Source organism: Mixophyes fleayi, chromosome 1, assembly GCF_038048845.1.
Source record: "Mixophyes fleayi isolate aMixFle1 chromosome 1, aMixFle1.hap1, whole genome shotgun sequence".
Classification (NCBI taxonomy): Eukaryota; Metazoa; Chordata; class Amphibia; order Anura; family Limnodynastidae; genus Mixophyes; species Mixophyes fleayi.
Genome location: NC_134402.1, coordinates 116,029,695 through 116,101,783, shown reverse-complemented (window position 1 = coordinate 116,101,783; position 72,089 = coordinate 116,029,695).

Here is a 72,089-nt window from a genome sequence, read left to right as displayed (position 1 = left end):
AGGAGACTGTAGTGCACGGAGGCAGCGGATAGAAATCAGCAAACAGACTTGATGAGAAGCAGGTGAGTGAGGTAAAAGCTGGAGTGCACGGAGGCAGCGGATAGGAATCAGCAAACAGTCATGATGACACAGTTGATGGTAGAAGTGGTATGGAACCACAGTAGTAGAAGTGGTTTGGAAACCACAGGAATCAGCAGCACTGAATACACAAGTAATACAGGAACACCTTCAGAGACTCATGAGGAATGAGACTCCAAGATCAGGCAACGTGGTAGTGACCACAGGTGCTTAATATAGGGAGGTTGCCTGATCTGCCAATTAAGTTAAAGGGGTATACACTGAAGTATAGAAAAGGGCTGCGCATGCGCAGACCCTCAGGATGGTGGACGGCCACGGTTCCTAAATGTCCGGGAAGAGGCACTCACGGTCCGGTGAGTGACACTAGATCACGCCAAGATGCGGCGTACCGCCGCGGCTCGTGACAGTTTGGGATTTTGAGGAGGGAGTCTTGGTTGGCGAAAGTGGATATTGAGTCTGCTTTCTGCCTCCTTTCCTTGCATCCTGGTTGGCCCAGTGATTGGGTGCGCTCCAGCTGGATGTCTAGTCTGTTCTTTTTACAGCTTTTCCCTATAGTAGTTACTGTTGATTTGTGTGCATCCAGGTTTCGAGAGAAGGAAATGGTTTTCTGGTGCTATAATTTGGATGCGATGCAGGCCATTATTCAGAAAAGTGCTACCTCTCCTGCAGTGATCAGTTTCAGTAGACTTGTATTGCCCTTTGTTGCAAGGTTATTGGGACAAATTTAAAACTTTGGTGCCCCAGGCATCCCTCTAGGGCGCCTCTAGTCCTGCTTATGTTTGGCTGATTGTCAAGATGGTGTTGACGGTTTGGCAGAGTTATGACTTGCCCCTGCCAGTCTTCAGAAGTATCGGTCTGCCTGGCAGGAAAGGGTTGTATTCTTGGACTTGGGATCATATAGTGAAGGTTTGCATAAGCACATGCTTGCTTTTGTTTGAGGTGGCTACAGGGCTGGTAAATCCAAATCAGCAATGTCAACCTCTCTGGCAGGTATCTCCTTCTTTCCAAGCGACATGTCCAGGCAGATTTGGTGAAAAGTTTTTCTCATTGTTGTTGGCAATACCATGCTGGTAGGTTTGCTGGGAGTAATTGTGGGGATGGTGACAAGCGTGCACTCTTTTGCACCACCCTTGTTATGTCCTTTTTTGGGGCTTTTAGGGAGAGCAAATTGATTGCCTCTTCCAGGTCTGCTCCATCCTTTGTCATACTTGTGCAGAACGTATTGCAAGCTGCTTCTTCAGTGATGCACAGATTCAAATTCAAATCAGATCAGCTTGATAAAGGGCGTTGTGTCATCTTGTCTTCCAGCAGTGGCTGCTCGGTTTGCCTGGTTAAAGTGGTCACCAATTTGCCCATCTGTGTTCTCAGAATGCAGTGCCATTACTGGTGCATGGTGAGGGGACCCCCCTCACGAGGTACCAATTCTTGTGGTTTTTAAGTACACACTTGTTGTGATGGGTTGGTTAGCGCTCAGTTTCATTCCTTTAGGATAGGGGCTGTCAAGTCCACAGCAGTAGATGGTGCATCTGTCCAATGCATTAAGGATCTAGGCAGGTAGAGGTCTAATACTCTCTTCTTCCCTGATGCTTTTCTCTTGCTCTTCACTTTCTCTCTTTTGTGGTGACACAAGGATTGGTTGCTTCTTGTTTTTGGGGGCAAGGCTGTGAAGAAATTTTAGCAAATTTTTTCTCTATATGTGAGATTGATTGCTATTGGTGCCACAAGATTTTATGATTTTAACTTCACATTTGTCTCCCATTCCCCATTTTTAATTTCTTTGCCTTCTGTGTTTCTCCCCTCTTCTTCTGTTGGGGTGACCATGTTTCCTGTTTTTTCTTTCACTACGGTTATACTTATGTTCTGTTATCTGTTGTTTCTGTGCTGGCCACCTTGTGGTCAGTTTTTTCATCTTCCTGTTTCATAATTCTCCTTTGTGGAATCCCTACTCCGCGCATGTAATTTTTATGCCACTCTGTGTTTGATTAATGGTTTGTTAGTTCTTTTTCCTGCCTTATAGTTAAGTGAACCCGCAGTGGGTCTGGGTGTTGGGCCACTCCTTCATTCACTGGGCTGCTTTTCATCAGGTAGTTAGAAACACTTCCTCCGTCCCAGGGTCTGTAGTGGTTTCCTGGTTGGGTTGGCAGGGTTTACGTTGGCTAGGGTTTAGGGGGCTCTTGTCAAGGGAAATCACCAGGTGGGGCGTGCCCCATATTTTGGCTAGTGATATGCGAGGTAACGATTTTGGCTATGTTACATCCATGGATTTGATTTCTCAGATTTAATCTGCCCTGGCCTGGGTCCATGCATAATGGATGCATGCAGCTATGCTGATCTGACATAGTTCCTTTACTGATGGGAGGTAGTGGATCAAGCTAGGAGGAAGGGGAATTTAGCGGTGGCCAAGTTTCTACGTTCTCTAGGTGGAGTGCAAGTTGCAGAGTGCTGGCCTTTATCTACCTGATGGGATTCATTTGATCGATGAATGTCTGGGTTTGTTTATTGAGGTGATTTATAGGTGGGCCTTAGTTTTTTAGGTACCAGGTGTCCCCAGATAACACTGTGCAGATGGTCGGCCAATGCTTGGTGAGCACACAAGACGGTTGTTTAGGGCACTCTGAACCAGTTTCCTTTAGAAAAGTTGGCTATAGTTGTGCCGTTGGAAGTCAGCTTGTGGTTGTGCTACTTTTAGCCCAGAGGAATTGCAGGTTCTAGAAGGCCCTGGATAATTGATTCCTAAGTGAAGGATAATATGTGCTCCTAGGTGAAAATTTTACCCACGTTGATTGATGTCAAAAGGGTAAATGACCCACGTTGGGATATCTGGTTCTTGGGCCTTGCCATACTGCTGTCAGGAGCCATGGTGATTGGTGGCTCGCTTCCTCCTTCAGCGTCCCGGCTGTCATGACAACAGCCGAGACATCACTTCCGGTTCCCCTCATCCCAACCGTCTCCATGGCAACGGTCGGGACTCGTTCTAATACAGCGCCGCATCCCGGCAACACTGACAGCCGGGAGCGCGCACATATTAAGGAACAGCCTGCAGGCTAATTAATTTTGTATTTATTTATTAGGCAGCACCTGGGGATAGTTATGGGGCAGGAACCTGATTGGCTACCTTCTGTATTTAAGGGCTTAGCCTCCCTGCCAGTTATAGCATTTCCAGTCCTGTGCTGTGCTGACCTACTGTTGGATTCCTGTTTGACTGATCTACTGTTGTGACACTTGCCTGTACCTTGGACCTTGCCTGCTTGCCCGTTGCCCTGACCTTTTGGCTTGTTTTCTGGACTTCGCTGTTTCCCTTTGTTACTCTGACCTCTGCTTGGTTATCGATCTACCTGTTTGCTTCAGACCCCTGACCTCGGCCTGCTACTGGCTACTTGCTCCAGTCTGGGCTAGAGCCCCCCGGTTCCATCTGCGCTACGGCCATATTTGATGACCTTTTACTACTCTGAGCCTAAGACCTGGGGGCATCTGAGTACCTGTGAGCATATAAAGCTAAAGGTGAAGATCTCTACTCTATCTGTTCTAAAAGCTGATCTTTGTGCTCGCGGGCCCTAACAACTGCCTGTTTTTCTCTCCTTCACCATACAATTTTTTGGTCCTAAAAATAAACTCCTTTATTTTGTCACAATTGTGTCTGGTGTCAATTATTCCACTGCAAATTTTGATCAGTGAATAAGGTAATTATGATAATATAAATTACTGAGTAAGCAAACTCAGAGATTGAGAGCGATTTATAACAAGTGGACAGAACTTAGAAAGTAGAAATATATGGGCAGATTGGAGTGGATTTTGTAGCATAATTTGTGCATATCATGGCCGGACTTAATTTTTGCTGGGATAAAAAGAAAACAGAGTTTTAGGAGAATATCAAACAATCACCATTATGTTCCAGGTACAAATCTTGGTGTTGCAAAATAAAGTCTATTTTGGATTGCTGCTTTAGTCTAATTTCTACAATAGCACAGTATTTGATTAAATCCTAGCACACTAAGGGACTGATTTAGATTTATGGAACATAAAGATGAATCTGGTGTAAAATTAGTCACTGCACATGCACATAATTGGTATCCGTATTTAGAGATGAACTTATCTTGCACTTGTTGCCCGTAATGCTTGAAGGGTTGAATCAGGGGGAAATAATGTGCAAGTGCAGTACACTCAGAGGGCATGTTTCATCAAAGCACGCATAAAAAGCGCAATGGGTGTTTGTTTTAAAAACACACATAAATAGGCTATGCGCTCCCCCGAATTCATCAAGGCACAGATCTCAAGATATGTGCACTGTTGAATCAAAAGCCTATGTGTATTATAAATATGCAAAAGAACACATGAAAAGAAAAGAATTAATGCCACCAGTTAATAATAAAGGCATTCTTGATAAAACAGTTAAAAAAAGGTTTAATTTGTATTTTTCTTTCCAATGAAACATATTTATTAGGATGTTGTTAAAGTCTACTGAACATAAAAAAACATATTTTAGTTGCTCTTGTTTTCAAACACAAGTTATAGTACGACTACAAGCATGTCATCACTAGTAACTGGTACTCAGGACTTAGACTAACCCTGTAGCTGGAGCAAAAGATACAACAGAGAATCAAGTAACTTTGTCATGCCTATAGCCCGATTCAGACGTGGCTGTGTGCGCTTGACTTTGGCATGCATATACTGTAAATTGCCCCTTCCCCGCGTGTTAACTCCCTGAAATTGGCTGTAGCAAGTGTCCTTTGCCTACAAAGATGGAGAGGACATAGCTGCGTTTACTGGCGTATGTCCTGGTTCTTGGTACAGGGGCTGACCCAGACATTTGTCGTACCCCGGGCGATTTTAGGGGGGCGATTTAGGCCCCGCCCGTTTCTGTGTTCTAAGGCTGCCGGCGGCTGCACAGTATGTGCAGGTCCGTTCAGCAGTGAAAGTGTGCTGTCCTGCTGCTCTGATTGTGTTTAAAACACAATCAGAGCAGCCAAGCAGCATACTGTCACTGCTGAACGGACCTGCACAGTGTGCAGCTGTCGCCAGCAAGCCCCTGCTGGATCCGCCACTGTCTTGGTATGCGCAGAGTGATTTTGCATACGATACGCTCAAAATAGGCAGATACTTTCCTTGATGAATCAGGCCTAGGGTGTGCAGAAACAAATTGAGCATGCCCCTTTATAATGTGTTAAGCTAACTCTGAGATGTAAATTTTGAACCTAGAAAAACCGGATACAAATTTAGAAGTCGATGATGTTGATTATACATCTTTGCTCCAGACGCATCTGTACATTAAGAAACTCAAATTGCAGACATGAAATTTAAGCGTGCAGGCACATCTTTGCTCTTTATATGTATAATTAACATTTTTTTAACTAATTATAATACATATTATTTTACTTTATATAAATTCAATTAATGTCTATTTGACTTTGTAAAGTAATTGATTAATGAGTAAATGAAAAGTTAACAGGGGAGGGGCGCCAACAAGGTCATGTCCTGCTAAAACAGAAAAGTGCTATAATGAAATCAGCATTGAATTATTTGCATCAATAAGGAGTTTTCTACTTTGTGATTTGCTTATATTTGCTATATTTGTAGTAACCCGGTTCTGATTCACACCACTCACTTCCTATAAAAAAACTTCCCTCTCTAATTGGCTGACAATGCAAGGGAGTCTCAGTTATTCCTGGCTATGTTCATTGTCTGTGCGTTGACCTTTTTCATTGATTTTTTTTCCCATTTGAACTAAGAAGGAGCAAGAAGGAAGATGTTTTAACATATTTAATAAGGTGGTGAATGAGAGTTTTGGGGAATCCTTAAATTAAACTCATTCATGTGTTTTGGGGTTTTTTTTGCAGTCTTTTGGTATGTACACTACTGAGATAGAAAAGTTGCCACTCCAGGGGTCCCAATTTTGTTAAGCAACCTGACTTGCACAAGCCAGGGGAAAAGAAATAGCCTCAGCACTCTGTGTAGGGTGTCATTTTGTAAGAATTTATTTTGATTGAATCAGTCCCCTGTAGATGGGAACTGCATTATTGTGGTGAGTACCTCTGCAAATATGTTTCTCCTCTGAATGATTCCCATTACACAGTCACAGCAATGTATCAAAAAGCTTCACATACACAAATGTGACATTTAACAAAACAATATCAAGATGTTCTCTCACTCTGATGTTATATGTAAGCCACAAATAAGGCTAAACTGAGTAGTATTCTAGGAGAAACATTGAAATATTTATTCAATTGAAGAAAGTGGTACTTAAGTTCTTATTTGATAGGATATTGGGCTTTGATGTAATATTTTCCATAGTGTACCTCCTAAACATTAATCCTCCTCTCCACACCATAGTGCACTTTTAGTTTTGTAGATGTACTCCTAGAGGCGTGCAATTTGGTGTGCGCTGGAGTTTTGCGATGTATACCTTCCGGTGAACCTAAAAAATGCCCTTCACAGATTGCTATGTATTGAGCACAACTGACACATATTTACCATCCATTTAGCAAGTTGAATGATGATGCATAAACATCCCTTTTCTTTGCTACATTAACAAAAGTTTTGCATATTGTAAACTCTTATCCTCATTTAAATACCTTTGAGCATGTGATGAGAGTACATGTTCATATTCATCATCGCTCTGAAGGTGACTATTACATAGCAGTACTTATACTTAATTATAATTTCAGATGTACTTTATTTTCACTCCTGCAATGACATGATAAAAAGTCAAAGTTCAGAAAAGTGTGACTAAATGAACAAAACTCTACCAATAAGCTAAAGTCAATGATGGAAATTCATAAATGTTATTAGCATCTGAACTGCCAGCACTTAAATGAAGTTTGTCACATGCTTTGGGTGATAATTTTCTTCATGCATGTCATCATTCTCTGTAAAGTGTCTGACGCTTTATACAATAAACTTGCTATTGGGGATTCCTAATACAATAAGGACTTCCATTTAAGAGGATGGACAAACTGACTAGTGATAGTAATATTTTTTTGCACAAAGTATTAGAACACCAATATACTAATTGAGATACCAATATATTGCCTGAGTATTTGTTCACTTAAATAGCAAATAGTGCTTGCCTTACCTTACAAGTTCCAATTTTAAAAAGTAGCATTCACATTATCAACTGCAAGCTCCTTTTATAAGCCTATAGATGATTACCGTTTCCTTATTGTTGCTGATTGGCTTCTTTATTTTCCATGCACTGTAACTGGCAAAAACAAAGTGTGTTCTTTATTGAAAAATGCATTTAGGACTTAATTTACTAAAGTGAAACATGGCACTGATTTGTTCTTTTTATAAACAAGTGAGGCATAGATTTTCCTCTTATCAATGGGGAAGTGTTTCCATTGAGCAAATACATAACGCTGACTTTGCATACTGTATAAAGTGATCTGGTGACCAAGATCAAGGGCCAGCTAAAGGTCTACCCACATGTGATGTCATGCACCATCATTGGGCAAGAAGGGGTTAACAGATGGAATTCTTCTTATGATAATTTTTTTTGATTATATTTTCACATTGTTGTACTGTACTTCACCAACAATAAAAACATCAAACACACATTTCAGCACTTTATTTCATAGCTGAGTCTTCCTTATGGCATGTAGTTCAATTACAAAAATTGCAGTATGGACAGTTATTCACAATCTGCTTTGATAGCAAAAAGCAATTTTATAAACACTCTATGAAATCTAAAATGAAAAAAGAAAATCAAATATTTGTGTCTCTCCATTTTTTTTCCATGCTCAATAACAACATTAAATCTGAAAATAAGATGGAAACATGAACTATTGCTTCAGCAAAATATTATTTTTAGAACATAATATACTGTGCTCATATATACACTGTGGGCATGTCATGATGTTTAACTCAATTTAAGTAATACGGAACAAGACATCACAATGTATGACAAAATAGTAGTATATTAAACCTGAAAACCATAATGTAAAGCTTCAAGTGTAAAAAGCCATTCCAAATAAATATATACTGTAAATCTAATTTTTTAAATAATAAATAATTCACTTTTCTAATATACTGAGGACACTAATATAGATGTGCATTTAATAATGTTTTATCTGAATTATAGTAAAAATCTAGTAATAAAGAGAGTGAAAAATGTAAAAGAAGTGCAAATATTATATAACGGACAACAACATCTAAAGGTTCAGATTCTGTATCTCCATTAGATCATACCAAATTACTGCACATAAGTAACTGAATTTTATAAAGCATACAGGTTGATATTTAAACATTATACATCTCCAGATGTCCCCTTTTTGTTAATTAACCTGACCCACACACACACACAGGGTGTTGGGAAGAGTCCCAGCACATTCAATGCGGGCTCGTAGCCCTTGGGAGAAGCATGCTGTTTTTCATAGAGACACCAGCACTCCGCTGCCTTACATTTAACTATGACAGACTCACCCCATGCTTGTAAGTCTTCCTGCTATTGTGGAAACCAGCCCAGGCTATCAAGCACAGGTGTATGTTGAGGATTTTGCTAGGGAAAAATGGAACACTCAAGAAGTGGTTATGTTGCTACATTTTTAGATTCCCTGTGTATTGAACATGAGGTGAAAAGCACCACTGTAGAAATAATAACTAATCATTAAAATCACAAATATATTGCAGTGCCTTTTGTTTTAAAACACATTCATTATTACATTGATCTTGTTGTATTGAATTTTTCTTCTTCAAACCCTTTTCATTTTTAGTTTGTTATCTGTTTTTAAACCAATCAGAACTGAGAAGAGCCATTACCCTGTTGATATCATAAGTCTGCTCTATTCTGGCACATATGAAAAGGTGGGAGGATTTTTATTTCATTTTTTTTATTTCATTCTTGGACTAAAGGAAGGCTTAAATAAGAAAATATGAAGATTGTTTTCTTTTTCAATTACTCAGCATCAAGGAAGCATCAAGGCTTCAATCAAAATATGTTGTTGATTACAGTTGATGGAGATTAAGAATGAAGGCTTCAACTGATTGTACATAGAATGATGGCTTGTAAGTACCTTTGGATCAAATAAAGATCTAGAATAAGGAAAATCTAGTATAAGACAAGATTTGGGGTTATGTCAGAGTGAGTTCTGGCTTAGTCCATTCGCCTGAGAGCCTTTTTGGCCTTACTTTTATCTTTTTCTTTTTTTTCTCCTTCCAGAAGAAATCAACTACCCTTCCAGTGATCAGTTTACATTTCATATTTTGTCTAAAGGCTAAATTAATGAATATTTGATATCATATTAAAAATTCTATTTATTTGCTTTGTTTATAGTGATGGCAATCACCACCAGAGGGAATCACTTCTAAAGCACAGAGAGGCAGGCAAATCGTTCAGATATGTACTGTGCAAAAGTGTAAACATCACTTCAAAGTCCAACCTCCTACCCCTTTATTACCCTTTGAATTAAATAAACTTTATATTTTTTTTTCTTCTACAATACGTCTATCAGTTCTGAACTGGTGCATTATTAAAGTTCTTTTTTGAAGTGGAAATGGTCATATACAGCAAGGAACAACATATTGCTCTACAAACCTATGTGAGCCAGTTAAAATTGAGGTAGACTGCTATTTTGTGCATTGTAAATTAATTATAGCATGGTTTCCTGTTATATGCTATTTAACTCTTTTTTTAGCTGCCTGCTTTTGTTTCACTTAAGCTACAATTTTTTCTCAATTTGTAAATACATAAGAGCAAACATTAAAATTAGGTGTTGAAGAGGTAGAGTGTGCTGTGTAAACTGTGTAAACTGATTCCTTTGTTTACTAAGCCACAATACCAGTGATAACGTCTATCGCTGGTCAATAAAACTTCTCCTACTAACTTCATTGTAAAACCATAACATTTTTATTCACTTACATTACCATTACATTTTTCATACCTATATGCCTATAGCAACCAATCAGATGCTTATCATTTATTTAATATTATACAAAATGACAGCTAGAATCTGATTGGTTGCTATTGGCAACTTCTCTACTTTTTCAAACCCGCAGTTTAGGAAATATACCCCTTTGTCTTCTATTGACCATTTATAATCTAAATAGAGCCTTCCCACCATATCCTGTATATCAGGACATTGTAGGATTCAGATGTTCACAGAGGATATTGTGTCAGGATCACTATCATGTGTTTAAACTGCAGGGGAAGTAGCCAACATCATGTTAAATCAGCAATCTGATAAATCACCTATTGTTTATTAACTTAGAAAACAATTGACCTACTTACTGCAAAGTCTAAGGGTCATTTAGTCACAATCTTCCTCCTGGACATCTCTGCTGTTTTTGACACTGTTGATCACCCTCTTATTCTACACACCTTTTATTACATTGGCTTTTGTGACACAGCTATTTCCTGGTTCAGGTCCTATCTGTTGAATTCCTTTAGTGTTGCTACCTTTGGCACATCCTCCCATCCATGCTGACTATCTGTTGGAGACTCTCAAGGATCTGTTCTTGGCCATTTACTTTTTTCACTGTACATCTCTTCTCTTGGGGACTTCAGTGCCACCTCTACTCCGATGACAGACAAATATATATTTCTTTATATTTCTTCCTCAGACCTCTCCCTTTTGTACTATCTTCTGTAACCAACTGTCTTTCTGTTATCTCCACATCTCCCAACAGTACTTAAAGCTCAACATGTGCAAAAATGAACTTGTCATCTTACCTCCTGCCAGAGTCACCACCTACCTTCAAATCTCCGTCACTGTCAATAACACCACCATTTTCTCAGTCTCCCAAGCCCACTGCCTTGGTGTCATACTTGACTCTGGCCTCTGCTTTATTCTTCACATTCAGAGTCTCTCCCAGTCCTGTCGACTCCAGTTTAAAAACACTGCCAGAATACACCAATTTTTACCCAACATGCTACCCAAAATATTATCCCTTCTCTCATCATCTCCCGTCTTGACTACTGCAACCTCTTGCTATCTGGCACTCCTGACACCCATGTATTCCCACTTCAATCCTCCTAAATGCTGATGCAAGATCTTCCTCTCTCATCGCTTGACATCTGCTGCACCACTTTACAAATCCCTACACTGGCTCCCTGTGTCCTTCAGAATTCAGTTCAAATTGCTCACCCTCAACAACACCACCCCTTAATGCATCTCAAATCTCATATCAAAATACTCTCCTTCCCACCCTCCTAGACCTTCCCACCCTCTGACATGCACCTTGTCTTGCCTCTGGTAACTACCACTCAGTCCCGTCTTCAAGACTTCCCGCGTGCTGCTACACACTTATAAAATTCTCTACCATGCCCAATCATTATTTAGAATTGAAACCAATCTCTTCTTTAGAGCTTACCTTATCCCTGATGATACTATGCACACTAATTAACCCTTGCAAGTGTTCCAATATCCTCTCTGAGACACCCTCACTCTTTTCGTTTCATTTGTCCCACTTAGAATTTAAGCTCTTAAATGAGTAGATTCCTCCATACACCTTGTTTGAATATCTACATTTAGTGCATCTATCTTGTAGTTCCCTATTTTATGTATATTCTGTTTTACCTACTGTGCAGCACTGTGGAGTTCTGTGGCTCCTTACAGATCTACATTATTAATAATAATAGCAATAATAATAATAATAGTAATAATAATAATAATAATACTTGTTGATCACTTCCTACACTCAATGAAATCAGAAGAGTGAACCCAGAAGTTACTGGGTATTATGTGCAGTGATGTAGCAGCAATAATGTCATTATTTAGATTATGTCTATAAAACGGACCTCCAGATGGCCCTGTGGGAGCAAAAGGATGGTTCTTTGGTTGTTTGATTTCACTGTTTGGTGCATGCTCCTTTACATTTGGAAATATCAGAAATACCAGAGAATGATAGTGTGACTTTGTGCCAGTTAATTGGACAAAGAATTAAAAAAAAATATACAATTTATTTTGGCCCACAAAGGTGCACAACATCTCATATAAATTTGCCTTATGCAATATTCCTTTAAAACATAAGAATCAACATAGTATATTTTTAGGATAACACTAATTGTGGTGAAATAGAACAGGACAGAATCATGGTAAAGTGCAATTTCCCTATTTTTATAACCATGCATGTCTGCAGTTTAGAATTGTTTGCAAGTGTACATGTGTTTAAAAGAAGATTTGTGTTATGAACTCTATGCTACATGAAAGTTTTACTAGCAATTGTGTGTTACTTCATGTTTGCATCAGATTTGTAGCTGCAAAGCTAAATATATATTTTAAAAAACTACAGAGGCATATTATAGAATACAAAAATACAGACACTAGTTTTAAATTCCATAGAATGTCTACGATCAGAAAATATTTAGTTTGGGGACAGCTTCAATGCAATCAGAGCTTATAATCTTTTATTGATTCAGGCAAAATGTATAAATTGGCCTTACCAGCTGAGGTGTAATAAGTCAGTAGACTTCTAGAAACATTTTTAAACAGTTGCAATTTATAACTAGTGAATTTTCCTTAATGTTTAAATTATGTAAAAGAAAGCCTGGAAATATGTAAGAAAAATCACAAAGGCAGTTAACAGCGATGTGTAATAATAGTATATACCACTTGTTAATAATAGGGCACCATAGTTTCCACAATAATAGCAATGTACAGAAGAAAGAATGCACATTTTACAAAGAAAGTAATAAATCATTTAAGCACATAACTGTACCGGCTAATTTCATTCAAGCTAAAATGATTATCTCTTTTTTAAATTCACATTGCAAAGAGTTGCTGTTACAGGGTACTTGGCTTTTGATAAATGCAAAATGATCACATTATAATAGCTCCATATGTCGGTTAAATAATTAGGGAGGAATTTGACAATTCAGAGCACTAATGTGAATCTACCCTTAATTAATAAGACTTAATTTTTATGTCTCAATGGGGTTTCTTTAGTTGATATTGAAAATGCATCCCATATGCCATTGGCATTTACACTTAAACACTTATTCACACATTTTGTGGGAATTACCTAAAACCTTACTAAAATCATCTAAGGTTTTACTTACAGTATATCAAACAATATCAAGTCATCATAGTGGGAAATATTAATGCACTGAGCTCTTTTGCAATTACCCTCTGACCTCCTGATTTCATTACAGGGAATAAAATTCATTATACTCTTTCTGTAATTATAGAAGTTATTTATCAACCTTAACCCTGGGTTTGGATAAAATTTGGCTAAAGTACAGTTAATCAAAAACTATTGTACATGATATTGGTTAATACATTATGCCGACGATTTATTTTTATATCATTTCCCAATTTTTAATCTGCATCTATTTGTTAATAGATGTTTAATTTAAAATTTCCAGTTGAATGACTAAGTCATTAGATAGACTAAGATTTACACTCGACGTGGTACATTATTTGTAGAGTGAAAGTGCTACAATATGTCATATTGGTTCTGCCTACTGAGAGTGTTATGCGAATACATTACCTAATTCAATATGATGGTCTGTATGTGTTGGACCCTATGACATCATTTGTCTCAAACTCTGGTTGCTTGAACCTATCTACCTTCTCTGGCTTCAAAAATTTGTAATGCATTTCATTGGTTTGCTAGTCAATCAATTGAAGTGAAATCTTATAGACTCATTAATTTTATATTTAGTGATACAATGAGCTAATAGGTGATGGATGAGGCTAATTATTCAATGATTTTCCTGTCTAGTTTCCTATGATTATGGCTAGCTTGTCTTCAAGAAGAGACCTCAGGGATTTTGAAGGAGGGGTGATTGTTGATCGATTCTGGCACTACTTGACTCGATTTGAGAATAAATTGATAGATCCGTGAGAAGACCCATTTGAATTTTTTGCCATTCTTTTGTGAATGTGATCTCATACGATCGGAGCAGCGTCTTACAGACCTATGAGAGGTCACCACGAAACTGCTATATCCTCGCGATGTGATAACGGAGATTTACACAGAGAGTTTCAGGTTCATTTATTGTGTCTGTAGACATATTGACTGATACGAATGATATAAGGAGCATTTTTATTAAAGGAGCTTTATTGCATATCCATATCTTCCATAAGACTTCATCTTACTGACTTTTATGTGTACATTCTTGCTATAATGTATTGAAGATCTAATGTCTTCTTGAGTATTGATTGGCGCCTGTCAGTTTATCCCTTTTTTTTGTGATGTTATTTACTTTTAGGGCGTGTCCTTATTTATTTAGCTACAAGCTGCGTTTCTGAGCGCCTGTTTGACTGAAGTGACATTTTATTTGTTTGTATCAAAACGACCCATTACTCCAAGACTGTGCCTCTTTCATTACTTCTGAATATTTGACAAACCTGCCCTTCCCCTCTTTGTCACCTCCAGTATCCTGCAACTTCATCAGGGATTGTGCTCTGTGGGTCAGTTCTGCACTCTTTCTTTTGCACTGCAGTTGATTAATAATGGCAGCATTTTGGCAATGGTTTTCAGATCGCATGAAGGATGAATTAGCCTTGCGAGAGCTTCCTTACTCCCTCAACAACTTTATCTTTCTGTCTAATCAGGTGGACATTGGTGTTTCGCAAGTAATTCCTAGAGAAAGAACCAATTAGCTGACAAGGTATTAGGCTAGCACCATATTTCCAGTTAACCATGAAGAGACTATGCAGCTTGGTCATTCCTGACTCTCTTCTGAGGAAAGGGAGAGAAGATTTAAGAATTATATGTCTTTATTGTACCTACTCTGTTCATCTCCTTGCGGCTTGCCCAAAGTGTTTGGGAAATGCCAGGTCATAACCTGTTTGGGAGAGGTCAGGATAGATTCCTCTAAGGAACCTCCTACTTCTCACAGTCCAAACATTTGTTACATCTTATTTACCCTCCGTTGTCCTTCTGTTTTGTAGGCCACTTCAACTTTTATTGATTCTGGCGCAGCAGCTAATTTCCTCTCCTCCAGTCTTGTAAACTATTGGTCCTTTCCAACCTCTCTTCTGGAGTTCCCTGTGGTTCTTACTGCCATGATGGCAGATATATTTCCAGTTGTACTATTTGTCATTGCACTTTTCCTTTAACTCTTCAAATTGGAGTTTTACAGCTAGAACAGATATATTTTGTTGTTTTACATGACACCACCAGTCCTGTTATCTTGGGCCACTCCTGACTTCAACTGCACACTCCTAATCTGAATTGCTCTTCTTCCCAGTTATTGATGTGGGTCCTGTCTGTATGTCTTTCTTCCAACATAAAGTCACTACTCTACAAGTGTTACTTACCCTGTCTTCAGTTGTCAATCCTTCTCTTCCAACACAATATTCAAGTTTCAAGGACGCTTTCAACAAACAATCCGAGACTTTACCACCTCATCATGGGCCCCATTGATCTTCTGCCTGGGAAAACTCCTCCAGGTGGACGTGTTTATCAGCTCTCCCTCATTGAATGAAGACATCTTCTTGAAGATTCCAGTTTCCTGTAACTATCTTTGCCTGTCATAAAAATCTGCCGTATCTCCAATCTGCTCAATGTGGTCAACTGTTCTTATTACCTTTAGATTGGGGGACAGGAACAAGAAAGCTGATGTTCTTTCTGAGTCTAAAGCATTGAACTATGGACAGAATCTTGAAAAACCAGCAAATTGTCCTATTCTGGATCCCAAAATCCTTCTTTCTGCCAGTGTTAATCTCCCGTTAACTCTTCCTCCCGGCAAAAACTTTATTTCTCCCAAATTTCAGAAAAAACTACTACAATGGGAACATTCGTCCCATTTCTCAGAGCATGCTGAATCTGGAATTATTGGTGGACAACTCTTCATCTGGTAAGAGAATTCATTTCTGCCTGTGAGACCATGGGTTCACATTGCATGGACTTCATCACTGATCTACCTCCAAGGAAAAAGAATGTAAGACAGTCTGGGTAGCTATGTTTCGTTTCTCTAAAATGGCCCATTTTATCTCTTTAACTGATTTATCTTCTGCCTCAACCCTGGTTTAAATCTTTGTCAAAGAAATTTTCCATCTACACGGATGTCCCCAGTATATTGTTTCATATTGTGGACTTCAATTTATTTTTAATTTACAGAGATCCTATTTGCAAATGTCTGAACATCCATCTCAAAATTTCCGTTGCCTACCATGGCCTTCCGTACCTCAAAGAGAAGTCCCTTCAGTCAACTCTTTGCATCAGGACTCTACTGTTTGGTTTAATTTACTTAAAAATCTCAAGAATTGCTCCAGACACTACAAGTTTTTTTACAAGAAATAATGTGATATTCTAGCACCAAAAAGGGAAACAAAGTCTGCCTTTCAATTAGAAACATATGTTTAAAAGTTCCATGTAAGAAGCTTGTACCCAAGTACATTGGACCTTTCAAAATTATTCAAGTAATAAACCCAGTGGCATTCAAGTTGAAGTTACCACCTTTGCTTCAAAACACCAATACCTTCCAGATCTCTTTACTGAAGCCACTCAATATCAATTATTTTTCTTCATCGTCTTTTCCTCCATCTGTAATCACCACTAACCAAGGGAATGAATTTGAAGTCAAACAGATCCTTAATTCCAGTCATTCCCAAGGAAAGATTAAGTACTTCGTGAATTATAAGGGCTTTGACCCTGAAGAATGCTCTTGGGTTGGTTTCTCTGATATTCATGCTCCAGCTCTTTTGAAGAAATTTCATACTAAATTTCCTAACAAACCCTTTGTAGGGATACTGTAAAGCACCAGACCCTCTGGCTGACTTAGTGGGGTACGGTGCTCAGGCCTGGCCTCCTCCATCAGGCTCCCCTCCTGCAACTCTGACACTCTCACTCATCATCTAGACTATTTAAGGCACCTGTTCCTGCAATATGGTGTCATATCTTCATGTCCTGTTAGCTTGCTAAGCTGCTAGACTTTTTGGCTCCTGTGTATTCCATGTAAATCCGGGTATTTTGCATCCATTCCAATTCAGCAGATCTGGGTATTCAGCGATATATGCTTCTCAGCTAGTCCTGGTATCCTGGTATACTGTATCCATTCCTATGCATAAGATCCTGGTATCCAGCACTATATCCTTCTCAGTTAATCCTGGTATCCTGTATCTGTTGTGCCTTCAATTTGAAGCACAGTTGCAGCCAAATCTGTATCAGGAAACAGAAAGATGAACATTGGTGAGTTTGTATTTATTTTAAATATGCTGCATTATTTATTTTTATTGCATAAAAACAGGTTAACAATTGTTGTTGATTTTTGTACACATAGCCACTTAATGCTTTTTGTATGTTATATTCATTTATGTTTTTAAACAAAAATATTATAAAGATTTTTCCAAAAGACATCCTCAAAATTGGTGATGGAGTCCACGATTTTAACGACTACAACCTAATCTATATATTATTATATCATATTTTAAAGTATTAATAATATACATCATATACTCTGCTTTAGATATGTAAGGATTACTTAAAGTACAAAGGTCAGCATACATTGGTACTATTTTTATAATAATAATATTTATTGTTATTGTTCATTTAAAAAAATGATAATATGTTTATATTGTTGTTTAAATCTGCTTGTTTCTTTGCATATATTAGATTATTTGAATCTAATGAAGCAAACAAATTATTATTTCTAAAAGTAAACAATGTGATTAATGTTAGATAATAGTTTTTTAGTCACAGGACACAGCTGTACTTTACATTACATAGACAATAAGGTGCTAATAGTCAAGGTAGAAAGGTGTTTCTTTCTAATGAGGATTGTACAGTACACAATATGCACTGTTCATGTACAAATACTCTATTATTGAACAGTACAATGTAAGGAATTGTGTCTGTTATATGAACAGTATTTATTGAAGAATGTAGCTCTACATTCTAAAACATCTTTAATTTATATTATAGGATGAGTTAGGCTTAAGTACATCTCATGCATGCTTGTCATAGACCTGATGCATATGCTAGTGTTGTACCATTCAGGTACATATGCATGTACATGTTTTTTAAGTGTGTCTTTTTCCTGATTTTATTCCTAGTGCATGTGTCCAACTGTAAAGTCATGGCCAAAACTTTTGAGAATGACACAAGTATTGTTATTCACAAAGTTTGCTGCTTCAGTGTTTTTAGACCTTTTTGTCAAATGTTGTTATGGTATACTGAAGTAAAAGTACAAGTATTTCATAAGTGTCAAAATCTTTTTTTTAAACTTACATTAAGTTTATGCAAAGAATCAATATTTGCAGTGTTGGCCCTTTTTGTTGAAGACCTCTGCAATTCGCCCTGGCATGCTGTCAATCAACTTCTGGGCCACATACTGACTGATAGCCATCCATTCTTGCTTAATCAATCCTTGGAGTTTGTCAGAATTTGTAGGTTTTTGTTTGTCCGCCCGCCTGAGGATTGACCACAAGTTCTCAATGGAATTAAGGTCTGGGGAGTTTCCTGGCCATGGACCCAAAATTGCAATGTTTTGATCCACGAGCCACTTAGTTATATCACTTTTGCCTTATGGAAAGGTGCTCCATCATGCTGGAAAATGAATTGTTCATCACCAATTTGTTCTTGGATGGTTGGGAGCAGTTGCTCTTGGAGGATGTTTGGTACCATTCTTTATCCATGGCAAAATTGTGAGTGAGCCCACGACCTTGACTGAGAAGCAACCCAACACATAATTGGTTTTAGGATGCTTTTATTTTTTTAATTTTCTGTTGGCATGACACAGGACTGATGGTAGTGCTCACCTTTCCTTCTCCGGACAAGCGTTTTTCCAGATGCCCCAAACAATCTGAAAGGGGATTCATCAGAGAAAATGAATTTACACCAGTCCTCAAAAGTCCAATCCCTGTACCTTTAGCAGAATATCAGTCTGCCCCTGATGTTTTTCCTGGAGAGAAGTGGCTTCTTTGCTGAACTTTTTGACACCAAGTCATCTTCCAAAAGTCTTCACCTCACTGTGACCTGATGTCAGTTGGTCCTTTTGTTGCAGGGCTGAAATGCAGTGGACATGCTCTTTTTGGGATAAAGTTCATTGTCATGGCAAAGAGGGACTTTGAAATTAATTGCAATTCATGTGATCACTCTTCATGACATTCTGGATTATATGCAAATTGCCATCGTAAAAACTGAGGCAGCAGACTTTGTGAAAAATAATATTTGTGTCATTCACAAATCTTTTGGCCATGAATGTACATGAACCCTTAGGTATCTAACTCATAAAGATAAGTGTGATCTAAAAACAATGTGTAATGATTACCAGAGAAATTAATAATTCAGCTATTAGAGGCAGGTTAATCATGTCTTCATCTTTAGCAGCCACTTTTCCCTTAGAACTATATGTATTCACTGCCACTCCCAGATCTTGTCTACATAGCTATAGTCAATAACCAGTATGGCTTCTGCTTATAATCAAAAAGAGGGAAAGCAAAGTCAAACTAACCAGGTCAAGTTCTATCAGTGAAAGCTGTACCAAATCTGTAGATAAAGATAACAGTTAAAGAACAGGTCAAGATAGGTATCACATTTCAATGGTCAAGAGAAAAAGTCAAAAGCAATATATCTGCCAGAATACAGAACTCATAACAGGCATCAAGTAATGCCAGGCTTTGACTTATATAGACAGCATATGCAATTGAGCCACATATCACATCCAAACATGCAGACACAACAACAAGCAACAAATATGAGAACATTTGGATAATAAACTACCCAAGAAAGTACAGAACATTACATTAAGAGCAAGTAAAGAATAAAAAAAAACCTTAAAAACAATGCTGGCAAACACCCTCTCTAGCTCTTATTCACAATAGTCTCATCAAAGATAGAGAAATATGGATCTGATGCTAAGGAAATTTAGATGAACAGGTCCACCAATTATTCTTTGTAGGTGGTCCTAATAATTACTCTTCTTTTCCATAAACTTTGGGACAAACAAATTATATTTCCTCCTGTATTTTTTAAAAAGGAAATTTAAATATCTGATTTATGGAACAAAATGTGTTTATATTATTCCCGCTTAAATTATGATCAAACAAATAGTATTTTTAAAAATGAAAATCCTTAAATAAATCAACTATTGAAATGAACAATTAATTTATTGAGTAGATGGGCAAATGTGTTTGTAGGCAATGCTTAGTGGTGATGTTTTCAGTTGTGTGATACCTGCACTTTGAATCTTAGTTTCAGAAAACAATGATCATGTAGATCAGAAGTGCAGATGAGCTGCAAGTTTTTTCCCCATGGACTTACTCAATAAGTACATGCACGTGTTCATAGGTAAATCCATAAAAGAAGGGACAATTGTTCATATAAAGACTTTATGTGAAGTTCTTTCCTAATCCTACTATTTCCTCAACATGTTGCTGTCAACAAATAAAGAAAAAAATTAGGTAGGCATTTGCAAAACACACTAGATGCAACTAGGTGGACATTACAACACACTTCAAGATGCCTACTATCCAACTCTGTTGTTTTGTTGGAAGGAAAACAATTCAAAAAGCTACACTGTAGTGTAAAAGTGTAAACATCACATAAAAAGTCATAACTCCTTCCAATTTAGAACTTCTCCTTTCATTATATTAAATGTATTTTCTATTAAATTACTGCTTGGATTAGCCATAGCCTTGTCTTAATCATAAGAATGAGAGGAAATAGAGACTGCTTTTACATGAGGTACTTTTGTGAGCTTGAAGTCCTCACATTGACTGATACCAATTTCTGCTTCTTCGCAAATACCAACATTTTGCTCTGTAAACCCATGCCCTTTGCTTGAAATCTAAATGTACCAATGTAAATCAAGTTTTTAACCAATGCTTTGAAATTGTATGCCTTGTAATTTATCTCTGTTTCTGTGCTGCTGTCATTGGTAGATGCAGCCCTACTGCACACATATGAGGCATAATGTGAGGTGGACAAGCAGTTCATAAGAGGCACCATTTTTTCAGAGTCTTTGTTCTTAAGGAACACCATCGGACTGGACTTTATTACAACTTGGATTAACACGATCTAGTGAGCAGTTTGTGTTTGTTTCTATTACTTTTAATGTCAGCTTGACTGCTGCGTGTCTATTGTTCCGATCATCGTTATTTTATTGTCACCGCAGTATTGGAAGATGTAGCGTATATTTCCATTTCACCCCTGCGGTATTGCATGGACCCAATAAATACTGATTGTTTATACCTTTTTCATCATTACATCACAACAGGCGTCTGGGGACTACCTCAAGGTTTTTCCTTGTGGTCCTTTGAAATCCAACCAGAGGGAGGGGTCCCCCCATTTACAGCGTCCCCGTTTCCGGCAGCCACCTCCTATTTACACTGTGCACTAGCACAGATATTTCTCTATTTAAACATTGCACAGTTACTCAACTAATCGGTGAATAGAAATTACCTTAACTATACTGAGCCACATAGGAAGCTATAGGGACACAGAGCAGGAAGAGATAAGTGGGAGCCTGAGCGTGTATTTGAGTGTTGGTGTATATATATGAAATATAGTGTGTGTGAGTCAGTATGAGAAATATGTGATTCAGTGCATATGAGAGAGGGAGTCAGTGTGTGTGAGTATATGTGTATGTTATCCCCCAAGCTGCTGTACCCCCTTATTTATATGTCTTTCCCCCAGGCTTTTGTGCATTGTAGTGCTTTCTCTTTATAGCTATATGTCCTCCACCATTGTATGTATATGTTCTCTAACCGGACTGTACATTGTCATGCTCTTTCTTATATCTATATGTTCTCACCTCAGAATTGTATACCCCATGGGGTTCCCCCTCATACCTATATTTTCTTCCCTTCCCTGCTACCAGATATCCACATCTGCCACCCTGTTCCTTGCTACCAAACACTCTTCAGCCACAAAACACCTCCATGCTGCCAGACACACTAACTGACACATTCAACTTCCTGAAATTACATGGGGTCCTTGTTGCCTCGGCTAGCTGGTGGGTACAGTCAAACAAAACCAAAGAAACCCCCACCCACCCCGATTACTTGGGTGTTTAACACAGTCATATGTGGGCAGACTCTAGTGCAGAGATGTGGTACATCATATTCAAAGTCTGACATATGATAAAAACAATACATTAGTTATTGAGCTGTACATTTGGTTCACATTCATCTCTCCAGTAGATATAGTCCAACGAGCTGGATTGACAAGAACCACCAAAAAATATAAAAGCACCTGGTATACTGGATAGAAGCCTTCTATTAACATTCTCTGGAACATGCCCTGTAATATAGTTCATGCGACAATTGGAGCAAGAATACAACTAAAGACACTGAAGTTAACTGCATCAGCTTCCGATCTGCTAATCTGTGTCGACTTGTAAGCTGAATCAGCGCATGTATCTATGTAAGATCCAGAGCATATATATTAAATATCTGAGTGCATCCAAATAGCATAGAAAGCTGTGAATAAATAAAGGATGAATAAGTGTGTTTACTATATATGCCGGCACAATTATTCAGCTGCGTAACATCACCATCCACTTGACTGAGGTTTAAAAGTTATTAGATAAATGGAAATAGTTAAAAGGGACCAGAACATCGTACTTGGTTCTTTTTGGACAGCATATAAACCCTATATTTTGGACTATATCTGCAGAAGTGATACAGTGTTTCCCTTTTATGGGAGTTGTTTCAAATTGCTAATTGCAGTTATGGTATGAGATAATGTTATTTATTCAGTTGTGGTCTGTCAACTGTTTCAGATATATGGAGATACAGCCATGTTTATATTAGAGGTTATATTTTTTAAATAGTCATATTTTAATAAAGAGTTTGTTATATATATTATTAACTGATCCGCAGACTCAGTTCATTCTAATTTATTTTATTGTTTGATTCCCTGACTGGCATCTCAACTGTTTCCAGTGCTGTGAATGTAATTTGTAATTGTAGTTTGTACTATTATCAGGTTTAGAGGAGCTGGCAGTCTGTTTCACAGCTGCAGGGAGAACTGAAGAGCCAGTTGTGTTTCTTTACTCAAACTTTTTAATTCCATTAAATTTGGCCATTGTGTAAAATACTCAGCTCTTGATGTTGATAGTTACATAACAGCAAAACGGTTGCAAGAATAATTGTAGTTTAAACATTTTCTTCTTCTGAATATTGCTTTAGCAGATATTTATGCTTTCTCATTACTCCAACTCGCGCCTGCACATTACTTATAAACTGACAGCACATTATATAGCAGCTTACTGTATCTGGGATCAGTAGTCCACAGGCACACACAGGTTGCACCATACAGTGACCCCCCCTCATGGTATTGTGGCCTGTCCAAGGCTGCTACTAAATGAGGTACCTGATAGGAGCTCTGAGACTACATTTTCCCCTGTAGTTCCAAACACTGTGTCTGCTGTGGTCTTGTTACTTCTGGAATACCCAAGATAGTGGGGATCCTCCTGCTGGTTGTCTTATGCTGTGACACTGCAGTTGCAGATGGGGCACTTTCCCTCTCTTTAAACTGGCCCCCATCCCACACCTGTTGTCAATTTGATGTGGACATCCCTCAGCTATGGGAAACCCACTTCTCTGGACTCTTTTAACTATTAGGGCTCTTAAACACCCCTACTGAAGTTTTCATATGTGTCCTGTGGCACTTGCAGAACACCACCTATTACTAAAGGGTATTTTAAAGTTAGTGTGGGGGTCTAGACTCCCTAGTGGACATACAATTAAATGGCCCACTTCCCCTTACTCCCCTCCTTATTCTCAGGACCCCCACGTGGGGAAAGCAGATTCTTAAATAGACACTGCTGGTCCCCACGTGGTGCCCCTTTCAGTGGCATTAGATGCTTTCGCACTGCTGACCATGCCCCTCAATCTTGCAATGACATGGCTGTCCACGTCAATCCACATGGGGCTTTTTCTTTCCGTGTTTATGTGGAATATATATTTGATACTGTTTATTCATCCATTAGAAGGTAGTCAATTGGAAGATCTAAACACCTTTTTTTTCTTGTTTTTTAGGTGCACACAATAAGTAATATTTCTTGATTTTTCTATACGCTATGATAGGGTTATTCTCCTATTTTACTTATGTATCGTGTGAGGCCACTTTGTACTGTTTTGGGGAGTTTTCTCACTGTAGGGTATGAAATATTCATGTCCTATGTTGGCTGCTTACACTTATTTATGTGTAATATATTTATCAGTGTTACTTTTGGGAGTTAACAGAAGGATACTATATTGGAAGTTAAGGGAATTTATTTTATATTTCTTGTGTCTTTAGAAGCAAACTATTGGCAGTGCTATCTCAGATTTTCCATCTTTTTGTGTATGTCTATCGAATTTGGCACATAGTTGTGGATCAGGTACCGACAAACAAAGGGCTGCCTACAATTTGTTTCGCTGGTCACAGCAGTCGTCCTGGAGGCTGGACGTGAAGTAACTGTTCGGGGTCACCACTTCGGGGTAAGTATAGTTGGAATAATGGCAGCCATTATTTCGTACCCCACCCATTTTCTCATGGGTCCCATTATAAGGACAGTTTAAAGCAAAAATCAAGTCTTTCTGTGCGGTGGAAATTATTGTGCATTCTATGCACAGTAAGAAATCCCCACCAAAATGCACATTTGACATCCCTTTATTTATTTCATTGGGTTTGCTTTGAAAAATATACAGGAATACTGTACAAAAAGACAGGTTCATGAAATGAACATAAAAGCCCATGGGAACAAATACTACATTTTTTTCTCTCTTATATCTTTTGAGGCATGTAAGTTTGTGACTGGATAACATAATTGTCTGATTAGCTGCAAAATCTACAAAACCTACTTGGGGTAGAGACTAATAAGTGTTGTACTGAGAAGCAATGGTGTAGTAGAGGGAAACATATCCTAGTTGCATTAAATTATTAATAACGCGTGCCCTGTGTTCAAGCATTTAACACATATAGTCCTTATCTACCAAATATGTTAAGTATAAGGATTAGAGATGTTCACTGACCCCCGTGTTCTGGTTTTGGTGTTGTATCTGGATTAACTTTGTGTTTTGGTTTCCCCCTACTATATTGTTAACCTCAATAACACTAATTTCAAGTAATTTGCAGTCAATTTTGACCATCTCACAGGTCATAATATTATTTTCATACATTTTCAAACAAAGACTGCAGCGACCTGGCTGGATGCTAAGTGTCAGAGCAATGACTCAAACACACAGCAGTTCAAAGCACATCACATTGTAACACAGCAGTGGCAGAAAAGAAAAGTGGTGCAAGATGAAATTGTCCTTGGATCATGAAATCAGTTACAGGGCGATGAGGGCTGACCCCCCCGGGATGCGTGCTTTTATCAGACCAAGCCCAATCCAGAGTGCTAGACAATGCACTAAAAAGAGCCATTGTAATTCACAGCAAAAAGCAAGTTCATCACTGAGCTTCGAATCAGCCCCAATTCCCAACAAATTGTAATATAGTTAGGAACCTTTGACGTAAAGTGCAAATTACAAACACTTTGTGCAATACTGATGAATCAGCAGCAAAGTAGAAGGTAATACATATACACGTCTATTTAGATATCCATGCTTACATTACTGTGGCTTTACAAACACTACAAATGGCTAGACAACTGTTGTAAGGATTTGAGTAAAAATAATTCCACATATAAGAGGTGGATTTTTTGGTCTTATGCCCAGGCATGACAATGTCCTTCTTCTTATCACAAGCAAGAACTGCTTCCACTGGTGCTGGACTTACACAAACAACATCATCCTCATCAACATCCTCATTAGTGCCCTTGTCAGCTACTCAAATATCCACCTCATGCTGTTGCAATTCCAAAGTAGCATCCTCAATTTGTGTATCACTGGCTACACTTGGGCTGTTCATGCACACATCTACAGAAATGCTGAAAGGGGCCTTCTTTATGGGTACACTATCAGACAGGTCAGGATTACACATAGCACACGTGGATGGACTCTTCTCAGGGATTTGTGTCATTTCTGAATCTGAACATATATTTTCTTCTAATGCCTTACTGTTATCTTCCAGCTTGGCTTTTACACGTAAAAGTATTTGGACACCACTTTTGGAGTCAAAATGACAAGGTCTTGCTTGGTCATGACTGACCTTGTAAGAAGATGCCTCACTGACAGTTGCAGAACTTGCACTCATAGAGAAAGGCGAAGGCCTCATTCTTTCCTTGCCACTGCATGTGTAGAATGGCATGTTGGCAATTTCATTTTTTTCTGCACATAACTTTGCCTGGATTACAGGTCTTTTTTTCTTGACCAAGGTAAAAGGTGTTTTTACACATTTTTGTTTCCCTGACTTAAAAACACTACGCATTTTAACATAGGCTTTAGCGGATGACGTAGAGAGAATACAATCATCATGACTGGTGCCATAAGCTGCTTGGTGCTCCTGCTCTTCTGTGTACTGCTGTGAATCCATTTTTATAACACAGTACAATGTGACTACAGATTAAGAACAACACTGTCAGTCCTACTATTTCTGTTTTAGCAGTGACATTTAGCAGTGGAGCTCTCCTCTTTGTATGTTACCTATATAACACAGTGCAATGTGACTGCAGATTTAGAATACCAAGCCTGCCAGACGTATTGTTTCTATTTCAGCAATGACAATTAGCAATGGAGCATTGGAGCTCTCCTGAATGTCACTGGAGACTTTGAAGAACATTGCTACCTCTCCTCTTTCTTTTCTACCTATGACGCTGCCCAACTGCACCAGAGACTGCCAAGAACTGTGCTACTCCTTCTATGTCCCTCTGTGAAATGGCGCTGGATAGCCGTGGAGGGTGGCACTTATAGAATCCAAAACTCGATATATCTGAGATCAGACATAACAATGACATTTTGCTTTGTTTTCAATTCCAAGGGCGCGCGAAAGTATCAAGCCATCTCGGCTCGGTACTCAGATCTGCTAAGTTCGGGTTTGTTTGGTTCTCAGGGAACCGAGTCTGAGCATCTCTAATAAGAATGTGTTCTTTGGGAAAGAAATAAAAACCAATCAGTCTTTTATGATGAGGAAAGTATTAAATAATAATGGATTCATTAGGAAGGGCAATATTCCTGAAATTTAGATAATGTCTAAGTTTACCTTTATATTTTCCTGTGTGGTCATACACTGAATTTTTTATTTGACTTTTTAAAAAATATTACAGCACAGTAAGACTCAGTTTATGTACGTAAAACTAACAATCCCCTCAATCACCCACTTGTCCCTGATTTTGTATTTTTGCTAATGGAATATATTTTATTGTCATTAAAGACTTTAAAAAGCATCCAACACTTCATGAATTAAGGACGGATTTTAAAATTATATGGAAAAACACATACATATTAATGAGCAGCTAATCAAAATCAGTTGTAAGGCACTTTGCAAGCCCTCTGGGAGCATCTGAGCACAGTTCATTAAATATGGCAAAATAATCTGTACTTAAATCTGTTTGATGTCAGGAGTTTAATCACTAAAGACATTCTTTTTTCTTTCCATGAGCAAATGGTAAAAATATATATTAAAATAACTTTTGTCTCCTGATACACATTTATCTATTAAGACATGTATGAATATTTCCTTATTCATTTGCATGAATCATAAACGACTACATTTATTTATTTATTTATTCATGAAGTGGTTATTTTTTCACCAAAAAATGAATATTGAAGAAACGCTCAGTGACAGCGCAAATCTTCATTAAAGCAAAAAATGTTGGTATGCAAACTAAATTATGCAGGTATGTGTAAGATTAACATGTCCGACAATTCCAGCATTTTAATTTTATAACTAGAATGTACGTAAACAATATACAGAAATGTACTTTTAATGAGACAGATGTCCCAGGCAGTAAGTGTTTTGGGAAGAAAAATGAAGAGAAAATATTTTAAAAAAATAGCTACTTTCTTGAAGCACAATCCAAATTAGTGCCATTTACTTTGTTGGCAGATTTAGTGATGCTATACAAATGGTTATTGTTTTTTGTATAAGGGTTCTGCCTCAGCTAGTAAAATAGCTAGACACACCTCTGAAATGAACAGCAATAGAAGTTAATGTAACTAAACCCCCACAATGATTTAATATGTGCTTCAAAAAGTTATGACCATTAGTCCATGTAACATGCAGGTCTTTAGATCTTGAGGATATACAACTATTCCCCTTCACGCAGATACTGGATACATTTCAGGTGATGCTTCTTCCTGTCATATCTGTGTAGTAGCTGTCTCTGTAGCTTTCATATATGTAGCTGCTGTTTCTTTAGATGTCAGCTCGGTAGTAGCTGTCTCACTTTTTCAAAATACTACTCTGTCTCTATGTGTCCTTATATTTCACAATCAGTTAAGTTAATATTCAGCCTCTTTTTTTTTGTATTATCTATTACTTTCTCAAATACTATTAATACATTTCTCTCTCTGTACATACAACTTTGATGTCTATATCTATCTTTATGTTTCTCTCCCCTCTGCCCCCTGTTCTCCTTGTTTAGCCCTCTTCTTCCTGGTCTGCATTCTTTCCTCGCACCGATCTGCATTTTATTCCGCTTCACAGTAGATCCCTAAAACCTGCATGGATGATAAGGGCCAAGTATGAGTTTAAGTACCAGGGACCTGATTCATTAAGGATCTTAACTTAAGAAACTTCTTATTTCAGTCTCCTGGACAAAACCATGTTACAATGCAAGGGGTGCAAATTAGTATTCTGTTTTGCACATAAGTTAAATACTGACTGTTTTTTTTATGTGGCATACAAATACTTTATAGCTTATTTGTACACTGAAATTTAAAGTTGATATTTGTGTGCTACATGAAAAAACATTCAGTATTTAACTTATGTGCAAAACAGAATACTAATTTGCAACCCTTGCATTGTAACATGGTTTTGTCCAGGAGACTGAAATAAGAAGTTTCTTGAGTTAAGATCCTTAATGAATCAGGCCCCAGTAGTACAGAGTGAGAAAAAAATAAATACAGACTTGAAAATAAAACTTAAATCTGTAGTTTTGAATCATAGAATTTTGTCTGACCTTTAAACCACACTTATTTGAGGTCTTCATATTTTCATAATTGCACTAGTTGTTTGGATCATCCAGTTTTACACTAAAAAGTACTTTTTACTTTGATGTCCATATTTTGCTTTATAATGCTTATGAAATAAAAAAAAAATTACTAATTTTAATATCATAATAAAATCAGTTACACTCTGACTTCCATGTTCTGGGAAACATTTATTAAGGCTGAACTGTCTACAATGTAAAATCCCCAGAGGGGTTCTATGTTGTGATCGGAAGTCCATAGTGATGTCATCTTGTGGCATAACTATGGATTATCTCCTAATTGACAGGCATAATTCTTAGCTGGCATATATGTATCATGCAAAACATAGGACCATGCTAACATGTAATCAACAGTAACTGCTATTTAAGTCACTATTAGATACAGTTTACAGTTCATCTATGAGTAATAAAAGTAGGAGGGACATATTTTAATTGCTAGAGACTATTAAAGGACTTTCTATTTGAAAACAAATTAAACTAATACTTTTATTTAAAAAGAATAAAGTTTACATGTTTCTGCCCCTTTAAGCTCTCTTACCAAGAGTCAAGTAAATACATTCTTATACTTGACAGACCAAAAAATACATTTCAAGATCAATTTCTTGGGTTTTCTACAAATATGAAAAAGTAACTATGAAAATCATTTAAGAATGTATTTTCTTTATTAATTTTTACAAGTCAACATATATAATACCAACAAACAATACATGTTATTAAAAGAAGGCATTGACAATAAGAGAGAGAACAAACATTGAAGAAGGCTCAGATAGTTTTGTAAGCAGGTAGGCATTTATGACAGCAGTGAAATGTACTTTAAAGGAAAACAAACAGGGGTTGAAGAGGGAAGGGACAGATTGAGGGGGAGATGTGGAAGGTTTATCTTATTTGAGATATTAAAGTAGTATTGAAGGAGAAATACAGTGATATTCAGGAGTGCAGAGGAGAATTTAAGTCATGTGTATATCTGGAGGGAGGAGGTGTAAGTCACCAGAACTGTTGTTAAATTGAAATTATAGTAACGAGCAGGTGACACACGGTTGTTATTGGAGGTTTGGCTTCATAATGATTCATATTATTTGTATTATTAGAATGTATTTTTATGATTTTTTGTGTTTTTTCTAAATGAAACTCTTTAAAACAAATTAAAATGATTTATTTCCTTATGCTACAAAGACAAAACCTGTTCTAATGAAAATAAACAGTCTGCTTTGGTAGAATGTACAATTAAGAAGTTATTCCTGGTGAAACTGAAACTATGAAAATGGGTCTGCTCATATAGGTGTAAATTACCTACAAGTTTGATAGTGTTAAAGTTATTATAATATTATTCTGCTATTGTGGGCAGCACTGTGGCAAAGTGGTTAGCACTTCTGCCTCACAGCGCTTGTGTCATGAGGCCTTATCTGTGTGGAGTTTGTATGTTCTCTCTGTGTTTGCTTGGGTTTCCTCCGGGTGCTCCGGTTTCCTCCCACACTCCAAATATATACTGGTAGGCTAATTGGCTGCTATAAAAAAAATGACCCTAGTCTCTCTCTCTCTCTCTTTCTCTCTCTCTTTGTCTTTGTGTGTGTATGTTAGGGAATTTGTACTGTAAGCTTCAATGGGGTAGGGACTGATGTGAATGAGTTCTCTGTACAGCGCTGCGGAATCAGTGGCGCTATATAAATAAATGGTGATGATAATGATATTGTGAACCATTTATTTTGGTATTGCTTTTTGAAATATTTTATATCCAGCACATTTGTTTTAGGTTGTTCCTGCCTGTTTTTCATCTTCCATCACAACAAAATTAAACCATATTAAATATAAAAGCAACTAATTACTTTCATATACTATGTACACCTTGCAGATTTAACTTTCATAGTCTTGATAAATAGCATTAAATATGTGTATCCTTGCTTAATACCAACCATCAAATATACACGTTAATTACTGCTTCTCTGCTAAAAATTGCAATTGCTGTTGATTAGAATATTACACAACTCAGCAAAAAATGTTATTAGTTGCTAAGGATAGTTGAACAATTTTAGGATATTTTGTGGTTGCTGAAATCAAAAATTAAAGATTTGTTTTTTTAATTGGCTCTAGTTCTTGAGATAATGAATACCCTCAATTAACAGGTAACTTAGCCATACATGTGCATATTGGAATCCAGCAGAATAGTCTAGAAGGTGAGACATGCAAATATTATAGGTGTTCACTCTGCAAACTTTCAAGAATATTCCCCCTTTGTATATAAGTGATCGGTCACCCAACTCTCCCCCCATTCCACATTAAACTGGGGTTAATAAAACAATTTGTTAAGGCCTTGGACAAAGATGGAGATTTCATAAAATACATTTGTAGATTGTTCCTTGGACTAAGTTTGGAAAAACTTAAAGCTGAAATCTTTGCTTTACCTCAAATTCGTAAATTTAGCAAGGATTCTAACTTCACAAAATTTATGAATGGTGCAGTTATTTCTCAGTTGTCAAGAACTTCTTGGGTAACCCCAATGCAGACAATTATGAGGAACTAGTGCAAAGCATGCTCACAAACTTTAATAAATTGGGTGTTAAAATGAGCATAAAGGTACACTTTCTCCATAGCCACTTATCCGGATAATCTTGGTGATTTTAGTGAGTCACAAGGGGAGAGGTTTTATCAAAATATAAAAGTGATGAAGGAAAGGTGTTAAGGCAGATGGGACAAACACAAGATGGCTAACTATTGCTGAGGCCTTCCAAGTGATTGCCCCGATAATCCACATAAAATAAAATCGTACAAACAGCATTTTACTATTCATTAATTGAAATTATTTTAATCAACTTACTATGTTTATCTGTTATTAAACCAAAAATTTTGCCACTATGCATTTCATTTGTTTACTTTTGTACAACCTGCATGTCCATTACATTCTTTGCATTTTTGTTTTTCAATAGGGTTCCAATTATCTCAAAAATTAGAGCTAATCTAGTAAAACTGATGTCCTATTTGGAATCAGCACCACAAAGTTACCCCAAAATCATTTTATTATGATTGGCAATAAAATGAGTGCTGACCAGTGTTAGTCTGTACTGTTTGTATATAAAATATAGTTTGCAGCTCAACATAAAAGGATTCTCAATCTTTTCCATTTCAGTAAAATTCAATAACATTTTTGTCTCATTGACGTCCAAATTTCATAATGCATTTCATATAGGATAACATGCTATAAATTAATTTTAATTCAGCTGCCTTTATTTTTAACTACTTTGGTCTAGTCTTTTAAACGTTTTCAATTTCCTTACCTGGATTATTCTTGAATGCATTTTTGCACTTGCATTCAATGTTTTCAGAGCTGCCAAGATTTTAAGGGGGATGCTCAAGGGAAATAGAATGCTAACGGCAGGATGTTCGATGGAATCATTTCTGTCAGCTTTAGAAATGCTAGTTTCTAAAGCTGCCTTAGCAACCTGACAAGGCATTTTAAGTAGATTCCACTACAAAAATATATCATTACAGAGACAGAAATAGGCCCTACTAAAGAGAAAGGATATGCAGTAGTTTTGAGGCCACTGATTCGAGTGCTTTGTAATATGGCTATATTTTTTTTAACATTTAAATAATAAAGTTTATTTTTAAGTTTAATTATACATTGTGTGACTGTTTTCCTCATATTCCCTAAACAAAGTGGTAAACACTGCTATTGTACACATAAGCACCTCACCTCTCATACCTGGTTTACTAAAAGCATCATGTAATATTAAAAAGGTAAACTGGAGATTCATATATTAAAATCAGTGAGTTAAGTTTCTAAAATACTGAGGATTAAAATGTTAACATTGCAACATTGGTTCTGCTGCAATTACATTACCTGCAAAACTGAAGAAACATATTGGGGCTTATTCAATTAGGTCCAGGTCACGATTACACGTGGAAACATGTGTAAAGTGACAATATGGTACCGAAATGTAAAAGATCCTGCGTTTACACCTTAATTGCGCACATTATCTCCTTATTCTCTTCTCAGCTACACTTGTTATAAATTTGTTATGAACTTATTCAGTCTTTTAACCACACTAAATAACACCTAAGCAGTACATAATTATTTATCCAATAACTACTGGTTCTCAGTGCTACTTCACAGTATATATCCGTGATAAATAACCAATACTCCCAACATATGTATATATTCAAATTAAAGTATTTTACTGTTAACACAGAAAACCTTGCATTGACAGTTCACGCATATATTATAATATTATTCAGCATAACGTAGTATATTAATATAAAATTAACCTTATGATCACCATCTTTATTCCCTATACCATTTAAACCTTACACTAACCTTACACTATTTTCTTTACATATGCATCTCAAATAAGAATTGGTATTTATAATATTGATTTGACTATCCCATATATCAAACAATCGCTAAAGAGTTATATGTATATAAATAGTTAAATCAACATTACAAACACATATAGCTATCTATCTATCTATCTATCTATATATCTATCTATCTATCTATCTATCTATCTATCTATTCTTTATCAATCATACCAATCAACCAATTATTTGTCTGGTATGTAGGGAACATTTCTGTAGTATAGAGTTCTTTTCTGTAGTGTAGTGGAATGTCTTTTTCAATCCATTTCTGTAGTATAGTGTCTCTTTTTCTACATTGTAGTGTATTCAAATCCTTTTCTGTAGTGTAGTGTCTCTTTTCTATGGTGTGGTGTAATCCTATCCTTTTCTGTAGTATAGTGTATAATTTCTGTAGAGTAGTGTATTTCTATCCTTTTCTGTACTGTAGGGAGATTTCTGTAGTATTGGGTCCTTTTCTGTATTATAGTGTATGCTCATTGTCCAGGTGAAGGAAGGCAACAGACAGAGAGAGGAAGGGATTCCTGGGTCTGGCTTTTATAGTCCAGACCCGGAAACTCCAGACCTCCCTAGCTGCCAGGTGTGTGTAGTGATTCAATGCAAGCGGGCAAGTATACACTACTCATTTCCATTGTCTCTGAGTTCCTTTTAAGTCTACTCTGGACCCCCTAGAGGACCGCGACCTGTGCTTGGAGAGCAGCCAAGTCCATATCTTCTTGCGAGGATCCCTGGTGAATATCTCCCCTTAAATTAGACTCTGCATCTCTCGGGGTATAGTCACTGCCTAGCAGGCATCGAGGCCCAAGCTGAACCCGAACAACTTTGCAGGACGTGACATGTAGGACGTTTGCTGTAATTAGGTGTTCATAAAGTGGCTTGTAAAGGGTTCAACAGGGTGAAAGAGGCAATGTATATTGAAAAAGCTGTGATTTTACTTCACAAATCTTATCAGTTAATTTACAGATCATCCGGCTGAAATTGTGTACTAATAAATTGGATGTGAGAAAGTGAAGAGTAGATAATAAGTGGCATTCAGTCATGCTTTTAAAATCAAAGGGCCTTAAGCTGGCTACACACTACAGAAATTTAGACCAACTTTTTATGCCGAGCGATTTTACATGCGATCGATGGTCCGATCGCTCGGTCCATGGACTGCATACACACTAGCCTTGTTTACGACAATAAAGGGAAGAGCGGACGTCCCTTTAGCGACTTTTACAGCCATATTGTCGTGAGCAATGATTTTAATTTCGTACACACTGCAGCGACATTTGCGGGAAATGTAACGAGATACCAAATACATTAGCATAAAGGGGCAAAGCTTTCGCTATAGTTAACACCCAAAGCTGCTTGAAAAGAGAAGGCAACACTGTCTGTTCATTCATTCCTATAAAATAGAAGTTTAGTAACATACATAAAATTTAAAAAAACATTAAACTGCTAAAGTGCAATGCAATGAATATTCCCTAATAATAAAATCCCTTCGTATGTAATGGAATGCTCCATTCTTGGCGTGCATCATTGCTGATTGGTCCACAGCAGAAAGGAACGCCCATGTCTGAGTGTATAAAATGACAGAGGAACCTGTTTGGCGCCGAGGAGCGTCAGAAGATGGCGAGTGAGCAAGTGTCAGTGGGTGTTAAGGTTGAGGAGAAGGTGTCAGTGGGGGTTGCAGGTGAGGAGAAGGTGTCAGTGGGGGTTGCAGCTATGGAGACGGAGACAGAGTCAAAGATGGTGCTGGAAGGGGCAAAAAATGTTGGAAAAGTTAAGGTGGGGGATGGAGATACTCAAGAAGAGCAGAGAGCAAATCCAATGAGCCCAAGAGAGGTGGAGATGATGGTCAAAGTACTGGACCAGGACGACAGCGACATTAAAAAAGGTCAGTAGCACGTGTAGTATACCTGTTAGGAGGACTTTATTTCATTCTAGTGTCACATAAAGCATTGAAAACTAATTTTTAACCTAATTTTTATGTCAGAATGAAGAATTAATGGTGAGAAGGCCTGTTTAGATACCACTGATACCACTAATGTTACACCTGTTATCAAACAAGAAAAAATTGAAAAAGGAAAATATACTAAAGAAGTTCTACACAAAGGTATTTCAGTGAACATGTGTAGACAACTAAATGCTTTGGGCACATAACTGTACATATATATATATATATATATATATATACTTATAATAACCAAAATGGCGCCTGTTTTACAGAATATATGGAGGTTAAGCCCGCTATTATTGCGATTTCGCCACAGGGACCAAAATATAAACTGATCTCGAGTAGTGTGCAAGGTGAGAAAATGAGAGTATTTATGTCATTGAATATAAATTATAGATATAGAAGTTAAATGGTAAACATTTTTTTATTTCCTTGTATCGTAGATAAAGAAATCAAAGGGGATAGAAACCCAAACGACATCAAGACCTGTTCTGCCACAAACCAGTAGCACCTTTAAAAATACTAAATACTAAAAAAAATACTCTGCAGTACTCTGCGCTCTGATTGGTATGGGCACGCTCACTTCTCATGCGGATCTTTTAGACAGCTGTGTGTGTAAAAATTTTTGTACCTTTTTCCTGCAATAAAAATGTTGCATGAACACTGTGTGGTTTATTCTGGGTACTTCACAATTATAAGTTAATAAAGGTTAATATAACTTTAATATGTTATAAAGGTTAAAGTTTATAAAGAGTAAATATGAATACTTTGCCAGCATAGACGCAAAGGGTAATAACACACGTGCTTTATACAAGTGTAATGGTCTGCAGGCAGACAGGTGCAATATACATCGATACAAAACAAAAGCCTGTGATGTGCAGATACCGCACCACGTGGGACTGGGACAGACATCAAAAAATTTACATACACACGCCCCCCCAGGTCAAGGAAATATCGGAGGATTGTCGTGGATCGGACTTAAGTTTATACACACTGCACAACGGAAACGAGATTGGAACGAAAATATTAAACGGTACGACCAACCAAATGAGGTGACAATCGTCCATTTGGGCAGACTTTCGACCATCGTGTCACTGCACACACTGACCCGACTTTTGAACGAGCGGTTGTATGTCAGCTGCTTGAGCCGATCATTTGACGAAAACAGTGTAGTGTGTACCCAGCTTTAGTTATTAAGGAACATATCTACCGGTTTTGCGCATTTAGTTTTCAAAAATCACGCTACACTTGTTCAGAAGCGGATGATACACAATAGAATGCAGACATGTGCATGACAGCTTTTAGTGCAAAGGAGACTTACTATAGCCTATAAATTAGGGTAGTTAATGGGGTGGGGAATGAGCGGCTTCAAGTAGGCAATATACAGTGGGGGCATTCATGTGCATCCACGTCCAAGTCAAACTGAGGCGCACACAGCCATATCTCTAGCTCCAACTGAGGTGCTAGTTTAAGTTCTGAATACTAGTGTTGATGGCTGAGTATGTCTGTTTTCAATCAGGAGCAACTGTAAAAATGTATTTTATGTACAGTAGACATTAAGGACAGCCTAATAAATGTTTGTCCAAGGAAAAAAACAAAAACATACTAGCTGAAGTATCGAGCATTGTGTGCGTTTAAATCTTAAACCTATTAAGTTGAGTGGATGTAACTGTCAACATTTTAAAATGTATTAAAAGCTTAGCAGCTCTTCCAACATACCTATGAGGTGGCTGCCCATTGTCGTTTTTGTTTTATATTAAATGTCATCTAAATCCATCCAGTCTTCTAGGATCCAATGTTACCACTCTGTGAAGTTTTTGCACAAATCCATCCAGTGGATCGCTCAGAACAGGCTCCCTGTGTCAAAGTTCTGCCCAGCGTATACCAATGGGAGGTCCGACATGGACCCGAAACTTCCTAAAACCTGTCCAGGATCCAACTGCTCCACATCACATTGGTTTCATCCCAATAGGAACAGGGGTGTCTGATTGCATAACCGGACAGTCAAACAAACCAAATCCATCTAGTGGATGGCCCAGAACAGGCTCGCCAGGTCAAAGCTCTTGCCAACGTACACAAACAGGAGATCCGACCGGAACCTCAGCCTGCTAATATGTCTTCTGGGACCCAGTGTTACCAGTCCGTGAAATTTTTGTCCAAATCCATCCAGTGGAAGGATCAGAACAGGCTCCCCAAATCAAAGTTCTGCCTAGCATACACCAACGGGAGGTCCGACATGAACTCTAACCCCCTTATAATCTAGCCAGGATCCAATTTGACCACTTTGCTTTGGTTTCATAACAATCGGTGCAGCAATGTCGAATATTTTCACCAACAAAGAAAGACACAAACAAATTTCTTATTTTATATATAGAGATGTTTTGCAAATCCATACAGTGGATGGCAAAGAACAGACTCCCGGGTCAAAGTTCTGGTCAGGGTACGCCAACGGGACATCTGACCAGGACCTTAACCCCCTAATATATCTTTTTGGATCCAATGTTACCAGTCTGTGAAGTTTTTGTCCAAATCCATCCAGCAGAAGCTCAGACTAGTCTTCCTGGGCCAAGCTTCTGCTGAGTGTACACCAACGGGAGATATGATTGGGACCCTAACCCCCTTACAACCTGACCAGGATCCAACTGAACCACCTTGCGTTGGTTTCATCCTTTCATCTGTATCGGTGCAGGGATGTGGAACATATTTGCCTACAAACATACAGACAAACAAATTTATTTATATATATATATATATATATATATATATATATATATATATATATATATATATATAGGGGATAAATCCTCTTAGGTCTGTATAATACCATCATTACAAAAGAAGTATACCAGTACTTAATGGTAACTAATCCAATTATTCCAATTTTTTACCGAAAATACTTAAAAGCCTTATCAACCCCCCAGGCCCCAGGTAGGCCAATTATAACGGGCATTGAATCTCTTACCTCCCATCTTTCTAAATATGTAGATGTGTTTCCCAGAATGTATGTGACAAGTGTACCTTCATTTTTAAAAGACACTACAAGTGTGTTACAAATATTTAAGGAGTTCAAATGGACAGCTAACTATTTGTGGGTTACTATAGATGTGCAGTCTCTCTATATCTCAATTCAGCATAAGAAAGGTATAGAAGTGTGTAGGAAATATCTTGATTCAGACTCTACCCTTTCAGAGTTCCATAAAATATTTATTTGTGATCTCATGAGATTTATATTGGCTCACAATTATTTAAAATTTTTAGATGATTTTTATTTACAAACCTGTGGGACTGCTATGGGCACTGTATCTGCACCTAGTTTTGCTAACCTACTAATGGGACATTGGGAACAAAAGTATGTATTGGATCAGAATCCGTTTTCAAAAAATATCATCTTATACAAGAGATATATACATGATATATTGATGGTGTGGAGAGGCGATGCTGATTTATTGCACCAATTTTTACTATGTATAGGTAATAATGAGTTCAATTTGAAATTTACAGCAACATCTAGTGATAAACAGATCGGGTACCTTAAAAACACAAATAACAGCGCTGGGACCGAATACATACAATAGGTCGGGTACCTTGACTTAGTACTGCTAGAGGCATGGGATGCAGTGTCTTCTAGGAATAATGTTAAAATGGTAGATGCTAATAGTTATTTGAATTTTAAAAGTAGCCATATACAAAAAGGAAAAACAACATCCCGCTTTCTCAGTTGTCCTGCAATAAACAAAACTGTAGTGAGAATGAACATTGTCAAGAACAACTCAAACTATATTTGAATAAATTAAGGGATATAGGTTATCCTAGCATATTGATTGAATAAGCCATTGAAAAAATAGGAACTATAGATAGGAATGATCTACTTAAATACTCTACTAAAAAAAAATAAAACAGAGGAAACAACTGAGAAGATAATAAGATCAGAGCAGTTATTTCTAAGCACTGGGATATTCTTAAAATGGTTCCAATTCTGACTAGTATTCTACTGGACAAACCTGTTGTACTTTTTCGTAAAAATCGTAACCTTAAGGGTACTCTAGCTTCTAGTTTGCTAAGGGAAGAGAGGGCCAAAACCGGTACTACTTTCTTGGATATTCAGGGATTAGTTAGATGTGGTCATTGTAATATGTGTCAATATGTAAATCCAGCCAGAAAAATCTTCTACAATCATGATGGCAGGAGAAAATTATGTATGAAGTATGTGGGTAAAACCAAGCCAGTGTTGAGACTTCAGATACATGAACTTATCAGGAATATTAAACATAAGGTAGAGAGCCATACATTATCTCAACATTTTTTCATAAACGTAATTCAGATAAACAAACAAATCAAGTTTATGGCTATTGAACATATTAGCTTGGCACAAAAGGAGATGTACTGCATATTTGAATTAGACACTTTAGCCCTAAGGGGATTGAATGAAGGCTATGAAATTGCTCCTTTTTTAAGAATTCTTTTTCATGAATCCCTTTTTTATGAATTTTTATAAATCATACTGTCAGATGTATAAGTTATTCCAGTGGTTATTTTAATGGTGATTTTTTTTATTTTATATACTTTAGCCTGTGAGAAAAAAAATGTTGCATTTTTATATGATATTTCAATTTTTTTTATGTTTTTTGCCATATTTATGTTATAATAAATGTTTTTGTATGATAAGTGTGCTGCATGGATGGACAAGCTTATAATTATTATGGCTATTGTTGTGGTTCATAATTGTATATAATAGTTACCAGCAATTAAAAGCACATTGTTGGCAATACAAATTCCTATGCATTAGGACTAAGAGGTTATGTAGCCCGTGGAATTTGTATAATAAGATTTAGTCACTGAGCACATTTATTATATTTATTATATTTACTATATACTCCTACATGCTCTACTATATATGTCTATATAGTAGAGCAAATGCCAATAAGAAAAATGGCTACTAGAGAATTTCTGGTTATTCATAATACCTCACGCTTATATGTGTGTATTGTAGATATGAGATTATGTTGCTAAAGTTTTTTCCCGAACCTCCGGGTTTTGACGCATGCGCAGTACGAACCTGACTCCGGGGACGCATGCGCAAGATGGCACTGGACAATATAAATATGCTCTTAACTCATATGCCCATATATTTCCTGATGAAGTGTTTTCTAAAGACGAAAAGCGCTGAGGCTTCTTTGTGGACTGTTTATATACTATAAATAGGTTATTGGACAGTATTGAGACTTATCTATACTATTGTGGTAATGTTGGAAGGAATCCTCCTTCTGTATCAGCTTACCTACAGATAAGCCTGTTTTAATTGTCACAATTATTGGGATTCATCTATATATCATGGTAACATTGGAAAGAATGCTCCTTCTGTACAATCTTACCTATAGATAAGCCCATTTTATTTGTTATAATGTGAGTGTGATTTTACTTGAGTAATAAAGTCTTTGTAAGAACATACTACGTCTTTCTGCTTTGCCAAAAGTGTAGAAGGACATTAATAAAAAACAAGCAATAAGAGATACAGATAAGCCTGTATTTTTATACTTATGGTACGCTTAATCACAAATGGAGCGTGCAGTGTGGTGGTGGGATCCACATTGCTTATATTATATTATATTATATTTTTATACTATATGTGATTTTCTTCCTGTTTTCCTGATTGATGAGATGTCTCCATATGTCTAAGATGTATGCCAGATTGGAACTGTACAATAGACCTGTTGATGTGCGCATGCTCCTATATATATTTGGTACTCATATAGGAATATTACTTGAGGGCAAAATATTCTGTTTACAACACTGCTACACTATTAGGCATCTATCTATCTATATATATATATATATATATATATATATATATATATATATATATATATATATACATACATATACATGTAGATGTAGATATATACCTGAACCTGAAACCTCCTACAACTTAGCCAGGATCTAACTGAATTTGGTGGTGCATGCTAAACAATGTGTGTATAGCATGCAACACCAAATTCACCAAATGGGATATTCCAAATGATCTTCCCTTAAGGATGTACACTCACAGGAAGGAAGATGGATGCACCACTTGTAATAGGTTTGCTTGGTGATCACTCTTTATGCCAGCACAACATTTTTTCTTCAATTCACTGATAAACCAATCTTCATATAGGCACATGTGAATAAAAAATAGCTGATAGTGTATCACCCTTATCATGGTTGTTTGTAACACTCATAAAAAACCACAGCGATAAACAACATTATAAAAACAAAATGAAACATTATTTGCACATCCTATATTTTGGATGGTCCCTTACCCAGATGTAAAAGAGCGTGTATGGAGTATCCCAGGAGAGCCGGCTCCCTCCATATACACGGACCTCAGGGAAGGGAGTAATGAAAAAACAAGTGTGTGTGCCCCCAACTCCCAACGCATTTTGAATACAAATAATTTTTGTCAAGTCTCCTGGGGCTATGAGCACCTCCCCTATTTGAAGATAGGTCAGCCAGTCATATTATTACAATCAACTACTCACCTGTGCTCCTCTCAACCAATAATTTATTCAGCAGTAAAAATTTTCTAATAGAACACCGTCCGTAATATGCAATCAAATACAGATTGTCAGCATATGTGAGCCATTTATTTTAAACCAGCCAGATTGAACATGTGTATATTGCTACTTCTTTGCACTGCTTTGTATCGATAGTACTCCAAAATAAACTCTGTGCCGTGTTTATAAAACCATCTAACAATTCAGGCACACCTCTACTAACAGCTTAATGATATTCCAATATATATATATATATATATATATATATATATATATATATATATATATATATATATATATATATGTAGTTGAAAGTACCAACATTCTAATATATCCATAAAATTCCATTTGGAAAAATGAACATTACACAATAATAAATGAATTGCTTTTATTATACCCACATATAAGTTGTGCAGGAATTCTGAAGAACAAATTTCCTTATTGCAACTCCATGTAAACATCATCTCTACTTAATTAGATACGATGTATTTCTAACACAGTCTTCATTATGCACACCCCATTCTACTCACTTAAATAATCACGATTTTTGTAATTTTCACAAGTTAAATGCACAATCACCTTTAACCTTACCAAACAATAAGTATATATCATAATAAAATTAAAGGATGTCCTATATCAGAAACCATTTGGTTTCCAAGTTATTATTGAGACCTTTGGTAATAAAACTTCTTATCTTAAATGTCTGGTTTGTGGATATAGATTTCACTTCAGATCTTTTTGTGATTTCTTTTGGGGTGTTCCTACATAAGATACAAGAGCCGCATCTGAAAAAACCTTTAGTCTTATTATTATCACATTGGGGTTTCCTAAGATGACTTCTTACTAGATGGTATTTCAAGGTAAGTTATCTCCTATAAATAAGACTAAGGGCTAGATTTACTAAATGGCGGGTTTGAAAAAGTGGAGATGTTGCCTATAGCAACCAATCAGATTCTAGGTTTAATTTTGTAGAATGCACTAAATAAATGAAAGCTAGAATCTGGTTGGTTGCTATAGACAACATCTCCACTTTTCAAACCCGCAGTTTAGTAAATATACCCCTAAAGGTTTTTTTCAGACGTGGCTCTTGTATCAGATGTGGGAACACTCCCACATCTCACATCATCGCCACGAATGACATCACATATCCCGACGTACGTTTCGCCAGACTGCTTTAACAAGTTTAATTGGGGGTGTGCTGTTAAGAATTACTGTACATTTGAATGCACTAGCGATACCACTAGCGACTATGCAGCAATGAGAGAGAGACATATATTCTTTTAACTAAGTAGCTATTTGATACTGGCAACAAGCCCTAGGGCACATCTCCTCTTAGCTTTGACTATATATAAACATTATTGTAATAATAATTTCGATATAGAGAGAACTTACATAGTGTATACCAATTTGGGAATCTACAATATCTTCACGCTTTTGATATCTATATTATCCATATAACCTAAGGGCAATATATGAGAAATAGGAGATATAGGCTACTGGTAATTACTGGTAACCTAAATGTATCTAACATATAATGAGTAGTGACATAAATATTGTAAATTTTCAAGCTACTTTTACCTGTTACAAATTTATATGACATACTCTTTCTCGGCCTTTATAATTGAAAGATTTATAGTAACAACAACCCTGACAAATAGAGAACTTATATACTCATTACCAAGTTGGGTATTTACGATATTTTTATTTCTCTGATACTCATACTATCTATACAATTAACGAGCTATCAGTTAATGCTTAATCTCTCTTTTATTGAGAAACTATTTTTTCTTAGTCGCTTACCTGATACCTGATACTTTTATCTATATGATAAAATAGCTATATTGTGCCAATTCACATCTAAATTTTTGGCTTGTGATTTCACTGCTTTTTTGATTTCAAGTGCTGTTTTTGTTTAAAGTGTGGAGTTAGTTCCAGTAAGGAGTTGAATCCAGGAAGGGGTTTAATCTGGTAAGTGGCTAGGAAAGGCTAGTACTAAAGTTCACTGTAGGCTATAAGAAGTTAGGTTAGCCATAATAAGATGAGTAGTAGCAGGCTTGATGATCTCACTCAATGCATATCTTGTCATATGTATGCACACTTGGAGCAAGTGTTCCAAGGTTTATACCTCTGTGAGAAATGTGAGCAATTGGTCTCTTTGGAAGCCCAGGTAACTGATCTAAAGCAGACCATTGCAACATTGAGAGACATTGCCAACCTGGAGCAGAGTTTACAGCTCACCGCTGATGCATTAGCTGAGCAGGGTGGAGCAGAGACAGAGGAGGATGCACAGGTAGGCAGCTGGGTAACAGTTACTAGGGGTAGCAGAGGGAGGAAGAGGCAGGCCAGTTCTGAGCTAGGAAATCCCAGCAGATTTGCCAGATTGGATGAAGATACTGTGGAAGGCAGTTCAGAATTGGTAGAGTTGGATGAGACTGCTTCCTCTAGCAACCAAGGGAATGGTCTCTCCAGCACAGAGGGGACCAAAGTTACTCAGGGACCCAGGCAGATTGTGGTGGTAGGGGATTCAATTATTAGGAAGGTAGATAGGGCAATCTGTTACCGGGACCGTGCATGCCGAACAGTGTGTTGTCTCCCGGGTGCTCAGGCTCGGCATATTGCGGATCGGGTGGACAGATTGTTGGGAGGGGCTGGGAATGACCCAGCGGTTTTGGTGCATGTTGGCACCAATGACCGAGTTAGAGGAAGAAGGGGTGTCCTAAAGAATGATTTCAGGGACATAGGTCGCAAACTTAAGGCAAGGACATCCAAGGTAGTATTTTCGGAAATACTACCTGTGCCACGCGCTAGTCCAGGGAGGCAGCGGGAGATTAGGGAGGTTAATGCGTGGCTAAAAGATTGGTGTAAGAAGGAGGGTTTTGGATTCTTAGTGCACTGGGCTGATTTCTCGGTCAGTTGCCATCTTTATTGTCGTGATGGATTGCACCTGAATGAGGAGGGGGCTGCAGTGCTAGGGGAGAGGATGGTTAGAAGGTTGGAGGAGATTTTAAACTAGGCTCCGGGGGGAGGGGCAAGCAAGTATTTATGGGATAGACATTGAGAGTAGTAAGGAGGAATTTAACAAGAGTAAAGGGGGTGGAGAGGGGGGAAAGGGAAGCATAGCCGATAAGGAGCAGCCCTTTTTAAAGCAAAAAGAAATACCTAAGGGAGGCAATAGACTTAAGTGTATGCTTGCAAATGCAAGAAGCCTGACAGGTAAAATGGGGAAGTTAGAACTAGTAGCAATTAATGAGCAGTATGATATTATAGGTATTACTGAGACCTGGTGGGATGATACACATGACTGGGCAGTCAACTTGGAAGGCTATTCTCTCTTCAGGAGGGATAGGGTAAATAAAAGGGGAGGAGGAGTATGTTTTTATATTAAGCCAGAATTAAAACCAAGTATTCAGGAAGTTATATACGAGAATATTGGTGATAATATAGAGGCATTGTGGGTGGAAATATCCAGCGGAGGAAAAAGTTCAGAGAAGTTTCTGATAGGGATATGCTGTAAATTGCCAGATATTAGTACGATTGAGGAAGCCCAACTTCTACAGCAAATTGAAAAGGCTATACAACTAGGTCAAATTTTAATTATGGGGGATTTTAATTATCCGGACATTGATTGGAGTACTGAGACCTGCGGTACAGCTAGGGGAAATAGGTTTCTGAGCACGCTAAAAGACCATTACATGTCCCAATTAGTAGAGGAACCAACTAGGAATCGGACTATACTGGACCTAGTAATAACAAACAATGTAGACGTAATATCAAATATTCAGGTAAAGGAGCACTTGGGAAACAGTGATCTTGAAATTAGTTTCCAGAAACAACAGTATAAGGGATCAACTAGGACTTTAAACTTTAAAAAGGCAAATTTTAATATGCTAAAGGAGTCTATAAAGAGCATAGACTGGGACAAAGCCTTTGAAGGAAAAAATACGGAAGAAATGTGGGCTGTCTTTAAAATGTTGTTGGAAACATACACGTATAAGACAAGTTCATTCCTATGGGAAATAAATGTAAAAGAATTAAGTCTAAACCAATGTGGCTAAATAAAAAGGTAAGGGAAGAAATGCAAAGGAAGAAGCGTGCATTTAAATTGTTTAAGTCTGAAGGGTCAGAGGAGTCCTTCCATAGGTACAAGGAATGTAATAAAACATGCAAAAAGGAAATTAGATTGACTAAATTAGAAAATGAAAGGCACGTTGCAAAAGAAAGTAAGACAAACCCCAAAAAGTTTTTTAAGTATATAAATGGCAAAAGGATTAAAAAAGATAATATAGGACCCCTAAGAAATGAGATGGGTGAATTGATAAATGATACTAAGGAAAAAGCAGAGGTATTAAACACGTTCTTTTCTTCAGTATTTACCAGAGAGGAACAAATGGCAGGAGTAATACATAAAAATGGAAATGAAACCATGCCATTAATTAATACTTGGTTGTCAGAGGAAGAAGTCCAAAGGCGACTGAAGAATATTAAGATAAATAAAGCTCCAGGTCCAGATGGCATACACCCAAGGGTCCTTATGGAGTTAAACTCGGAAATAGCTAGACCGCTATTCTTAATTTTCAGAGATTCAATCTCATCAGGCTCAGTACCAAGGGATTGGCGAATAGCAGATGTGGTGCCGTTGTTTAAAAAGGGGACGAGATCACAACCAGAGAATTATAGACCTGTAAGCCTGACATCAATAGTGGGGAAACTACTGGAAGGTATTTTAAGGGACAGTATTCAGGATTACTTGGTACGCAATAAAATTATTAGTGGGAATCAACATGGATTTGTGAGGGATAGGTCATGTCAAACTAATCTAATTAGTTTCTACGAGGAAGTTAGTGGGAACTTAGACCAGGGCAGGACAGTAGATGTGGTCTACTTAGATTTTGCAAAGGCCTTTGATACAGTGCCACACAAGAGGTTGGTTTACAAAATAAGGGAACTGGGTCTAGGAATCAAAATTTGTACTTGGATCGAAAACTGGTTAGAGAATAGGGAACAGAGAGTTCTGATAAATGGAACATTTTCTAATTGGTCAAAAGTCTTAAGTGGAGTACCTCAGGGTTCCATGCTGAGACCACTCCTTTTTAATATATTTATTAATGACCTTGGTGATGGTTTAGAGAGTAAAGTTTCTATTTTTGCAGATGACACTAAACTCTGTAAGGTAATAAAATCAGAGCGAGATGTAGCTTCTCTACAGAGGGACTTAAATAAACTGGAGGATTGGGCGGCCAAATGGAATATGAGGTTTAACACAGATAAATGTAAGGTTATGCATTCAGGGATCAAAAACAAGAACGCAATCTATAAATTAAATGGAATTAATTTAGGAGAATCTATAATGGAAAAGGATTTGGGAGTGCTCGTAGACAGTAGACTTAGCAATAGTGCTCAATGTCAAGCAGCAGCTGCAAGGGTAAACAAAGTATTGGCATGCATAAAAAGGGGCATAGATGCAAGGGAAGACAGTGTAATTTTGCCACTGTATAAATCGTTGGTAAGACCTCATCTTGAATATGCAGTACAGTTCTGGGCACCACTCTATAAAAAAGATAATTTCGAACTAGAAAGGGTTCAGAGAAGGGCGACAAAATTGATAAAGGGTATGGAGTCATTAAGTTATGAGGAAAGGTTAGCCAGTTTAGGCATGTTTACTTTAGAAAAGAGGCGTCTAAGGGGAGATATGATTACTATGTACAAATACATTAGGGGTCAATACGGAGAGCTTTCATGGGAACTTTTTACCCCAAGGACCATACACAGGACACGTGGTCATTCCCTAAGGTTAGAGGAGAGGAAATTTCACAACCAGCAAAGGAAGGGGTTCTTTACAGTAAGGGCAGTCACGATATGGAATTCATTGCCAGGGAAGGTTGTGATGGCAGATTCAATAGATATGTTTAAGAAAGGGTTAGACAAATTTTTAGCGGAAAGGTGTATCCAGGGATACGACCGTTAATTTAAAATAAAGGATAGTAGTGGATATATGGTAAAAATTGGATTGCAATATTGAGTCTGGGGGGATTTTCAAAATTGAAACAGATTGGCGGTTGCTTACTCTGGATTAAATTCAAATATAAGTGCAGGATCGCAGGAGATCCAAAATAGGTTGAACTTGATGGACTGGTGTCTTTTTTCAACCTCATCAACTATGTTACTATGTTACTATGATACTAACCATTTAGCAGCAGTCACTGAAGGGTCATGATTTTAATACTTTCTCTTTCTACTTTCTTTACTCTTTTATCATTATATTTCGCCCCTTTAAATTTGCTATTATTTGTAATAAAGGCTACGGCCCTGTTTCATATTTTATGTTGTATATTAATAGTATCATCATTTTAGGAACTGGAGTGCCCCTTCCACGTTCATTGAACCTCAACTTATTTTTCTTCTCCTGAATATCATTAAGCTGTCAGTAGGGGTGTGCCTGAATTGTTAGATGGTTTTACTTATAAACACGGTGTAGAGTTTATTTTGGAGTACTATCGATACAAAGCAGTGCAAAGAAGTAGCAGTATACACATATTCAATCTGGCTGGTTTAAAATAAACGGCTCATATATACTGACAATCTGTATTTGATTGCATATTACGGACAGTGTTCTATTAGAAGATTTTTTACTGCTGTAAAAAGTATTGGTTGAGAGGAGCACAAGTGAGCAGTTGATTGTAATAATATGATTGGCTTACCGATCTTCAAATAGGGGAGGTGCTTATAGCTCCCAGAGCCCAGACAAAGAATGCGTTGGAGGTTTGGGACACACACCTGTCTTTGGGATTACTTCCTTCCCTGTGGTCGGTGTATATGGAGGGAGCCGGCTCTCCTGGGATATTCAATACACGCTGTTTTACATCTGAATCGGAGTAAGGGGCCATCTGAAATATAGGATGTGCAGGTGATGTTTTATCTTATTTTTATATTCTTTTTTATCACTGTGTTTTTTTATTAGTGTGCCTGTATGGCTCAAAATCTATAAACTGTTTGTCAATCTCAAAGAAAAAGTTACTGGTAAATGCAATGATTTGCCAAAAAAATGAAAATAGCTAACATTCCATACACCATTCGCAGTGGCAAGAAAAGACTCAGACAATGCCCACTATTTGCTAGTAGTGGCCCTGCTACTGCTGTTAAATGTACTAGAATGCCCATTTCAAAAGAGAGTACCCAACATGGTCATGCAATTTCTGTAGCTTTCCTTGCACCACAGTCTCGCTCTGAGTGTAGATCTGTATGGGCACTCAAAGAATCCTGAGGAGAGTGTAAGGGTGTTCATGAATACTATTTGTGTGTCTGCCATTTCAGTTTCTGAAATTGTAATTATAGAGCAAAATTTCTAAACCATTTGGAAATGTGAGAATGAGTAGCAATGGTGATGATTTAGACATAGAAACTGTGGATGCTTCTTTGGAACAAGCTAATGTGCAACAGCATAAAAGGGGATACTTGTGGATTGAATAATAATGAATGTGTTGTGTTTGAACAAGATAATGAGGAGGATGGTGATGTTTGTGTCCAGATAAGACAGCAACCAATGATACCACATCATGCCCATGATAAGTGCATTGTCATGCCAGTGCATAAGAACAAAAAAAGGACCTCTTGTTTGGACATATTTCTACCCCAACCCAGACAACATTTGTCAAAGCATCTGTAGCCTTTGTGATGCCACAATAAGTAGAGGTAGGGGTGTTGACATTCACCTCATCCCTGTTACGTTATGTGCAACTCATTTGAAGTTCATACAAGTAGTTTATTATAAAATGAAAAATCAGATATAGTAGCAAGCAGTCCAGCATCATCTAGCATCAGAATGGATATACACTTAATGCAATCTTCACTGTCAATACCTTCATCATCAAACACCTCATTATTAGTTTGCAGTTCAGCATCCAATTTTCAAATGCAAACTTACTTCCCTAATGCATTCTATGATTCCAAAGAGACATTTTTGCGCTCTTCGGCTGCTGCTGCTCCTGGGTGTATGATAAGCAGCAAGCATCCATTTGCACAGCAGATCACTAAAGACATGACAGCTATGTTAGCATTGGATGTGCAACCAATTTCCACCATCAATGCATTAAGTTTTAGGAGATTTGTGTCCATGCTATCAATTTCCATCTCTATTTCATTTCTCTCAAAGAAGCAAGCTATTCTCTGCATTGTTGGCTTAACTAAGAATCATACCAGTGACAATCTGCTGGAAAAACTCAGGAATGTTATAGCAAAATCACCCCACTAAGACTCTCCTCAAGATTCCTCATTGCTAATAACGGAGTGAACATTGTGTGTGCATTATGACTGGGTAAATTTCAACACGTAGTATGCTTTGCACACACAATAAACTTGGTGTTTCAGAATTTCTGAAAGAATGAAAGGTCAGTACTGGAGATGCTGTCTGGTCCATAAAATTTCTGGGTATTTTCGGCATTCTGTGACTGCATGTAGAACATTGCAACAGCTGCAAAGAAAATATCATCTGCCATGCCACCAACTGAAGCAAGAGGTATTAACAAACTGAATTTCCACACTTTATTATATGCTTCAGGGACTAGTGGGAATGGAACAAGCCATTAGGCCTACACATCATGCCAAGAGATAAGGAGAGGGGGTTATGTTTCCTTACTCCAGCACACTGCAGAATCCTTTTAGTTTTATGCAAGCTACTCAAACCATTTGAAATATCAATAAATTAAGAGAGTTCAGACACTGCCTGCCTGAGTAAAGTCATATACTTAATTAAAGTACCGGAAATGCAGCTCAAGAAGCTGAAGGAGGAGATGAAAGTAAGCGATTCTGCAAAGCATGTTGGTCTTATAATCAAGTCTTTATTCAGTTCACTAAGACTCTAGGGTTTGTAGCATTTTGAAATTGGATCGCTACATTTTGCCAACCATGCATGATCCTAGGTTTAAGTCATATGTAATGACTTTCTGGTGTCTGGGAGAAAAATATAAACTTATATAAACTTGCTCCGGTGTACTTAAACTGCCCACCCACTAGTGTGCACTCAGAAAGAGTGTTTAGCACAGCTGGGAACACTAAGAGTGATCATCACAGAAGGGTACTTCCCACAAATGATGAAAACTGGTGTTTATCAAAATGAACTACAAATTGCATGAGGAATACCATTGTGGCTGCCAATTACAAGCAAAATCTTTCATATAGGATTACAGTGGGGATGAACTAATATTTTTGCTGAGGATATTGAAATCAGTGATGAGAATGTTGATAAGGACAATGACACAAAAGTTTCATTCCCTGGGGTGTGTCCTAGCAGCCATCTTTACCAAACATGTTTGCCTTCAGCTTCGTTAAGGCGGCATGGATAATTCATCATTGGGAGGGAAAAGTCTCTGGTACCCGACAATAGCTGGCATTACTCCGCAGATGTCCTCACTATACTCGATCTGAAGTTAGGTGAGCTCTCCGGTTCTGGACTCCATAGCCCCATGTGAGCAGTTCTGCCAAGAGCGCGGACCAGACCATACACCCAGAGCAGGTCATTGGTGTCAACTCCCCTATTCAGAGCTGGTACCTCTACGTGCCTGCCAACTCGGTCCCGCCCGGATTTACCTGGGTACAGAAGCTCTAAAGGTCTCCTCTGTGCCAACAGTACCAGAAATGGCTTCCGGCCATTACAGCATGTCTTCCGGTGGCCAATGCGCGCTGTACACCAGGTGCTGACTGGTATGAGGCATTGAACTGTTGTCCTTCTTGCCAACAGAGAGTAAGTGACAACTGGATCATTCAGCCTGCATTTCATCACCATAAGTGGAGAGCAGCACGGGAGAAGTCTTGTAGGTGGGAGTGAGAGGTGATAACCAGAGACGAGACAAGCAAAAGTCATAGGTAGATCTAAGAGGGCAGGATGGAGAGTATTTTGATATGAGATTTAAGATGTATGCAGGGGTGTGTTGTTGAGGGCTTTGCAGGTAAGAATGAGTAATTTGAATTTGATTCTAGAGGACATAGGGATCCAGTGTAGAGATTTGCAAAGTTGTGCAGCAGATGTGGAGTGTTGAGAGAGTAAGATAAGGCTTGCAGCAGCATTTAGGGTAGATTGAAATGTGGATATATGGGTGTCAGAAGACGGCCAACAACAAGAAATTAAAAGGTGGGTGAAAAACCACCAACGTCTTTGTAATTCTTAACATTAGACAGCATGTTTGACACATAGAGGAGAGATAGATCAGCAGCAGTAATAAAAGCTCAATAAATGGATAGCAGCATCAATAGACATTTTTTTTTTTTTAAATTTTTTATTTTGAAACCGCAGAAACAGAAAAAAAGTGACAAACTTAGCATTTGAGCCAACAACAATTGGCAGATTATACAAATATAGAAGACTCAGGTTGGCACATATCAAATTTAGCCCTAGTGATAATCAAAAAAAAGCAAAACAAATTGATGCTGGAAGAAGAAACAGGGCAAACTATTACTTATTAAAATTTGAGAACATATATGGTAGAGCGGTGGTTTTGTTTTTGGTTTTTGGGGAGGGGAGGGGAGGGGGGTATAGGGTTAGGTTATATGAATCAAACAGTACCCGGAACAGGAGATCTTTGCCACTTGAACCACGGTGTCCAAACTTCCCGGAATTTAGGAACAGTGTCGTTTAGTAGAGCAGAGATATGTTCCATAGAGGAGATGAACCAGATGCGATTAAGCAGCTCTGTTTTAGAAGGAGCGGATGGCTGTTTCCATGCTCTTGCAATAAGTAGCTTGGAAGCCTGGTAGATATGGGCGATTAAACAGTTTTCGGCCTTGCTAACATCAGGAATAGGTTGATTTAGCAATACCTGAGCCGCTACCTTAGTAACTCTGATTCCAGTTACCTTACGTGTAATCGCCAGAGTTAGATTCCAGAAAGCCTGGACAACTGGGCATTCCCACCAAATGTGCAGGAAACTTCCCTTAGCTCCACACAAACGCCAACTACGGTCAGAAGCAGATGGGTACATACGGTGTAGTTTTTCTGGGTCTAGGTACCAGCGCGAGTAAATTTTAAAGCAATTTTCTTGAATGCCTGCGTTTATGGAGGCCTTTGCAGTTCTCGCGCGGATGGTAGACCACTCCTCGCTGTCCAGTGTTATCCCCAGATCTTGATGCCAGGCCTCCTCGTGAGGTTCGGGAGTTTGGTCCAGAGGGGCTATGAGCATGCGGTACAAAATGGAAATGTTACCCCTGCGTCCCGCCGAATGTATGCAATGTCGCTCAAATGGGGATCTGTTACGCATTCGGGTGGATCTGGCTTGTGACTGTATAAAGTTCCGAATTTGTATATATTGGAAATGAGCCGATAATGGCGGATGGCATTTATTCTGGATTACTTCATATGAGGCAGGTGCGGTTTCCCCCACAATATGGAGGAAGCGTTCCATTTTATGCCTTTTCCACCAGTCGGCTATCGCTTCTGACCTACCTGGCTGAAAAAGAGGGTGAGTCCAGATAGGTGTCAAAGGAGACGGGTAAGGTGCCAGGTTATGTTTTTTGTTGGTCAGATCCCAGGAATTTAGTGTAAAAGATATGGAGGGGCATAAATATGCCGTGGCAGGTCTGCTGGATCTGGGAAGCCATGGTAGGTGATGCACGGGGGCGACTGGTGACAAAGCATTTTCAATGTCCACCCACTTTTTCATGCCTGGGATAAGGTGCCAAGAAATGATAAAACTTAACTGAGTAGCCAGAAAGTATTCGTGTATTAGCGGAAGGCCAAGTCCTCCAGCCTCTTTGGGCTTAGCCAGCATGGTCATCCTCAATCTAGGTTTCTTTCCTTGCCATATAAACCGGTTACAGGTCGATTGGAGCGCTGTTAAGATTTTGCGAGGGATTGGTACTGGGAGAGTTTGGAATAAGTAAAGTAGGCGGGGAAGGATGTTCATCTTAATTACCTGAATTCTGCCTATCCAAGAAATGTACATGGACTCCCATTTAGATAAGTCTCGTTGGATATTGGTTAGTAGAGGTAGATAGTTTGAATTGTAGAGACCAGAATAGTGTTTAGTGATATTAATCCCCAAATATCTAATTGAATGAGGCCGCCATTGAAATGTAAACGACTGTTGGAGAGCTTCTCTAGTGGTACGAGAAATATGTAGTGGTAGTGCTTCAGACTTAGAGTCATTGATTTTGTAGCCCGATAGCTTGCCAAAATGTTCTAGTTCTAACATTAAATTTGGAAGTGAAACCATCGGGTTTGTCAATGTTAGTAATACATCGTCGGCAAAGAGGGAGATTTTGTATTGTTCTAAACCCAGGGAGATACCAGTTATGTCAGGGTTGTAGCGTATTTTGGCTGCTAGAGGCTCAATGCATAGAGCAAACAGTAGGGGGGACAGCGGGCAGCCTTGTCTTGTGCCATTGTGTAGGTGGAAATGACTGGAAACCTGGCCGTTAGTCATAACCCGTGAGGTGGGATTAGAGTATAATGCCAAAATGGCTTGTAGAAAATGTCCTCGGAAACCAAAAGCTTCTAATGCTGAAAACATAAAGGGCCAGGAAACCCTGTCGAATGCTTTCTCCGCGTCCAGAGCCAAAAGTAGCGAGGGGAGTTTGTTTGAGTTGACATGATGAATTATATCTATTACTCTGCGAGTGTTATCCGGGGCCTGTCTATTAGGAATAAATCCCACCTGGTCTGGATCTATGAGGTCGGCCAGGACTCCATTCAATCTGTTAGCTAGGATTTTGGCGAAGAGTTTCACGTCAGTGTTGAGGAGGGAAATAGGGCGATAATTTGCACAAGCGGTGTGGTCTTTTCCCGGTTTAGGTAAAACTATGATAGTAGATGAGGTTGAGTCGGGATGGAAAGTGTCCCCCCGTAATATCGCATTAAATAGAGTAGATAGTTTGGGGAGTAATTTGGGGGCAAATGTTTTGTAATAGGCCATAATGAAGCCGTCTGGGCCTGGTGCTTTAGAAGGTTTCTGCGAGCTAAGGGCACATTTAACCTCTTCTTCGGTTATTTCCGCGGACAATTCCTTCGCTTTGGACGTACTTAAAGTTGGGAGGTGACATGAGCGGAAGTAATTGATTAGGTCAGGATTACTTAAGTTGGCCTCCCCCTGAGTTGGAAGGCTGTACAGGGCTTCGTAAAAGGAACGAAAAGTTTTATTGATAACCCGTGGATCGTGTGACAGGATGCCCTTTGAGTCACGGATGCCGCTAATTGTTTGAGAGGCTCTTTTGGCTTTAAGACTATTTGCCAACAGTGAGTCTGCTTTGTTACCTTTTTCGTAGAACCTCTGTCCTACCCAACGGAGGCTTTTTTCTGTCTTTTCGGCTATAAGATGGCTAAGCTCCCCTCGCGCTTTAGTCAATTGGGTTAACAACTGGGCGGAGTGTGTTTGTTTATGTTGTGTTTCGAGAGCAAGGATCTGCGAAGAAAGTAATTCAATCTGAGCCAACCTTTGTTTTTTACGGGTCGCTGCAAATTTGATAATTTCCCCCCGAATAACTGCTTTGTGTGCCTGCCATATGGTGGAAAAGCTTACATCCTCAGTGGTATTAATCTCAAAATATTCATCCAACTTATCATTCAAAAGATTCTGAAACCGAGGGAGCCTAAGAAGGGCTCCGTTCAGTTTCCATGTTGCTCCCACTCCTCTGGTGGATGCGAAATCAAAAGTGGCCTTGGTTGCCCAGTGGTCAGACCAAGGGTTGGAAAGAATATCTGCTGAGATCAAAGACGACATAAGATGTGGGCAGCAAAGAATCATGTCAATTCTCGAGTATGAATTGTGGGGGTGAGAGTAAAATGTGTAATCTCTTGCAGTGGGGAATGTGGCCCGCCAAGAGTCAAACAGACCCGCCTCTACCATATGTTTGTTTAAGGATTTAGAACCAGGTGAATGTGCCCGCGAAAGTGGCCCGGTTGAGCGATCTAGAGTTTGGGAGAGAATTGTGTTAAAGTCACCTCCCAGCAACACCCGACCCGAGCGGTGGGAGTGCAGTTCCCGAAAAATAGTGTGAAAGAAATTAGAGTGTCCCGTATTAGGGGCATAAATTGTCATTAAAGTTATCGGGATAGGCCCAATCTTACCCAATATGATGAGGTAGCGACCCTCTGCATCCGCAATGGTCTTGGACACCACGAGGGGTACTGATTTATGTATCATAATCGCAACCCCATGGCGTTTTGAGGTGTAGTTTGCGTAATAGACCGTGGGGTACTTCTTAGAAGACAGCGAGGAGTGGTGATCCCTCTTAAAATGAGTTTCCTGCAAGTATACAATATCGGCATGGCATTTGTTAGTATAGGAATGCAGATATGACCTCTTTTGAGGGGTATTCAATCCCTTTACGTTCATAGATAAAACAGTAAGAGGCATTTTTGTAGCAAAAAAATTCGGCACAGAGTAAAATGAATAAGGTGGTAGCTTAAATTGAGTAAACCTAGGGAGTGGATCAGAATAGGGAGGAAGGGACGAAGGATAGGGGAATTTAAAGGGGGGGGATAGGGGGAAGCAGTCAGAGGTTCCCTGGTGTGGGAAGTCTGCTACTTGTTAGGAGCCCCAAGGAGGGAAGGCTCGAGTTCGGAACTAGTAACCGCTCTCAAGGCGGACACAAAAGTGTTATCTATTAATTCGTACTGACTATGGCGGTTCCTTTGTGTTGTGGGGGAGAGTGGCACTGGCCTTAGGTGGCCGCCACCGTCCAGAGCATTTAAATATAAGATAAAAAGAAAGAATAACATTGTGACTGTTAGGGTCAAGCAGGAATAAATACAGAAAACACCATAAACTCAACAACGAATAACTTATTCAAATAAGTGAAGAAAGACTATGCTCGCCCTCTGGAATGAAAGATGCCCAGCTGACACTGCTGATCTTACAGCTATATTAGGGAGTTTCTCCGAGTAGAGTGGGGAGGGAGTGACACCTCCCCCCTCCATGCTCCCAGACTCCCTTACTGCCAGCAGGGAGTTCCAAACCAGGGTGCGTGGACAAAAGACATCTTAGACAAGTACAAAGGCATTAGAATGTATTGATTCCCTTATAGGGAACTTACAGGCTATACATTATAATTTAACACTGGAGCTAAAGAAATAAGGAAAATATGTGCCTCTTGGGGCACTACCTGAGAACTGATATTCTAGGAAAGAAAGACATGTGAATACGCAGGTTTTTATCAAAAAGTCAGGCAGGTTGTGAGTTTGAGGACTCTTTCTCAGGGGCTGGACCTGCAGCAGCTCTAATCTGAAGTTGGCGTAGGAAATGGCGGCCCTCTTCCAAAGATCTGATGGACACTGATCGGCCCTCCGTCAACACCACCAAGCGAAAGGGGAATCCCCAACGGTATTTGTAACCTTGGTCCCTTAGAGCGACTGTGATTTCTTTAAGATCCCTCCTCTTAGCGACCGTAGATGGAGCTAAGTCCTGAAAGATTTGTAACTTGGAGCCTTCAAAGAAGATGAAATTTGAGTTCCTGGCACTCATTGTGATCTTTTCCTTAATTTTAAACGAAAGAAACTTCAGGATGACATCTCTGGGAGGGGATGATTCTTTAGGTTTGGGCCGGAGTGCTCTGTGAGCCCTCTCTATCTGGATCTGGGACTCAGAGAGGGAGGGAACTAGGTGGATAAAGAGGCGGGTCAAATAGGGTTCCAGTGAGTGAGCATCAATGTCCCCGGGGATATGCCGAATACGGAGATTGTTTCTTCTCTCCCGGTTTTCGAAGTCCTCGTTCTTGTCTCGTAGGAATTCAAGCTCCCTGCTGAGGTATTCCAAGTCTTGGTTGGTTTCACTTTGGAAGGTCTTACATTGTGTCTGGGACTGTTCCAAGGTACTGGTTCGCTGGCTCAGGTCAGAAATATCTTTTTTCAGTTCCCCCACTGTCTTCTGAAATTCAGCTGTGAGAGATTGTTTAAGATCTACCAGGAGGGAGCGAATGTCTGAAATGTCCTTCCTTGTTGCCGGAGCATCTTCCACTTCCGTATCCTCTTCCCGAGATGACCCATTTCTCGGGGACGAGGGGCCGGCCATGGTTGGCTTGTCTTGTCTAGAAAAGTGCTGAGTAATTTCAGCATTTTGCCCTCTTTTTATTTTGGAGGCGGATTTACTCATGATTAAAGAGAGGATGGAAAGAGTTGCTTGTGTATAGGGAGTGCTTGCCCTTTTAGTAATGCTCTGGACGATTGCAACCCCAGGGTTTACATCCTCAGAAAGGTGAAAGTCACAGAAAGAAACCCGATACTTCCATGGATCCCTTCACTAGCGTGTCCTGCCGAGATGGCTGCCCGGCCACGTCACACTTTATCCAAATTTTAATGCTGGGCCCTGCAGTATCTTGTCTGTCTGGGATGGTTTCTAGGCAACCCACTTTAAATTCTCAAACAGATGTGGCTCCAGCCGTGACTCTTTAAGATCCTGCCAAGGTTTAATAGGCACAAACTGCAGTGTGGAGGAATGTACACTAGATGGCAGCGACAGATAGTAATAATTATTCAGTAGCTTATTGACAAGCTGCTCAGCCTCGGCAGTGTAAACATAAGCGCAGGCACCGCAGGGTTATCTTTGTCAATTTAAACTGAGACCTCTCTGCGACCACAGAGCTCCAGTGGAACTCCCAGCAGGCCCTGCTCCAGCCAAACCACCGGAAATGAAGGCGGGATGGTGCCTGCAGCATCCGGACAAATACCCTACATGGGCCAAGGGAAGCGGGGGGACCCGCCAGCTGGCGGCTGCACTCCCGTGCAGTCTCACAGGTGAATGGTACAGTTTCAGCCTCCCGCCGCCAACCGGAAGTCTACTTCCGAAAACCGGAAGTCGGGCCACGCATGAAATTTGAGCCGCGGCTGCGAGGCTGCGACCAGGCCGCAGATCGCGGAGGTCCCGCCGAGGAGTCCAGAGGCCTTGCCGGTCCAGGTAAGGTGCGGGAGTCTTGTCAGCACTCGGCAGCCCGGGTGTATCACGTGGCGTTGCGGCTCCGGGAAACAGGCTATCCGGCAGAAGACAGGAAACGCAGCTTAGAGCCTGTATCTGATGCTCTAATTTTGTGCTTGGAGGGTTTAGCCCCCTTATTATATACTTTCTTGCGGGGTGTAGTCTCTCTATAGATGTATTAATTAGAGGTTGGAGCGGAGCTCTGAAAGATTCCAACCTCTCGAGATGGAGTCCAGGCCACGCCCCCCATCAATAGACATTTTATACAAGCATCCCTTAATAGACAAAGTTGGGTTGCACCCAGAAGTTAAATGGTGGGCGAAAAACCACCAACTTATCAAAGAATCAAGAGCATTAAAAGAACTTTCCACTGATAGTACGACCACAATTAAACCGATTAATTAAGGTGGAGTTGTGGCTCAAAATACTTGTGACTACATACTAGAGGCCAATAGACAGCTGTCAGACAAAAAGGTATATAAAATCTATTTTAAATCAGGCCCCAAATGATGGACTTGTGTCCGAACAAGAATATGATTTCCTTTTATCTTTACACCCTATTACTACTATTTATTATCACCTTCCCAAGATTCATAAAACACATACTACATACTATCGACCAACCATTTTCAGCATTGGGGCTTTAACTTCTAATCTTTGTTTTTTTGTTAATCATTATCTTCAACCTCACGCTGACTACCTTAGATCTTACATCCGTGATATCACATAATTGTCTCTCTCCAACTCTACTGCCCCTTATATCTCTAACCTCCTCTCCATTCACACTCCTGCCCGCTCCCTGCACTCGGGCAATGACCGCCGCCTCTCCTCCACTCTTATCACCTCTTCCCACTCCAGAATCCAAGACTTTTCCCATGCAGCCCCCCTTCTCTGGAATGACCTCCCTCGTTCCATCCGTCTCTCTCCTACTCTGTACTCCTTCAAACGTGCACTCAAAACTCACCTCTTCCTCAAAGCCTACCAACCATCTACTTAGCCCCCATCTCCTCCCTTTAGCTCGTCCTCCCTTCTCTCCTCTTGCCTCAACTGGCTCCTCTTGTGCCTGGTCTGTTTACCCTCCCATAGGATGTAAGCTCGTATGAGCAGGGCCCCCTCCCCTCCTGTCTCCATACCTGTTCTTCCGCTCCGTCTTTACTGCATATGACTAGCCGGAGTTTCTGAAGTATTGGTAATTTTTGTTTATTGTTCTGTATGGTTTCACCTGGACCAGGTTCACTCTTAGTGTTGCTAAGAAGAACTTGCTTCGTAGAACTTATTTGAGTCAGATACTATGGAGCAAACCTTGTCCTGTATGGAGACTACTTTGATGATTTATTTTTTGTTTGACAGGGGGACAAACAATCTATTATTGATTTTGTCACTTATTTGAATCCCAATTCTTTTAAGCTTACCTTCATAAGCATTCACCATCTTTCACGAATGAACTATTTGCACATCACTGTAGAATTAGTTAATAATGTTGAAAGTTTCACTTATAAGAAAAAGGTTGAGCCAATTAATTTCCTAGATTACTTCAGTAACAGTATGTTGCCAGTGCATACTACAAATTGGAATGTAATTCAGATTTTACTCCAAAGGGTGCTATTAGATCAGTGGTCAGGGAACAGGGGTAAATTACCCCAAATGGGGTAAAAATGAAATTCCTGGGGGTAATGCTGCCGATTCACATGCTGTCAGTTGGATTGTAGACCCCTTTAAATGTGAAATTGCTGTTGTACCAGAAGAGCCTCAAGGGTTGGCAGAGGCACTTCTTGTGCTTCGATGCAATAATGAAGCACGTATTACATTTGAAAACAAAGCAGATCTGGCATATTTTTGGATGTCAACAGCTGCAAAGGCATTCAAAATTGCACGAGGAGGCAGTCAAAAAGTTGCTGACTTTTCCAACAACCTACCTTTGCGAACAAGGATTTTCCACTCTAACGAACATAAAAACAAAGCAGAGAAATCGATTGGACGCTGAAGACTGTATCTAAATTGCTCTGACATCAAAATGCCCCAATATTGATGCTCTCGTATCAAAAATGAAGCAACATCATTTCTCCAAAACCTGAAGTTTTGAAGTTGAAGCTTTCAAAGAAATTTTGAATAGATTCAATAAAATTTTGAATTCCAATAATTAATAATATATGATTTCCTTCCTTTCAAATCAAGGGGGTAACGTTGGCGTATCTAAATATATTTTTGGGTAAAAGGGAAAAAAGTTCCCTGACCCCTGTATTAGATGATCAAGTGCAGTCTACGATTGTCATCAGTACTGATAGAATTGTACCCTTTTCACTAAGGTTACCATACAGTATTGTTCCAGACATGATGTTAGAATAAGCTAGTGTTTGCTATTTCATGACCACCAACCCCTTGGGTTCATTTGCTATGTTACAACCAGTACATTATCATTACAGATCGTTATGGTTTGGGGAGGCATACTTTTTTAAAATGTATTTATTTATTTATTTATTTTTACATGAACAGCAGCCATCATCATCAAGTTAAGGACACATTGTTGCTGCAGCCACATTACAAAACACATATTTGTATCTATACACCGTATTTTGAGTTACATGCATCTGAAGATCTGGGAAACTTAAAATTCACAAGTTAGTTAATTTTGCAACCTTAATTTTATACATAATTTTTGGCAGCAAAATTTAACCCTTCTCTAAATCAGGCCTTTTATTGTTATGGTCCACAAAAATGTAGAGAATTAGAAAATGATGAAAACAAGAAATATATTATACAAACAAATCAGAATAAATTGTAAAAAATAAAAAACTGTCAGCAATTTCCTAAACACACTCTGCAAGGAAAATGAACAATACAGTAAAAACATAAATATTCAAAAAAATCTATATTATCCAGTAACGCAAAATCCAATTATTGCAATAAGTAAGATGGGAGTAACCACAACAATATATATATATATATATATATATACAATATACTATAGCATTGCTGCAATTTAAAAACAAAGGCATAAATAGAAAATGTCAAATAGCAGACACATGATTATGAAAATAGTCATAGTGGCAAGATGCTGGAGAACTGTAAGGGAATTTTTTGTTTTAGCTGAAAACAAAATACTGAAAATGATTCACATAGCTTGAGGCTTGGATAGCAGCACTGGAATGTTGACTTAGTTAAGTCAAGAAACCGAAAGCATGGTTAAGTAGACCAATATCAGTATCAGGTGTGAATAACATAACTCAATGGGCAAATCAAAAGTAAATTCAAGAAACAGACCTAGGTCAAAAATATAGGATTGTTGACAAGAACTTAATAGTCTAACAAAGTGTCAAAAGTTAAGTTCAGTTATGATCTTTTATAGTACCAATTTCTTCTAATTTCTTAGTTCAGATTGGAGGCTGCATATATGCATGCAAGCATGCATGTAGCATGTAACTACCAGTGGTGGGATTCAAATAAATTAACAACCAGTTCTCATGACCGTTTAAAGTATGCAAAATATATACTGAAAGTTATTCTAATATTTCAGGCATTTAATATTCAAATAAGAACAATAAAAGAGGTACCCAAAACTACATTGTTATAAGAAATACTTTTCAAATATTAAAGAATACCTTACCTGATAAAAAATCTGCTATTTAAGATATTTCCATATTGCTTCTTGATTGGTGTCCTCCCTTGCAATTTTCTTCGCTTTTATCCGAGCATCATCGGCTGTGTGATTTATCATTAACCTTTTCAATGTAAATGTAAATGCCCCCAGATCATATTAGGACACAGTAAAATGCCCCCATATCATATTAGGCCACAGTAAAATGCCCCCAGATTATATTAGGCCACAGTAAAATGCCCCCAGATCATATCAGGCCACAGCAAAATGCCCCCAGATCATATTAGGATTGTGGCTGCATTCTCAAGAATACTATCACACTCTATCATGCTGCCTTCCTTTGCTCCCCCTTGTTCCGTTCCTTTTCTTTTCTTCTCTTGTCTTCTTGTCTTGTCTTCTGTCGTCTTCTTCTTCTTGCTTGCTAGCCTCCACCACCGACTCCTCTCTGCGCCGCTCCTCACGGAATGATGGGCGGACGGAGCAAAGAGGAGGAGGTGCCGACACCACGGAGAGGTGAGTTGTTGTTTTTTTTTTAAAGAGTCTGCCTGCTCCCCCACCAATGCAATGGTGGTCTCAGCCTCTAGTCACCGGTTCGCCGAACCGAGACTCAAATTAGGTATTGGTTCTGGCAAACCAATGAGAACCGGCTGAATCCCACCACTGGTAACTACCCACATTTCTGGCTATGTAATGTCAAAGAAAGATTCAAAAAAAGCTTGAGATTGCAAATGCTTTTCCAAACACAGTATTTCCAGAACTTCAAATATAATCATACTGAAAGAAGACATGGATTACTGATTTGATCATCAGAACAAGTAAAGGCTCTGACACTACCCTTCTCCTCAATGTAAAACTTCCAGTGCCCAAGGTTTTATATACATTAGAATTATAAAAATCAGCAATTAGGTAAGGGCTTGAACCCCACAGGCTGGTTCCAATGAATATTTCTGTCAGCTGTAGACCCTCCATATTTTTGATACCGGGGGAAGGGATGCTTGGTGAGATATAAGTGCACAAATATATTTTTATCGGTACAACTATATATAAAAATTATGTCATTGATTTTTTTGTATACTTGATCAGTATACAGATGGTCCATTCATGAAACTTGCATCCATTCCTATAGTTCTTAAAATCCATTGCAAGAGCGTCCTGATTTCTATATTTGTTCACTTGAGATTCACTGCAATAGAAAAAAAATCCATAAGTATAGGGAAAATAAAACAGTATACCAAAGTTAGAACAAAGCCAAGATCTGCTAGCAAATCTTTGTACGTCTGGCATTAATCACTTATTGACTGAGACAGAAATACTATTTATCCCATCCATACAAAGACATCACCCACTGATCTTTTCTTTATATCTCTTGCAATATGTAAATTAGTTTAAGGTACTAAAATATGAATAAGCTATTATAGTGATGATAATGATGATGATTATTATTGAATACTTTAAGGACATCAAAAGTGGGTTGTCACTCTCTACATGGTGTCAAATCACAGTTACACTGTTTCAAATGTTATATAAAGAAGAGTAAACTATGGCTATCCAACCAATGCATTATATAGAGAAAACATTCATAAAAGAACTTAAAATCCATTCTTACAATTTACCTCACTCAATATAAAGCCTTGAGATGTTGTATTAAACAGCCCACATTAACAAACCAGCTCAGAGCATTTGAAGGGACATCATTCTCAAAATACTTGACATTTACATAAAAAAGGAAAACAATAAAAAATATAGAGTAATAGAGTAGCACAGTAGAGATGTAATTTCAGCAGCTGTTGTAGGGCTAATAGTCATTCAAAAGGAAGAGTGCTTCCTAGAACATACAGGGTTCCCCAAGAACACTCCATTGTGAATGCACTCACTTTATTTTATCTTTCATCAGGGCCTCAATAAGTATCCACAAAGACTCCTGCAAATTTATAGGTCTTGTTTAGGGATCACAAATGCTCTCCGACCAAAATCTACAGATTTTATCTCAAAACAGATGAAAAATAGAAAAAAACAATATCTGGTATAATACCTTTTCGGTCTGACTTATTTTATAGAAACTCTAAACTCTAAAAATAGGTACATTCATAATACATCATACAAACAAAGAGTAATGCAAACCTCCCTACCAAATATAGTTATTTCAAATGCGGGATAAGCACAGTCTTCCAATGATTCCTGGGTTTTGTCTGCTATCTGCACTATCAAATTCTCACATGCCTTGACTGGTGTCCACTGTTCCCTTTTCAAGACCTTGAAATGCATTGGGTATGGGGGAACAATAGATACTTGTTTATATTATCATCTCTCCTCCTGTTTCCACCACTTCTAACTCTGCTCTCCAGCTACTTAGCCCTCCTCCTCAATGGTCCTCCACCCCACATCCACTTTCGCTCCCTCCTCCCCCCTGGGGGTCTCCCTGTCTTCCACGCCCCCCTTCTTGGGCCCCGTCATTTTCGGATCCTCCCTCCCCCTTCCCCGCCCTCTCTAGCTGTGCATTGAGCGTACTGAGTTGCTGTGTTTACTGTACTGTGCTGTCTCCCATTGTATTGTGATTTTGTTTGTCTCTGTACGGCGCTGCGGATGCCTTGTAGCGCCTTATAAATAAATATATTAATAATAATAATAATAATATTATATATTATCATCATCGGCTATTTATATAGCACTACTATTTCCACAGAACTGTACAGAGAACTCACTCATATCAGTTCCTGTTCTGTAGGAGGTTAGAATCTAAATTCTCTAAAATACCCACACATACGCACACAGACTAGGGTCAATTTTAAAGCAGCAAATAAACCTACTAGTATGTTTTTTGGAATGTGGGAGGTACCGGAGCACCCTGAGGAAACACACACACACACGAGCAGACAAACTCCACACAGATAAGGCCATGGTCGGGAATCAAACTCATGACCCTAGTGTTGTGAGGCAGATGTGCTAGCCACTAAGCCACTGTGTGTTTTATTGGAGTGTGGTGGCACTATAAGTGAAAGCTAGGAAGCACTCACTTGTGCAATTTTAAAGCTTTTTATATTTACAATATTTAATTTTACTTTTCTATGTGAAAAAAAATAAAACAACACTGCTTATGTTTTTCCAGGTTAGCTTATTCCTTATTTTCAAATGTATTCAACAACTGTAATATTTTTAATTTCATGCAAAAAATGCAAGACAATGAAATGAGTTTAACATTATTTAATGTTACAACACAATTATATTTCAAAACTAGTTAATGTTTATTTTTATATTTTTAAACACAAGTAACACAAGCGGCAATAATAAATGTCACAATTTAAGTATAAAAAAAGTTAAAATCAATTTACCATTTTTGCATTTTATGCATCGCTGCTTTAAACTAGCTCATTTTCAATATAATACTACGTGTTGATTATCTACTGTAGTTTTGGCAATTAACAGTAGAACACATTGCTTTTACAGCATTGCAACATTTATACAAGGTAAAAGGCTGAAGAGGAAAAAGCCAAATGACACATTTTGTTTATGGCCCAAGGGAGTGGTTAATCATCCTGCCTTAGTCCAAAACCAGACTACAGATGTCAAAACTGCCAGAGAGCATACATACTTCTATACAGTTCTGCCATTTAGAAAAAAGAAAGGATTCATATGGGAATGTTTCATAACATTTTATTAAGTGATTCTGGCAGCTTTTCAAACTTGCTGCTCAACAAATACTTAAAGCATATTTTATTCTTTATTGGTGCTAAAAACATATCTAGTTAAAATAAAAGGACTGCAGTAACATATGCATTTGTTTTCTGCTTTCTACTTCTATCCCTTTTTACTTCCAGCAAGTCATTTTATGATCCAATTAACAAACCATTTCAATTCCTGTATACTTGGCTGTCTGACAAATTCAGAGTGCATGTATGTGACACACCAATGGCATCTAAATGTTAAAGGAGTTCTGCAAACATTTTATAGCTGAAAGCAATATACAAAATTATCACATTCTATGTAGCATTAAGGGTTAACTGTTTTGCAGAAAACTATAACATTTTTGCAATGTAATGAAAAGCAAAGGTAGTCTTGACCATCTGCTAAGTTCTATTGTAATGACTGTGGCAAGGAAGTTGGCTGTGAAAGCTCTTACAAATATAATGTCAGACTAAACTGATATATGTCAACTGAACTGTTTACATCACAAGAAGACCTTTAGAAAACAAATTTTCCATAAAGGGCTCACCGTGTATGTTCCCATAAACTTCACATCAACCATAAAATATAAACATTTGCATGCAAATAAACACACGGAGACATATATAAGTTATTAAAAATTGGCAGAACTTTTATTATTAGGATTTTATATTAAACTAAACCTATGGTAGCCGAAAGAGAGCACTGCGGAACACCTCTCAAGCTGATAACACTAGATCACTTTGGGAACTGGCGCAAACCGCCGTAAGTCCGCAAACCACGGGGAACAAATCCCAACATAATTAGCGCTGAGTTGGCGTCAGAGTGACTGCCCCTTTCAAACTCACGCTGCCCTCCCTCACCGAGCCAGACAGGGACCCTCCTCACCGAAGGACCAAAAAAAGAGTTACTGGTGCCTCTAAGGGGGCAGTGACCTACGACCAACTACCTGTGCGCCCACTAATCAGCCGCTGAACGCAGTGCCTTCCTACCCCCACGTTAACACAAAAAATACTAAAATGAGGAGTGGGTGGGTGGGATCACGTGCTGCAAAGTGAGGCAGAGCAGGAAGTACAGCCTGCTATATTCAATCAAGGTCTCTCCCACGGGAGCAACCATTAATCGGTCCCCACCCCATGTTAACCCCTTAAGGTAAGTGTTCAGCTTACTACAAACCCTGTCGCCCTTTAGTGCGTTCATCCTAAAAGCCTCACTTGTCATATGCTATTTTTTGTACCAGATGACACCAGAAAAGTTAATAACAATAGCTTGCAAATCATCATATTATTGTCTCCCAAGCATATATGATTGACTATTCATGAACCTTCAAATACAATGTAATCCACTTGATCTTATACTGTATTGATTGTTACCCATAGTCTTATATACCATCCATAATTGTTTTCACCTTTGCAAACATTTTCACATATGGTGGGTCTATATAGCAATGCAACAGAAAATATTGGTTATGCAGCTGTTATATCGCCCGTCATTGCTTTTTTAATGTTGACAGTGTGACTGTCAACATTGTGACTGTCGACAATAACACTGTCCACCTTTTGAAGCTGTCACCAGAATGGAAGTGTTGGCATTCAGCCTGCCGACATTTTCATGACCACAGGATAACTGCCAACATTTCCATTGTCGGAAATATGGCCACATGCCCTCTTCACAACTGTCCAAATTTTCACAAATTTTGGCCAAAATCTGCAGCGAGTTGGCCTAAGTTTGTGACAGAATAGCCGCTAAAATACATGGCAGTTTAATAAAAGATACAATCACCATCTCTCTTTTAATTTTCTTATAAGTCAATTCAATATCTCACATTATAAGGCAATGTTTCGATCTACATTTGTACCTTTGTCAAGACAACCATATAGAACAACAGAAAACAGATATTAAAGACAGATATTAAAAAAAACATGGGGTTATCTTTATTCTTATGCAATCCCAGATTGTCTTCAGCTATAGTTCATGATTCATCAAAAGGCGATAGTTTGCATATCACTGCCAAATATATGAGGCAATGGCTCCTTTGTATCCTCTATGAGACACTCCAAACAATATGCATTCCACCCTGAAAAGCATAACCTTTGCCATGACCAGAAGTACACAAACAGGCTGTCAGGTGCCGTTCCTGCTTCTCCTCTCCTGCACACTGACGGCCGCCTGTGCTCGTTACACTCGCATCTGGTTTCCAGGCAACCAGACACATCACTTATGGCCAGAGTTTTGGCTATACCGCACTTGTGTGTCCCATTGCTAGGCAACAGGATGCTGTTTACATAACCAGTGGTAGTGTGTGACATCCAATTCTTGCCCTTTATAGACTGGACTCTGGCACCATTTGATTCTGAGTTTAGCAAAAAGAATCGAATTGTGGTTTGTATCTACTAGGAACCCCAAATAAATCTATCTATCTATCTATCTATCTATGTATCTACTGTATATTCCATAAAATTAGCAGCTCCACCATTTTGAGAGTGACAGCAATCTCGCTGTTTTTTCACGTAGCACACAAATATCAACTTTGAATTTCAGAGTACATATAAGCTATTAAGTATTTGTGTGCTACATGAAAAAACAGCCAGTATTTAACTTATGTGCAAAATAATAAACTAATTTACACCCCTTACATTGCAAAATGATTTTGTCCAGAAAATTTACTCAAATTCTAGCCTAAGTTCCTTAATGTATCAGGCCCACTGTGAATGTATGGTGACACTGTACGTACATGTATAGTGTCACTGTGTGTACATGTATGTTGTCAGTATGTGTAAAGGGACCTGGGACACTCATAGTGATGAACATCTCCAGGTGCTGGTTGTCCATGCAGGTGTGACTCCTCAGGAGCTCCCACTTTTCATGCTGTAAGTTGAGGGTCAGTTCCTGCTCAGCATCAGTCTCCAGAGCCAAGAAGAATGTGTTCTCCAGCAGCAGGTAACATAAGTATATGGTGAGCAGAATCAGGGTGACTGGTTTTTGATGTGCAGTATATGACCGAGTCATAGACTGTAAGTTTATGATCCCGATCAGGGGGCTTGGTGGTGTCATGCTGCTGCTGCTCTTAGCCTGTGCTATGGCAAAGTTTTCTGTGGATATATGTTAGGGGAAAAAACAAGACTACTTTGAAATAGTTTTTCTTCTACAAAAAGACTCTTTTGGGCAGTGCTTCTCCAGTAGGTGAAAATAAAAGCTCTGTCACTGGAATGGCTTGCATGACACAAGCACATAAAGTTTTGTCCGGGTTTCCTCACTTGCTCCTCTTGGTGACCGGTTGTGGAAGAAGAGAATGGGGAGAGGTGAGACACAACCATCCCTTGTACTTGTAATGCCGATAGTGTTGTCACAGGTATACTCTGCACAACCTGTGCAGCTTCTGCTGTGGATGCTGCTGCTGCTTTTGCTGAACAGCATTTTCTATTGCAATTTTAGCTACAGTGCTTAGATCCATTGTTGCACTACCCAGCAATGCTAGGGAAACTGATTGTAACAATCCTTTCTCCCACTTTATTAGGAATTACTGGGACTGGGGCAATTTAGCATAGCCATGCCACTTCACTCTGAGTGGTTGACCATAGTTGGCCCAGCTCCCTCCTTTGATTTGAGTGGACCTACTCGGCTGCAATTCAGGTATATGGAGTGCTCCTAAGGTTGGCGATTGCCCCGATCATCCTCCTCTGGATGAATGCTGCACTGGTCAAAGAATTTATGTCATAGAGGTCAAGGAAAATGTGCACTTATTGTTATCAGGCATGGATGCAACTCCTCTAACTATATTAGTTTTAGGCTGTCAACTATAAGCAGTGGGGTTGGGATATTGAGCTCATAGACAGCACGGTAGGTGCTGGCTGAGGGCAATGGGAGAGGGGAGACACTAGGTAAGTCTAGCTGCAGCTAGAAGGCATCACTTTTAGAAGTATGAAGTGAAGGCTGAGTGTTGGCACTGACCGGGCTACTTGTTCTCACTGTTCCTGTCCTTCAGCACGGGTGCCCGGCCCATTGTAGCCAGACCTAGAGCATTTTTGACACGCAGTTGTGGGTTTCCAGTTTCCGTCTATATTAACGTCTTACGTGGTAGCATGTTTTTAAATAGAGATTTCTTCACAGAGAGGTTGCAGAGTGTCAGTAGTACTCTTCTCTAATGAGATTTATGTTTGAGCTGTTAGTGTAACAGCTCAGTGTATTATCCATATGTTTCCCTATTCTCCTACATTGATCATCACTCTGTATGACCAGTGCAGCACAAGACCCTTTTAAATCTCCAACACTATGCTCAGTTCAGTGAATAAATTAACTGATATCACTGAGGGGCAAGAAGGTTAAAATTGACTCTGTAACCGCCGTTCTGGCACTGTTCTGAGGGATTAGACTCTGTAAATAGAGCGGTACCAGGGCTAAAAATTCTAGTGTGTGTCCCCCGCAATCCCAACACCCAAGCCCTCTGCCCTGTATCCAGAAAATATGGCTAATTTTTCTTGCTCACAGAAGGAAACCTTTTAGCAAGAGAAGTCAGCCATATTTCTATTCTCAATTGAAGCCACTGAGTACACCCAGCACACACCTCTATTTGACATGCTCAACGCTATGACATTTTCCGAAATCCCCTATCTTTCAAAATGGGGGATATTATACCAAATTGTAAAAATACTGTAACTCAAACTTGTCACCCTTCAAAGACACTCCATGTCAAACACTAATAGCAGAAGCAGTCAGACATTAGAGTCAGACAGGCAATGTTTAGGAGTAGAGAAGACAGTGGAATCCTTTAAAAGAGCCAGGGGTCAGTGCAGGTAGAGACATGAGAACATATCTATTTAACAAAGCCAATAGTCAGAAGTGGAAAAGAGAGCAATTCCTATAAACAATAAGGGTCAAACACTGATAGCAGAACAGGCCAGGATACAAGGCACAATAGGATAAGCAGGAAATATCACAAGCATTGGTATGCTGCCAGGAAGAGCTTAATAAATGCAGCAGCACCAATCAGAACTGCAGGATGATTAGTGCATGAGTGTGGTAGGTAATTGCACACCTAAGGCTGCCAGAGTAAAATCTGAGTGAAACTTATAGCTATTTGCCTAGCAGCCAGCTGAATTAGTGAACTGCAGGTATGATCCTACACCTAGTACTAGCAGTAATTACCCAGAGGATAGATCAAACCAACAGGAGAGCTGTTATTTCTTAACAAAGCATGACCAAGCTGTCTCTGCAGAGTTCGAACAGCCTAACCTGTCTGGACATATTTTTTTTAACGAGTTCGTAAGTGGAGCAGCTCTAGTTGCGAAATGGCTTTAAATTGCTTGTGGTAACCATCTAAGCCTGGGAAGGATCTTAACTGCAATTTATTTTCTGGTCTTGGACAGTTTTTGACTGCTTCCACCTTGTCTATTTGGAATTTTACTTAGCCACGCTTGACATAGTACCCCAAATGTTTGACTTCTCTCATAGCTATAGCACACTGTTCTGAATTAGCTGTTAATCCAGCAGTCCTCAATGAAGCTAAGACTGCCTCGAATTTGGCCAGATGTGGCTTCCAGTCTGGGGTATAAATCACTACGTCATCTAAATAAGCAGCTGCATAAGCTGAATGGGGTTGTAGCAACTTATCAGTGACCTTTTGCAAGGTGGCCGATGCTCCATGTAACCCAATGGCACTTTATATTGGAAGAGACCATCAGGCATGGAAAATGCTTGGCTGAGGAAGTAAGGGGAACTTGCCAATACCCCTTGGTTAAGTCAAAAATAGTTAGTTACTAACAGCTAGATTTTGTACTAGTTCATCCACACGTGGCAGTGGATAGGCATCAGGCTGGGATATGCTGCTTAGCCGTGTAAAGTCATTGCAGAACCTAATACTCCCATTGAGTTTCGAGACGAGCACAATAGGGCTGTTCCACTCACTAGTGGATTCCACTAATATGTCCAGCAGGACGTTATAGAGGAATCCACTTTTATTTCTCATGTCAGCCTGTCTGGCTTCGGGAATGCGGTACAGCTTATTATTTACGACAACTCTTGGCAGAGTGACAATGAGTCATCAAGGAGAGTAAAGCAAAAAAAAAAGTAACTTTGCACCTTGGCAAAACCTTTTTGTTTTGGAGGCGAAGGTAAATGTAAAATGTGCAGACAGCATGTCCTGTAG